Consider the following 69,584-nt stretch of genomic DNA (forward strand, 5'->3'; position numbering starts at 1 on the left):
AGACTGGCCTGCCAGAAATGCCAAGGGCTGACGCTCCTGACGGCCGTCCTGAGCCGGCACTGAGGGAGCGGAGGGCCCCACCAGCTGCCTTGACCTTGGGTGGGAAGCTGCTGGGGACGTGAGACATCAGAATGGGTTGATGCTCTCCCTGCTTCCCTGTGGCTGGCAGACACCTCCCGACCCAGGTGAGTCCTGATCTGTGGCTGATTGCCAATGTCCCTGGCATAGACACTTCCATCATCGCTGATTTCAAGCTACCAACAGGAGGTCATCAAACATGGAGCTGGGAAGGGATGAGCACACCTGCTCCGGCAAGCCAGTTCTAGCTGAGCACAGGCACCTGCGGAGCATCACGGACATCAGCGGTTCTCAAGGTGGGGTCCCCGGACCAGCTTCATCAGCACCACCTGAGGCCTGCTTAGAAATGCAGATTCCTGGGCCCCCTGCAGACCCACTGGATCAGAAATGCTTGGGGTGGGCCCTGCCATCTGCATTTTAACACACCCTCCGGGTGGTTCTAAGCGTGCCCATGTATCAGAACTGTTGATGAAAGCCAGCGTCTGGTACTGTGTGTTTTAATACATTTCAATAATTACACGGCAGTTAACATAACATGTGTGCCCTAAAGTCACTGCGCAAACTGCCAGTCTCGTATCTGTCACCTCTTGGGAAGACTACCCTAATCCCAGGAGACACTGGGAGCCATAGAAGCGAGGGGCAGCCCAAGACCACGCAGTCGTCCTCAGCAAAACCAGGCTCAGAGCCAGGCCCCCTCCCCACCGGCCGCTGTTCTCTGCCCAGGGGAGCGTCTCTCCAGGGATCACGTGGGTGAATCTGGTTTGGTGGGGCTTGTTGATTCTCCAAAGCCCCCTGGGTGAAGAGACCATGACTTCATGTGAGAAAGCACAGGTTTGGGGGTCAGACAGCTTTCAAGTGCCAGTCCTAACCTTTCTGGGGGCACGACCTCGGGCAGATGGGCTGGCCACTCCCAGCGTCCCGGTGGCCAGGCAGATGGGGACACCGGGGCCCACCTTGCACGTCCACAACAGGCCGTGCAACCACCTGGCACATGAAGGCAGAGAGGCCACAGAGTCATCCCAGCATCGAAAGCAGAAGCTCAGAAATGGAGGCCAGCAGTGTCTCAGAGGGGAGCCCGAGCACGTCATGACCAGAGCCTCCGACTTTAGCCTTTTTCTTTTTAACTGAAATCAAGTGCGAATCACGAATACTTAAATAGCAGTCTTCTCCTGTCCTGAAGATAGATTCCCAGGGGTTCCCAGAGGTTCCCATTTGGGGATGTGTGGGTGGGTGTCCCCACGTTGTGGGGTCCCCCCATTATCGCCAGGGGTCCCCACGAGGGAACACTGTTAGAAGCATCATCTGCCTCCCAACCTGGCGCCCTTGCCCTGCCGTCCCCAGCCTCAACCCTCAGGTTTCTTAAAGATTCTTTTACTTCATACAAATAACTAGTGAAGGCACCAGCATGGCCTTGGGAGAAATCTACATACCATGCATCTCAGTTTCCCCCAGTTTTCATGTCACGAAGTTAATCAACACTGGGTTTGAAAGCTTTCCCCGCTTCCTTCCCAGTCCTTGTCACAATGCCAATGTTTCAGGACAGTGACCAGTGACCCCCATTTACCAAGCTCCCAGCACAGCCCGGGTGCCCTCCTTGTGCTGGGAACAGAGAAGGGAAGGGTGCACGCAGAACCCCCACCTCAGAGCCGGCATGGGACAGAAGGTGGAGAGTGGGGAGACACAGGACAAAATCATCTCATCTGAGATGCTCCTGTGAAGGAAATAAGGTGACTGAGGGCACAGAGCCTCTGTCAACTCCAGAATTCCACTCCCCCAGAGATCCCCACCTCCTCTCCTCCTCTTTGATCCCTGGGATTTCGTTCCAGGACTATTTTTAAAGCCTACGTATCACACCACTTAGTGGGTGCCCCATAAATCGCTTGGTGTTTCTCCTACAGTGGGCCGTCGGTTTCCAATTTTTCAGCATTATAAGTAATGGAGACAGACATGTTTAAAGGAATGTTATACGAGGCCAGCCCATGTTCATGTAGTGCTTAGCAGGCCAGAGGGTCTTTGCAAGTATTAATTAATTTAATCCCAACACCCCTCAAGCTGGGAGTGCTCTTGTTAGCTCCACTTACACATGGGGAAACTGAGGCACAGAAGGGTGGAGCAGCCTGCCTGGGTCACAGAGTGGTGAGTGGCGGAGTCACGATGTAAACTCTCCCTGAGAGGGGAGGGAGGAGCTGGAGTGGCTCACCTTTGCTCTGCTCTCGGGACCCCCTGTCTCCCCCAGGCTGGGTGCACTGGGTTGGGAGCCCTGGGGGAGTGCCTGGAAGGCATTGCCCACAGGGCAGCTGGGGAACTGGTGTGCCCCGTGTCTCATCAGCACAGATCCCGGGACAGCCTATTTGCAGGAGGATTTGGCAGGCCCTCCCCATTGCAAAGCGGGGTGCCCTCCTTTGCCCCCACTGCCAGTTACCTGTCCTCAGGAAAGACTGCACAGTTGCCCAAGGGGTATATACAAGGGTGCGCCCCACCGCATTGTTTGTAACAGTAAGGAACTGGAGACACCCTAAACACTCCTCAGCAAGCAAGCAGTTAAATCCATTCATGCTGCGGGATAGGTTGTCTAAACAAGAATGCTCTGTCTACATCGGCATTCCGCAGTCTCAGCACTGGTGACATGTGGGCTGGCCATTCTTTGTGGCGAGTCTGCCCTGTGCCCTGTGGAGGTTTGACAGCAATCCTGGCTTCCACTCTCTAGATGCCACTAGCATCCCCCACCCTTGCCAGTCAAGATAACCAACAAGGACTACAGACACTGCCAAACGCCTCCTGGGCGGCAAATGGCCTGCGACTGAGACTCACTGCTCCCTTGGTAGTGACGTGCAGGCAAAGAGCACCCAAACGGACCAAGGAGTGAAAAAGTCATATAACAGCACGCATTTTTAAAAACAACCCTGAGCTATGTATCTATACCTACATGGTTACGGACAGATAATCTACATGCAGCGACAGATCGAGTAGATAGATGCAGATAGAGACACAGACACATATATAGATTCATTCACTCCACAAGGTTTTTTGTGTACCTACTTCATGCCTGGAACTGTTCTTGGTGCCAGGGGAACAGCAGTGAACAAAATGGAGTCCCTGCTTGTCTAGACAGGAAAGGCAGGCCCAGAGCCCAGGGAAGGACACGGGCAGCTGTGTTAGCACAGGGTTGAGGGCAGGCCTCTCTGATCAGGGGCTTTTGAGCCAACAGATGGGTTCCAATTCCAGCTCCACCACTTCCATGCATTGTGATCTTCAGCAAGGAGCTTCACCTCTCTGAGCCTCAGCTTCCTCATCTGCCAAATGGTTTAACAATATCACATCCCTCATAGATGAGAATGATGTATGCTTGTCACATAGTAGGCCCTCAACTAAGACCGTCGCCCCTCAGCATGGGAGGGGTTCTTGCTCGCCTCCCCAATACCACATGGCCAGTTTCCCATCTTGGCACAAAGCCCTTGTTTAGGTTGCCGGCTCCCCTGAGGCCCGGGGCTAATGCTTTCCCACGTGTAGATGAAACCCGAGATCCTAAAATAATATGACTACAGACCTTGGGGCCTAATGGCTATTGTCAAGTAGAGCCTTTTAGAAACCCTGCCAACAGGAGCCAGCCTTCCAGGCCCCTGAGGGCTTGTTAGGGAGGATTCCACCCCCACCCCCCAACAGCCAAGCAGGCCCAGGGAGGGCCGCCTGCACCCGCTGTGCTCGCTCTCCCTGGCAGCTGGCATGCGCCCAGCCTGCTCCCAGAGGCTGGGGTCTCCTCTCCCTCTTTCTCTCAGCCCAGAATAGCCCAGCTGTCCCAGCAGGGGAGGTCACCTCCTGCCCCCAGCATCTGCTCAGGGCTCTCCTCAGTCCCCTGCAACAGCGCCCACCTGGGGCATCGCCATGGGGGGGCTTCGAGGTACTCCAGGAAGTGACACACACAGACTTGCTTTACCTCGGATGCTATGGAAACAGCCCACCACACAGGCAGCTGAAGAGAATGTTCCAGAATCTTTAAAGGGCCTGGCAAGAGCATCAGTCTGGGGCTTTTCTAGCCTCCAGCAACCTGGGACCTGCTGTCCCCAGGCTTCTTGTTCTTTTGGCAAAGGAATCAGTCCATGGGGCAAATGGCGCCCTGCTCCCCACTGCCTCCACTTCTCCACGTGGCCCAGGACAGCCAGGCTGTGCTTTCCCAATGATTTGCCAAGCCCTTTTATAGAAACACCCAAATTTGGGGCTTCTTTTGAAATCAGGAGATCTGGGAACACCCAACACCAGAGTGGAGGGAGAGCTGCCGTCGTAAGCAGAGCACACCCTCTCCCCATGCCACAGGCCTCCCCACTCCATATTGTCTCCTTGACACTCATCTTCCTTCCCTGCCCCCTGCCCAGAGAGGCCTCTCGGAGGCCAGCCCCATGGGGGAGGTCGGGGGCAGGACAAGATGCGGGGAGCTTTCCCAGTCAGAATCAACAGGCCTTGGAACAAGGAAGGGCAGGAAGCCATGCTGAGGTCTCCAGCCAGAGAAGCTGGGTCGGTGATGAGATGGGGCTGATGGAGATGGGGAGGCAGGGAGGAACAGGAGGGGCAGGCGTGTGGCCATTGGTTTATTGGGCCCCTGGCACGAGTCTGAGCTCAAGGAGGAGAGAGCTGTGCGTCCTTCCAGTCCTCATGCATTATCCCGACCTCAAGGCGGTCTGAAATAAATTCCCCTATTTGCATATGTGATTGGCAAAGAGGTTGACAATAAGAGACAGAGAGCAGAGTAATGGCTGCCAGGAGCTGGGATGCTGGGGTGGGGATAGGGGGAGACCATTTGGTGGGTAAGACCTTTTAGGGTGATGGAAAGTTCTGGAAATAGCGGGGATGGTTGCACGATGTTGTGAATGTGCGAACACCACTGAATTCTCCACTTAAAAATGGTTAAAATGGTAGATTTTCTGTTATGTGTATTTCACCACAATATAAAAGGGGACGGATAATATCCACGTTGGTGAGGACACGGGGAAAGGGTGGCAGGCACGTCACACAGGGCTCGGGAGGGCAGTCTGGTGTCTCATGCTGGCTTTTAAATGGTTCATCACCTGTGCAAAGAGGTTCAGGACAGAGATGTCAATTAAAAACAAGCAAAAGCTGCAAACAACTTTAACGCCACATTCATTTTCCATTGTTGTTAACACATCACCAACTTGGCATCTTAAAATTAAAAAGCCCCCGCCCGGTTGATTTCACAGGTGTACAGGTCCGAAGTCCTGGCACAGCACGGCTGGGTTCTCAGCTCAGGGTATCAAGGCCAAAAAGATGTCACACCTGAAGCTCCTGGTCCTTTTCTCAGCTCACTGGGTTTGGGGACAGAATTCACTTTCTTGCAGCTGAATAACTTGTGTCCCTGTTTTCTTGCAGAACGTCAGCCAGGAGGTACTGGCTGCTCCAGGGGGCCTCTCAGGCCCTCTCCACATGCTTCCCAGCCCAGCAATGGGCGAGCTCCCTCACGTCAGTCCCCATCACAGTTTGGATCTCCCCCCAGGGAGAAACTGTCCCTTTTAAGGGCTTGCCTGGTTAGGCCAGGCCACTGGGATAATCCCCCTTTCTTAAAACCAACAGGGCCTATGACACACCCCAGTCCCAGGAGTGACAGATACCCTGTCGTCTTTGCAGGTTCCTCCCACACTCAGGGGTCATCATGGCATGTTACCTGCCACAGTGCCCATCAACAGGGCACTCGTTCAGTGAACTATGATGCCTCCCTGATCTCGGAAGCCAAAGGGAATTAAATAAAATGAGATATATCCATATGGACTGATGGGGGACATTTTCCCTGATGCACTGTTAATTGAAAATAGTACATTGTGCAACTGTACAGATGTATATTATATATATATATACATGTAACTTCACATATATGTACAATTTCACTTATACATAATTTGATTTTATTGAAAAAATATATCCATGCATATCTGTATGTGTGTGTGTGCTTGTAGGCCTACATGGAAAAGTCTGGAAGAATACAGTTGATCAAGGTATCCACTATTTATAGTTTGGTCTGAATTCTTCCAGACTTTAATATACTTCTGAATTATCAGAATTAGTGACATTGACTATATCTATTACATCTGTAGTTAAAAAGGATTAAAACAATAATGCGAAGAACCTGATGAGGTAGTCACTAGTTGTAATCACTACCTTTTTTAAAGCACATAAAAGAAAGCTGATCTTCCCCCATGGGCCTTTTGTTGTAAGGGCACAGAGTAATTCTCAAGACAGACTCATTATTTTTAGCTTTGAAATATTCCTTAATGACTCTCAAACTTATTCATTGCAAAGTGAGACATCCCAGAAACTCGAGTGTAGTAAGAACCAGCAGCCGTAACCCCAGTACATTGTTCCCAAGGACGGGACCCAAATGCCTCCGGGCAGGCAGGCCACAGTCTGAAGTGGGTTGTCTACACTGGAAGCAAGCAGCAGCCCCTGAGATCTGAGTCAGGCTGAGAGTCAGGACCCAGCTGGTGATGGGAGGGCAGGGCAGGCACCAGCACCAGGCAGCCAGCAAGGATGAGGACCTGAGGAAGTGGCATGTGTCAGGCTCAGTGCAGAAAGTAGAAACAATTTTAAGTATTTGCAACAGAGAGCAATTTAATACAAGGTATTAGGTTCTTACAAAACCAATGGCTGGAGGAGCTGCCGCAGGCTCTGAACTCCCAGATGCCACTGAGCTGACCCACCCGGGGAGCAGCCACCATCAGGAGGACTGAACATCAGAAAGCTACCAGGGGACTGCTGAGCCCCAGAGCTGCAGCCCAGGGGTGAGAGCCCCCACGGCCCTGCACCTGCCTCCAGACCCCCACAGAACTGGAGACTGGACACCAGCATCCCGACAACCTTGCCTGCCCAGAGAAAACAGGCTGCAGAGAGCGGGTTCCATCTCCTTCCTGCCTTCCATATCTTACATGAACCCATCTGATTGGCACAAGCAAATTCACACCCAGAACCCTAGTGCCCAAGAGACTTTGGGGAATTCGTTTTTAATTGTTAAAGGATTTAGAATGAACGCTGGGTACCATGGGTCATTATGCAGTAGAGAGACCACACCACACGAAGTCAGGGACCCAGATGGGGCTCGGAGACAGGGTGGAGTCTAGCTCCAAGGCTCACAGTCCCCCCAGCGAGGACAGTGTTGGCGTGGGCCCCTGGCTAGGTTTTTTGGGTGACCCCAGGGGTCCTTAAACATAGTAATGGTAGCTTTTTTTTTAGATAATTATTTTTTATTGAAGGGTAGTTGACGCACAGTATTACATTACATTAGTTTCAAGTGTACAACATAGTGATAAAACATTTATATACATAACTCTAGGTTCCAGCTATCACCCTACCAAGCTGTTACAATATCTTGACTATATTCCTTATGCTATAGATTACCTCCCGGTCACTTATTATTTTACCATTGGAAGTCTGTCCTTTTTTTTTTTTTTTTTTTTTTTTTTTTTGTGAGGGCATCTCTCATATTTATTGATCAAATGGTTGTTAACGACAATAAAATTCTGTATAGGGGAGTCAATGCTCAATGCACAATCATTAATCCACCCCAAGCCTAATTTTCATCAGTCTCCAATCTTCTGAGGCATAACAAACAAGTTCTTACATGGAGAACAAATTCTTACATAGTGAATAAGTTACATGGTGAACAGTACAAGGGCAGTCATCACAGAAACTTTCGGTTTTGCTCATGCATTATGAACTATAAACAGTTCAAATATGAATACTCATTTGGTTTTTATACTTGATTTATATGTGGATACCACATTTCTCTCTTTATTATTTTTAATAAAATGCTGAAGTGGTAGGTAGATACAAGATAAAGGTAGAAAACATAGTTTAGTGTTGTAAGAGAGCAAATGTAGATGATCGGGTGTGTGCCTGTAGACTATGTGTTAATCCAAGCTAGACAAGGGCAATAAAACATCCACGTATGCAGAAGATTTCTCTCAGAATGGGGGGGGTGAGGTTCTAAGCCTCACCTCTGTTGATCCCCAATTTCTCACCTGATGGCCCCCCTGCGACTGTGCCTGTCTTAGGTTGTTCCTCCCTTGAGGAATCTTACCCGTCTCTGGCTAACCAGTCATCTTCCGGGGCCATACAGGGAAATGTAAAGTTGGTAAGTGAGAGAGAAGCCTTATTGTTTGAAATGGTTAGCTTTTTACTTCTTTGCATATTTATGCCCTGTGGCTTCTATGCCCAGCATTTGTCTTGAGGTATCTTTACCACTTGGAAGAATTATGATACTCGGTAAATTTGATATGAGGCACGAATTCTATTTAAGGGTTGTAATTAGGAAGGAAGAAGAAAAGCTATAGAAGTAGCAGGCGGAAGAAAACAAGGGAAGATTGATTATTTCTTTGACATATCTTCTTGTAGAGTAACTTCAGCATGTATAGGTTTTAAGCTACTACTTAAATTGCTCACACACATTAACATAATAGGAGTATAGTTACATAACCAAAGCATATCTGTAATTACCAGCCATCTCCAGTGAAACCAAGAAAACCAGTTAGGCACCTTAGGCATTTGTGAAAACTTATCTATGATATGGTGGATATTGTCCAACTGAACTTGAACAGTCTGAGAGAAATCAGACAAATTAAAACAACCCATTCCTGGGGAATGTTCACATCCCTTATGTTCTTTTAACAGTAAATAGTCTGTAGTTGTAAGATTTTGGAGCGCTACAATTTGCACTTCTCCTAATTCTTTGTTGAGTTCCAACAGTATAGTTCCAGTCAAATTTGTTGTTTTACTGTATGCACAGGCCAGCTTAGATATCTCCTTCTTCATTCCCACGGCAAGTCCAGGAGCTGGTGGGATGAGTGCATCTACAGCTGTAGCAGTGCGTGGATCCTTGTTGGGGTTTTTTGATGATCATCTTCTGGCATGAGTCTTCCAGACAGTGCTGATGTTGGAAGTTCTCTTTCATATCGTATCTTAGTTCATTTTCGGGGTAGCCCAATTAGGCTTTGATCCTCTGTATAAATGCAAACAGACCCTTTGCCTACACTTTTATAAGCCCTTTATACCCTTGTGTAGAACTCATTGGAGGTTACCACACAGGAACTGCCTTTTTCTGTTGTTGTTGTTTTGTTTTGTTTTGTTTTTGGTATCACTAATCTACACTTACATGATGAATATTATGTTTACTAGGCTCTCCCCTATACCAGGTCTCCCCTATAAACCCCTTTACAGTCACTGTCCATCAGCATAGCAAAATGTTGTAGAATCACTACTTGCCTTCTCTGTGTTGTACAGCCCTCCCCTTTCTCCCACCCCCCCATGCATGCTAATCTTAATACCCCCCCCCACTTCTCCCCCCCTTATCCCTCCCTACCCACCCATCCTCCCCAGTCCCTTTCCCTTTGGTACCTGTTAGTCCATTCTTGAGTTCTGTGATTCTGCTGCTGTTTTGTTCCTTCAGTTTTTCCTTTGTTCTTATATTCCACAGATAAGTGAAATCATTTGGTATTTCTCTTTCTCCGCTTGGCTTGTTTCACTGAGCATAATACCCTCCAGCTCCATCCATGTTGCTGCAAATGGTAGGATTTGCCCTTTTCTTATGGCTGAGTAGTATTCCATTGTGTATATGTACCACATCTTCTTTATCCATTCATCTATAGATGGACATTTAGGTTGCTTCCAATTCTTGGCTATTGTAAATAGTGCTGCGATAAACATAGGGGTGCACTGATCTTTCTCATACTTGATTGCTGCGTTCTTAGGGTAAATTCCTAGGAGTGCAATTCCTGGGTCAAATGGTAGGTCTGTTTGGAGCATTTTGATGTACCTCCATAGTGCTTTCCACAATGGTTGAACTAACTTACATTCCTACCAGCAGTGTAGGAGGGTTCCCCTTTCTCCACAGCCTCACCAACATTTGTTGTTGTTTGTCTTCTGGATGGCAGCCATCCTTACTGGTGTGAGATGATACCTCACTGTAGTTTTAATTTGCATTTCTCTGATAATTAGTGATGTGGAGCATCTTTTCATGTGTCTGTTGGCCATCTGTATTTCTTTTTTGGAAAACTGTTCAGTTCCTCTGCCCATTTTTTAATTGGGTTATTTGTTTTTTGTTTGTTGAGGCATGTGAGCTCTTTATATATTCTGGACATCAAGCCTTTATCGGATGTGTCATTTTCAAATATATTCTCCCATACTGTAGGGATCCTTCTTGTTCTATTGATGGTGTCTTTTGCTGTACAGAAGCTTTTCAGCTTAATATAGTCCCACTTACTCATTTTTGCTGTTGTTTTCCTTGCCCGGGGAGATATGTTCAAGAAGAGGTCACTCATGTTTATGTCTAAGAGGTTTTTGCCTATGTTTTCTTCCAAGAGTTTAATGGTTTCATGACTTACATTCAGGTCTTTGATCCATTTGGAGTTTACTTTTGTATATGGGGTTAGACAGTGGTCCAGTTTCATTCTCCTACATGTAGCTGTCCAGTTTTGCCAGCACCATCTGTTGAAGAGACTGTCATTTCACCATTGTATGTCCATGGCTCCTTTATCAAATATTAATTGACCATATATGTCTGGGTTAATGTCTGGATTCTCTAGTCTGTTCCATTGGTCTGTGGCTCTGCTCTTGTGCCAGTACCAAATTGTCTTGATTACTATGGCTTTATAGTAGAGCTTGAAGTTGGGGAGTGAGATCCCCCCTACTTTATTCTTCTTTCTCAGGATTGCTTTGGCTATTTGGGGTCTTTGGTGTTTCCATATGAATTTTAGAACTATTTGTTCCAGTTCATTGAAGAATGTTGCTGGTAGTTTCATAGGGATTGCATCAAATCTGTATATTGCTTTGGGCAGGATGGCCATTTTGACGATATTAATTCTTCCTAGCCACGAGCATGGGATGCGTTTCCATCTGTTAGTGTCCCCTTTAATTTCTCTTAAGAGTGACTTGTCGTTTTCAGAGTATAAGTCTTTCACTTCTTTGGTTAGGTTTATTCCTAGGTATTTTATTTTTTTTGATGCAATTGTGAATGGAGTTGTTTTCCTGATTTCTCTTTCTGTTGGTTCATTGTTGGTATATAGGAAAGCCACAGATTTCTGTGTGTTGATTTTGTATCCTGCAACTTTGCTGTATTCCGATATCAGTTCTAGTAGTTCTGGGGTGGAGTCTTTAGGGTTTTTTATGTACAGTATCATGTCATCCGCAAATAGTGCCAGTTTAACTTCTTCTTTACCAATCTGGATTCCTTGTATTTCTTTATTTTGTCTGATTGCCGTGGCTAGGACCTCCAGTACTATGTTAAATAACAGTGGGGAGAGTGGGCATCCCTGTCTAGTTCCCGAACTCAGCGGAAATGCTTTCAGCTTCTCGCTGTTCAATATAATGTTGGCTGTGGGTTTATCATAGATGGCCTTTATTATGTTGAGGTACTTGCCCTCTATTCCCATTTTGCTGAGAGTTTTTATCATGAATGGATGTTGAACTTTGTCAAATGCTTTTTCAGCGTCTATGGAGATGATCATGTGGTTTTTGTCTTTCTTTTTGTTGATGTGGTGGATGATGTTGATGGACTTTCGAATGTTGTACCATCCTTGCATCCCTGGAATGAATCCCACTTGGTCATGGTGTATGATCCTTTTGATGTATTTTTGAATTCGGTTTGCTAATATTTTGTTGAGTATTTTTGCATCTACGTTCATCAGGAATATTGGTCTGTACTTTTCTTTTTTGGCGGGGTCTTTGCCTGGTTTTGGTATTAGGGTGATGTTAGCTTCATAGAATGAGTTTGGGAGTATCTCCTCCTCCTCTATTTTTTTGCAAACTTTAAGGAGAATGGGTATTATGTCTTCCCTGTATGTCTGATAAAATTCCGAGGTAAATCCATCTGGCCCAGGGGTTTTGTTCTTTGGTAGTTTTTTTATTACCACTTCAATTTCGTTGCTGGTAATTGGTCTGTTTAGATTTTCTGTTTCTTTCTGGGTCAGTCTTGGAAGGTTGTATTTTTCTAGGAAGTTGTCCATTTCTCCTAGGTTTCCCAGCTTGTTAGCATATAGGTTTTCATAGTATTCTCTAATAATTCTTTGTATTTCTGTGGGGTCCGTCGTGATTTTTCCTTTCTCGTTTCTGATACTGTTGATTTGTGTTGACTCTCTTTTCTTCTTAATAAGTCTGGCTAGAGGCTTATCTATTTTGTTTATTTTCTCGAAGAATCAGCTCTTGGTTTCATTGATTTTTGCTATTGTTTTATTCTTCTAGTAATGGTAGCTTTAACCTCAGTGTGGCTGCACAAATTAACTCCTGCTAAGCTCACAGTGATTATTGTTGGTTGTCAAAATGTTGATGGCGTTCTGTATTACGTTGCTGCCGTTATCAGCCAAGCGCTGTACCACTGACAGCTTCATGCAGTACCAAATACCGGATATTTTGCAGCACCTTTATAGGATGGGCCCAGCTGTTGTTGCTGTTAAAAAGGTGACAAAACTGAGGCTCAGAGAGGTTTTGCAGCTTACCCAAGGTCACACAGCAAGTCACTGTCAGAGCCAGGATTAGAACCCATTTACTGAACTGTATGACATATACTTAATAATATGACATCGACTACCATATTCATTTCTTATTTTCTTTTTAAACAAGAAAACAAATCTGTGCTTCCTAAATACAGTTTGCTTGGCAGACAGCTGCTCCAAAATATGGAATGCATGGGCGGGGTGGGGGGGTAAATAATAAAAGGAATCCTCGGGGGGTGGGGGGCAGAGAGCAGATGCTACAGTGCTAAATGGTCCCTGCACTCTCCCTTTCAGAGCTAACATTCTGTTCTAAAAGGAGGCCTGCTTATCCCTGTTTAACAGCAACTGTAACTATACCGTGGGGGAAGTGACTTCCCATGGGGTTGGGGAGCTGGGGGCTGGGGGCTGCTTCCTGGGATGCTGTGATCCTTCCTGAAGCAATCTACAACGTGGTCCCTGAGTTGCCATGGCAACCCCCATCTGTGCTGTTTAATTGGAATATAGGAAGCATCTTCTGTCTCCAAGCTATTGTGGCTTTATTGTGGCTTTGAGGAGTGATTCCTTCTTTTCTTCGGCAAATATTTAAGTGTCATCCAGGGATGGCACACTCAAGGGTTTATCAGAATCAGACTGTTAACATAAAGGAGTTCATGTAAAAGGACGGCAGAGTTGGGGTCTCTGGGGCCCTGGAGAGTACATACCCCACCCCCTATTCCTATGAGCAGCCATCTCAGTCCCAGCCCCTCCTTGCTCTGCAGGAATGTAATCCCAGTGTTCCTGGATCTTTGGATCTGTCAAGAAGAGAGCTGGGTTTTTATGTGAAATTTTTCCATTTATAAACATCTGCAACAAATTCGAAATTTAGGGCAAGGGTTCTGAGTACTGTTGTAAAGGTCGTGCACTGCACAAACTCTTGGGCCCTCAGTCTCCTATAAATTCAAGTGAACAGTGTCCCCTGCAGTTGTGCATTGACAAACTGTGCAGCTATATACATGCAGTCCAATCACGACAGGGTCCAAATCTCCCTGTAGGTTACCAGCTTGCCAGTTCCAACTCTAAATATCCAGCCTTAGGGATTTGGCTAAATCCATGATTGTGTAGCCATCCAGTATAAGCCACACAAGAAAAAGACTATCCTAGTATTCATTAATAGGAAAAAGTTTTCACCATCTATTGATAAGTGGAAAGAGAAGGTTACAAAAACATGAGCAGAGAATGATCTCAATTTCTTAAAATAAAAATGTATATATGCTATATTAAAAAATCTGGAAGGCTATACCCCCAAATGTGACAATAGCTACCTCTGGGAGGTCAAGTACCAGATCATTTTTTTAATCTTTACCTCTGTTTTCTAAATATTTTGATCATGACAAGTATTACATATAAGATGAAAAAATGTGGTTCATATAGAATATTCTTCTAAAATGGAATCAAAAAACATTTTTTTAAGAAAAAGGTGGAGAGTAAGGCTGTGGTAAAAAAAACAGCAGTTCATGCATGAGCATTGTCCGAGGGCGCATGTATGTGAATGCAGACCTCAGGCCCACCCCAGCGTTCACAGCAGGCCAGCCACAGGGCTCGTAGAGTTCGCCTCTCACGAAGTTCGCAGGTGAGGCTCCTGCAGTCCCGGGACCATACAGTCCGCACCACTGGGGAAGCATCGTAAGACTCCACCCTCTGAAAGACCTTCTCATTAGAATCTCTAAGAATCACTGAGCAAATCTGCTAAGTATTCAGCTTCTCAGAAGATCCCCAAAGACGGTGGTTCACTGGGTCTGGGATGGGGCCTGGGAACCTGCATTTTGGCAGATAAGCCAGGTGGTTTTGCTGTGGGATCTGGGAACACCTTTTGAGAAGCAGGGCCCATCTTTGTGGTGCAAGCCCGTGTAGGTGGCCTCCATGCATTAAGTGAACGGAGTGTTAATGGGCTCCTAGTAGTCCAGGCACTGCTGGAGGGGCAGGAGGGGCCCGTAGGATGGAAGGCACACCTCTGCCCTCCAGGGGTAACATGCAGAGTCGAGCCAGAAGCCACAGGCACTCCTTCTGAGGAGGCTGACCGGATGGGGGCCAGCACACAGGAGACGGGGGCCTGGGCAGCGTCTGTGCTCCGGGTCTTGAGGGGGGCAGCCTGGAGTGGGGGCGCTGGGAGACATCCTTCCCCTTGGTCTTCAGGCCATGGGTTTAGGTCTCAACCACCAGCCCCGTGTCAGCGGGTGTTTGACTCTTCAGCTCAAACCTCCTGCGCTGGAGCAGCAAGGGGTCTGTCTGTCTGTTCTCTGGGAGCTCCCTGAGGGCTTACCACTTCTTCCCTAGCAACCCCGACCCGCCATCCCTTCTGCTTCAAAGTCACCTGTTCCAGGTGACCAGCTGGACATGCCTCCTGCCTTGGCTGAGCTCACCATGTGAATTTTATTGTCTGTCAATTTTTAAAAGATTTCTAACCTACTGTATTCCAAACAGACAGGAAAATAGAGAACATAATCTAACAAAGTCCCACCTGCCTGTTACACAGACGCTTGTGCTTGATCGTGTATATGTCCTTCTGCTATTGTAAAGACAACCACAGCTGGAGCCCCCCTCCCCCAGCTCTACCTCCCTCCATCCCTACCTTGGGGGGTTCACCGTTCATTCTCCTGGCATTTGCTGCACTTTTCCTCATGTGCTTATGCTCACAATCATGGCCACATTATTTTATTTGAAAATTCAGCTCTGGTGTAACCTTTCCACACCCTTATCATTTTGCAAGGTGCCTTTTCCACCCACCTTTAAGCCTTGTGATTTATCGGAAGAATCAAGTTTGTCCTGCTATGCACGCCATCCCTGGCTTTGCTCACCCTCGGCAAGGTCATCAGCCAGGGGCACTGCCAGGATGAGCCGAGAACCAGGCATGGGTGCCTGCTCTAGTTCTCGGGGATTTGCCAGAGCACCCAAGGCAGGCCTCTTTTCTCCCTTATCCTTGGCTGCAGGGCAGCTCCCCCAGACCAGGGAGGGAGGTGGGCTCCCCGCTCTGGTTCCGGGCATGGGCAGAAGGCATAGGGACCAGCAAGCCTCTACAGGCTGGACCCTCTCCCAGCCCCAGACACGCTGGAATGGCTCTTGGCCTCCGGGCACCACCTGCCCTTCCTGCCCCGCCCACAGGGAGCTAAGGTCCCACCCAGCCCCGCCCGGGAACGCTCCAAGCTTTCCGGCAGCCCCCCAGTGGTATCTTAAGACTCCTCTAGAGACAACAAATAGGGAGGAGCAGCCCAGGCCACCTTCAAGCCCCTGGAGGCAGAAGAGCAGGGCAGGCTCACCAGAAAGGGACCTACCCTCCAGGCCCACACTGGGGGCAGAGCCAGCTCCCAGGTGGAGGAGGCCTCTCTGCCTAGCTCAGCACGGAACAGGTCTGAGCCAGTCTGAGCAGGTCTGCCTTCCAGATGTGGCTTGGAGAGCAGGGCAGGGCCCCACGCCCTCCATGAAGCCCCTCTCACTGTTTACTGAGCACCTCCAACAGGTGAGGCTGGGGACCCCCACCCTGCCCTGCAGTGACTCAGCATTAGTGGGGGAGAAAGGCAGGTCTCCCAGGGCTTCTGTAAAAAATGACCACAAAGTGGGGGCTTTAAAACAACAGAAATGTGTTTCTCGCAGGTCTGGAGGCCAGAAGTCTGATATCCAGGTGCCCGCAGGCCCACATGCCTGCATACGCTGGAGGCTCTGGGCAGGCCTTCCTGCCTCTTCCGGCTTCCATGGCTCCAGGGGTCCTGGCCTTGTGGCCACCTCCCTCCCCTGTCCTCACCAAGCCTCCTCTCCAGGGGCCCCGTCCCAGTCCCCCTCTGCTCTCTCTCATGAAGGGCCCACCATGGGGCTCGGCACCACCCTAAGTCCAGGACGAGCCCATCTTGACATCCTTAACATAATCACATCTACAAAGACCCCATCTCCAAATACAGTCACATGTACAGGTTCCAAGGCATGAATCATCTTTTGGGGATCACCATTCAGCCCACTACACAGGGTGTGGGGGACCTTCTATAAGAAGCGGGTCAGAGCAGACCAGTCTCTCGAGGGGGAAAGTGGAGCCTTCAGGAAAGTACAGGAAGGACGCCCAGGTCAGGGCTCCAAGGAGGGAAGGGGACGGAGGCCCAGCCGGAGACCCAGTGTGTCCCCTGACGCCCAGTGGGAGGCTTGAATTCAATCGCAGGGCAGGGACATGATGCTGGGATGGAATGTAACAAAGGGCTGGTTTGGAACTGCAGTTTGGGGAGCGAAAGTTTATGATAAACTTTTCCAATGGGTAAGAAAAGGTGTGAAGTTAAAGCGTAATGTTGAAAAGAAGCTGTAAAAATGTTGTTCTCTTAGCTCTATGACTTAAGAATCTACATTCAAACAAAAATGGAGTCTTGCAGGCCCCCAGACTGGCAGGCCCCTCGGCTGGGAGGACGCAAGAGCTAAAAGCAATGGCTGATGGTCAAGCTCACACACGCCGGCGAGGCTGGCCCAGGTCGTGAGAGCGGGTGGGCACAGAGTCTCTGACTGTGGCGTCCTGCAGCCCAGGTACCTTCCGTTTTGCCTCAAACTTTGTCCCCCATGGCTGGAACCGCCCCCTTGGTTAGGACCCGTATCCACTCACAAGGAGTGGGGAGGTGGGCCTCTCTCACCCCCACACAGCTGTTCCCTGCTCCAGAACGTTCTCGGGGGATGCCTGAGGCTCCGGACGCTGCCCAGTCTTGTCTCTTGACTTCGCGACCGTATCCCAGGCATTCCTGTGGAATGTGCCAATGTACCTGCTCTTTGGCCAGATTTGTGAGTGTTTTTCTGCCAAATTCCTCTTTCTCTAGAGTGAGGCTTCTAAGGCTGTGACTCAACACATTCTGACCAGGACGGTGAGATCAGAGCTCAGGCAGTTGCCCCCATGGGTGACACTTCTGGGTCTGAGCTTGAGGGTAGTCCCACATGTCCAAAACCCCTCTGATAGAACACTGAGTGGGGCCCCCGAGACGCCTTCAGTTCCCCTTGCTCTTGTCTTGAGCCAGAGGAAAGTGGCTGTCACGGGACCGCGGCCATGGTAGGGCTGGCTGTCCGGCCTTTACCCCTCTTTCTTTGGATGGAAGCCCAACTGCTGGAATTCCTACTTCACCCTGTCTACAGCCTGGAAGGACCACCTGTCCCAGCTACCAGGCAGCTGGGGACGCAGGTGGGATAACTGGTCATTTTCTATCGGGCAGAGTGTCAGAACTCACTCTTTCATTCACTCATTCCTGTGGGCTTATTCATTCATTCCTATGGCAGACCGCAGAGCATGGGCTAATGAGAAGATGCGTGGGACTGCCTGGGTTCAAAGCCTGGCTCAGCCACTTGCTGGGTCGCATGGTAGACCATAGTTCTGTTCACAAATATTTGGTGGTATATCCCCACCCCACTGAGTTGGCCTGGCCCTATGGCTCTCCTAGGCTACTCCTCAGGGAGGTAAAGATCCTATCTGGGGCCACACAATCTCTACGTGGCAGAGCTGGGATATGAACCCTTGCACCTCACCCTGCACTGGCTCCTAGGGCCAGACCCTCTCCCCATCAGGGTCTGAGAGATGCTCTCAAGCCCTATCCAGGTGTCAACCCAGAGCTATAGTGGTGGGCCCACAAGCAGTAGGCCAATAGCAGGGTAAAAGAATCTAGACGCTCCATTACTGCTGTGGTGTTTGGCCCCTTGCCAAGTCCGCGACCGGGGAAGGGTGCTCGCCTGACCTTGCTGGAACCCTGATCTCGGACTTGCAACGTCCAAGAGTGTGAGAAATAAACTTCTACTCCTTGCAAGCCATCCAGTTCATGGCATTTTGTGTCAGCAGCCTGACCAACTGAGATAAGTAAGCACTGTTGTCATGGCCCCGGTTTACAGAAGAGGAAACTGAGGCTCTAACTGTGCAGTAACTGGCCCAGACCATCTTTGGCACCTCGAACGTGCCTCACCCTTAGCACAGATGTGCTCCTGCCTTTGGTGAGTCACCAAAAAGGTGTCTGCCATTTGCTGGGTCTCGTTTTTACATCCCTTATGGGGCTAAGAAATGGGGAACAGGAAGCAGCAGGGAGACTATCTTGATACCCATCAGGGGTGGGGACAGCAGGAGCCTCCCCACAAGGGGAGTTCTTGAGAGTGGATGCCCATCAGGAGGGCTGGGCAACGTTGTGAAACAGAAGCTCCCCCAGGGATCCATCAGCCAGGAACAGCAGCCTTCCGGGCGGGCACAGAAATACCCACTGCAATTATTGGCTTGTTTTACTGTAGATCTGCCCCCCACTCCCACCCCGTGCAAGCCCCCTGGGCAGGAGGGCACCCAGGCCTAGCACAGTGCCTCAAGGGCACACATGTCTCAGCACTCCTCCCACTGAGAGGTGGGGTCAGTGTCCCCTCCCCTTGAATTTGGAGGCTCATGACCACTTCCCCCATGAGCGGGCAGGGGAGATGCAGTGGGAATGCTGCCGAGTGACTTCTGAGCTTGGTCAGCAAAGGCCGTGCAGCCTCCCCAGCCCTGTGCGGCACAGGCCACATTGGGTGGTCCGATCCTCAGCCCAGCTGGGCTGCCAGACGGCCACCAGCGTCAGCTGCCCACCACGCACGAGTTGGCTTGGACGTCCAGGCCCCGGGGACCTGACTACAACCAGAAGAGAGCCCCTGCTAGGGAGAAGTGCCCAGCGGAGCCCTTCCTGAATTCCTGCCCCACACGGTCAAGGGCAAAATAAAACGGTCGCTGTTTCACAGCACTCGGTGTTTCACTGCGTCAGCAAGTGAAGTGGTCCAGAGCTTGTCTAAGCCGGGAGACTGGAGCGCCCCGAGCTCCGTCCCCAAGCCCTGAGGGGGGCCAGGCTGGGAGGCCCAGGCGTCCGGCAGGGAGAGCAGAAGCGGAGGCAGCTCCAGGTGGCAGCAGCCGACACCCACTGGCTGCCAGCCACAGGGGCTGAAGACCCAGCGAAGGCCTCCCTCTGCCCTCGGGTCCTCGCGAGCCCAGCACACACCTTCTGAAATCCCAGCAAAGGCCTGAGCTGCGGCTGTCCTTCAAAACCAAGCTCCCGGACCCACAAACCCAGCTCCACCCTCTTTGTTCCTCCCCTCGGCAAGCATCCCCAGGGCCCCTGGTCCCCCCACGAGCTTTGCCTGCTCCACTCCTCCTGCCTTCAGCTCCAGGTGTCACCTCCTCAGAGAATCCCTCCTTGGATGCCTCTGTGATTTTTCCTCACGGACCTGGCTTTGCTCCTGGAGGGGGCTTATCCTCACCTTAACTGTCCCAAGTTCTCTGACCAGAGTTAAAAGCCTGTAGGCTGCAAAGCCAGCGGCCTGGTTTGGCTGCCTGTGTTCTGAGTATAGGAGAAAACTGGGGCAGGCTGGGCTAAGAGACCTAGTAGCCGGCAAGCGGTAATGAGAGCTGAGCCCCAACCGATGCCCTCGCTGCCCCTCAGGCCTCCCCACCTACTGCAGTCGGTAATACTGTTGCTGACTTTGCAGATGAGGATGCTGAGGTCCAGAGAGGCTACCGAACTTGCCTGAAGTCACACAGCTATGAGCAGAGGAGCAGATATGAGAACCCGGTCCTGGCAGGGGTCGGTGCTGAGCCATCATGGGGCCACAGGACCGTGGCCTTGTCCACGCCTGGCAGGATTCCTTCTGGCTCTGATTTTGGTCTGTCCTCTCCCTGTACCCTCCCCACCCCACACTTAGCTCCTCTGTGTGAACCTTCTCCAGCCTGGTTCTGAGTCCTCACCAGGTCTGCTGTGCTGGGAGTCCAGTTTTTAAGCTCTAGGCCAACCTCAGAAAGAAAGTAGCCCAGCTGCAGGTGCGCCTTCTCTCGGCTTTTCCTTTAAAGACAAGAGTGGAGGGTCCTGGCCACTCTAAAACATCCCACTCCCACTGTCACGTCCCTCTCTCAAGTCCTGGGCCTGCCCGGCACCCTCATGAGCACCAGGGGTGTGGGGAGACCAGGGATCAAATCCTGGCTCTGACACTTCCTAGCTGGGTGGCCTCAGGGGAATCACTTAGTGTCTCTGAGCCTCTGCTTCGACAAAATGGAGATGCAAACAGCACCTATTTCTTATGGTTGGTGTTAAAAATTAAACAAGGTACCACATAATATTGGGCCTAGCCCTGAGCAGCTCCGTAAATATTGATTAAATCTGAATATGGCAATCGCCTTTGTTTTTACAGTAAAGCAAGAAGCTTTAAGGCAAATGAGACAAACTTGTTTTCTGAAAAACAAAAACCATTTATTTCTGTAAACTGTTGAGTGCAGAGGTCCCTCACAACCCAGAACAGCACAGATGTCCTCCCCCAGATGAAATGGGCAAGAATAAAGAGAAGAATATAAATGTGCTCATGAAGAACCAAGCCTATCTCATCTTTCTTTGAAAAAAAAAATCCTTTTGAATGTGTGGTACAGACCTAAGATGAAAAGCAGACTTTCTGGTCCGTGAAGGGGACTCCGCTCCACGGCAGCCAAGGCGGCAGAGCCGAGGGCCTGGGCTGTCCCTGCTGTCAGCAGAGGGCCCCCCCAGGGGCAGGGCTCGGTGGGGGGGCCCAGCTCTGCTGGAATCCCCGCTCCACACCGAGCCTCTCTCCCCGGCGCCCGTGTGGCTCTGGGAGCCCCTGAAGTTACCCTGCAAGACTCTTCCCGGTCAGCCTGGCCTCACACTCTCGCCCCAACTCCATGTCATGAGATTTCTCCCCAAAGGGTGGGAACCGGCCATCTCAGACTGCAAGGCAAAGCTACTGCCAGGCATCTTTTAAGGCAAATTTTCTCCCTTCATCCAGTCTGAGTCAGGCCTAAACTCCACTGAGCACCGTCTCTGTTGGACATGCAGCGTCGGCAGCTCTGGATGGGCGGGTGAGGGGTCTGTGGGGGGTCTGGGCCTGAGGGCAGCTGTGAGCACTTGTGGGGCTCCCCGGTGGCGGCCTGGCCCCTGAGCAATAGGAGGTCATGGTGGATGGGGCCAGGCAGCTGCGCCCCGGTAAGAGGAGTGCCAGGAACAGGCATCACCGCATGAGGCACCTCAGATCTGAAGATGTGCATGACCTCGGCATCAAAATGATTTTTCTTCAGAACAAGAAAGAGGGAGGAAAAGGAAAAAGAAGACAGAAGGAGATGCTCCATGAGCTCTGCAAGGTGGGGCCTAGCGGGGCGAAGGGGAAGCGGGGCGGGGTGGGCTGCACTCGGGGTGGCGGGCGTCGCCTCTCGTCGCGGGTCCTCTCCCTGGCCGGCTGGAGGGCTGGAGGCTGAGGCCGCGGGCACCGCCCCCAGGGAGCCGGCAGGTGACTCTGGAAAGGGGCAGGGGAGGGCGGTGCTACTCGGCCTGAGCATCGTAATCGGCTCCCCCAGCCTTCTTAAGCTCCCTCTTGATGAAATCCTCCTCCAGCTCCTTCCGATCACTGATCACAAACTCTTTAGCAAAATTCTGCAAAAACAAAATAAAACACAGAGCTCCTGTTAAGAAGGGACAGGATCTAACGGTTGCTCAGACAACATGCCGTGAAATCTTGGCACCTAAAATCCTAAGAAGTGATCCAAATGAAAATGTGGTGGCAGAGAGGTTTAGCAGGAAAAGCCAGGACTCACAGCCCAGAGATCAGAAAATGGGAAAGTTCAGATCCTGGGTAGTCCCAAGGCCATGGAGATAGGCCAACTTCAGATCTGGGTTGAAGTCCAGGATCTGTCATTTCCTGACTGTGTAACGATGGGCAAAAAATCCTTCAATGCTCAGGGCCTGGGCGTCCTCCTCTGTGAAAACCATCCTGTCAGGAGCGTGACCGGGAGGGTGGAGCAGGCAGGCGGGCGTGCTGGCAAATGTTTAACACCAGGCCCTCCAAGAAAACGAAAGAGAAAACAGGAAGAAGCCCTGATTTGTAGCTGTTGCCCATTTCTGTGGCTTAAATATCCCCACAATGTTTGATTTCAAGCCACCAAGATGATGTCCGTGTGCATGGAGGTGGGAAGAGATGCATGACTGCCCCTCACAAGCTGGGACGAGCCAGCTTCAGGCACCCCTGGTCGTAATGCTGCAGGACTTGTAGCCTCAGGTCTGAGTGTTCAGCCCGGGCACCAGGTGCACACATGTACGGGCTCTGCAACCACAATTCATTTACTTGAGGGCAGGGCGTCTGTTTGCATTTATTCAGTAGACACTATGCCATGGGATGGGGCTAAAGCAATGAGCTAAACAGTTACAGTCACTGTCCCCTTTAGGGTGCACAGGTTTCAACCATAAAACCCCACAGGCGTGCCACACAGGGTGCTCACTAAATGCGTGTGGCATGAATGAGTAAAGCAGGTGATCCGGCTTATCAGGTAACTCCAAGCCATGAAGAATCAATAGTTATTTTAATAGGTGGTTCATATGACTTCAATAAACAAGGAAAATTTCAGGATGGCGACAAATAAAAATACAGAGAAATTTACCAAAATACAAATAACAAGACTGAAGATCAGAAAATCATTTACATTAAAAAAAAAAGTCCACAATCGCCACCATTTGTTAAGCACTTATTTGTACCAGACACTGCCCCACATTGGCAGACTTAATTCTTAAACCCCTTTAATATGACCCAGCAATCCCAGAGATCTAATCAAGAGAAATGAAAGCATATGTTCCTATAAATACTTGTACACAGATGTTCACAGTGGCATTATTCATAATAGCAAAATGGTAAAAACAATGCAAATGCCCACCAAGAGATGAATGGACAAATGATGTGGTATGTCCATACAATGGAATACTATTCAGCCATGAAAAGGAACGTGCTACAACATGAATCTCAAAATCTTTATGCTGAGTAAAAGAAGGCAGACATGAAAAAACCACATATTGTATGATTCCATCAACATGAAATGTCCAGAAAAGGAAAATCTGTAGAGACAGAGAACAGACGAGTGGTTTCCAGAGGTTGGGGGAAGGGGAGTGGGAGGGTGACTGTTGATGGATCTGTGGTTCTTTTGGGGTGATAGGAATGTTCTGGAACTAGATAGAGGTGGTGGTTGCCCAACAGTGTGAATGTCCTAAAAGCTACTGCATTATATATTTTTAAATGGTTAATTTTATGTTACATGAATTTCACCTCAATTTTTAAAAAACAATACCAGAAAAAAAAAAACCTCATTTCCAAGAATGACTAAACCAGGAGAACACTCAAGGTCAAGTTTTACAGTATAAAGACAAACTGTTTGCCATGTGGTGCCACTAGGAATGCTACCAGGGAATGGGGAGGTTAATATTTATCAGGCAACTAATATACGCCAGGCACAGCCTCACACATTTTCTCACTTAATCCTCCCTCGATATATGAGCTCCTTTTTTTTTTTTTTTTTTTTAAGATAAGACCTATGGGTTGGGCTTGGAGAGATTGTGTAATTAGCCCAGAATGACTAAACATCCTTTGACGCTTCCTGTTCCCATTCCTCCATACTGTGCTGCTAAGTGTCTGTTCTGTCATCTGGACAATGACTGAACATTTGGATGTATGAGCCAAAAAGGAGAACCAAGAATTAACAAGTTTCTCAATCTGAGCCCCAGGGGCACAGGGGAGGGTGGAGGGCAGACCCAGGAGGAGGAAGTTGACAGCTCAAGATGCCTATGGAAGGAAGTTCAAAGCTCCTGTGCTTCATCACAGCTATATAAGGCAATCTAAAGAAATGAGAACACTCGTGTTTGTGCGTTAGCCATTAGGAGATTTAGATTAAGAAAAAGTTTGATAAGGTCTAAGAAATGTGCAGTGAAACTGTACATGAAGCTGAGCACAGTTCAACGTAAAACCACACATACATGGGAAGTGTAATTATAGCCAAAATAAGGAGCAAGCCAGGGTAGCAGAACCTAGTAAAAACATAGCAATAAATGTAAATGAACAAAATCTCCTTTAAAAAAAAAAGCTATGTCTGAAACTACCAAAAAAGCAACCCTAAACCCTATGCTACATGCCAGAGACATGATTAAAAAACTAAAAGGTTAGCCAAAAAATGTTTCTGTCAAACAAAGGATATAGGAAAGCAACCTTACGCACCCTCAGTGGCCCCCAGGGGCAGGCAGGAGGTAGGGGGCCGCGAGGCAGCTCTGGGAGGCCTTACAGGTCTCCCCAACACAGGATGCTGGGGCACCCTCAGGCTTCAAAGGTGAGCTGACGCTCCCCCTCAGGGTGTCACCCTACAAAAGTCCCCAGAAAGCCTGACTGAGTCAACCTAAAACCCAACCCACACTTCCCCACCCCCATTCCTTCCAGCAGCCCTCCCAGAGTGGGCTTTTGACTTGGCAAGGGACACGCGGGCATGGGAAAGTGGGCTTCATCATGTGTTTTCAAAAAGAGGCAGGAAAAGCAAAACCAGCGCCACGGGCAGCCAGACCCCGGCCGGGAGCAACGCCCCAGCCCAGAAGGAGCTGCCGGGACTTGTCCCAGGCTAAAAGCCTCAAGAACAGGCCTATATGAAAAACACAGCCTCCTCTCCGCCTTCCCCACACCTCCACGCTCTCAGCCACCCTCCCCAGCACCCTCCACGCTGCCAAACATCTACTGGCGCAGAGGCAGGAGACACTGCAGGCTGCAGGAGTCCAGAGGCAAGTCCTTACCAGGATGGGGACTTTCAGGGCACAGAGCAATGCCAACATATATGGAATTTTTTATTTTCTAGTACCCACATTGAAAAAAAATAAAAAATAAATTAAAAAAAAGAGAACTAGGTGACATTAATTTTAATAGTATTTTATCTAATTCTATATATCCAAAATATTGCCATTTTACTATGCAGTCAACATACAAAGTCACATTTTCAATGAGGCAAACCTCAAGTGGTCAGCAGCCACCTGTGAACGGTGAGAGTGCAGGACTAGACAGAACAAGAGAGCATCTCAAAGGACAACGGGCCCAGTCAAGGAGAACCGTTAATCACAAAACATTTAAGCGGATCTGAGAGGAGAGGCGGAGCCTTTCGGGGCCTGGAAACATTCCATGTTTTCAACCGGGAGGTGGCTAATGGGTGTGTACAAAAATTCAAAATTTTAAACTAAAAAATTTTTCAACCTGTATACCTAAGATCTGTATGTTTTCCTCTGTGTAATTTATACCCTGTTTAACAAAAGAAGGGGGGATGGAAATGGACCTAAAGTAAAGGGACTTCGAGACCCTGACATCCACCATAGAGAAGCAGCAAGAGGTCCAGAGAGCATGAACAATCCATGCCAGGGACCCTGGGGGCAGGTCCGAGCCTTGGTCTGTCCTGTCCCCTGTCCTCCACATCCTGCCTCTCTGAGTTACTCCAGACTGTCCATCCCTCCTGTGCCAGCATCCACCACACCTCAAGGGTGCCGAAGCCACATGTCAAAGACTTCAAAGCAAAAGGTGCCAGTCTGGGCGCCCTATCACCTGTAGTTCTAGAAAGATCTTTGTCAGGTCTAGGAATGCACTGCCCCTGGCTGAGAGCTTCCAGAAACAGTTTCACCCTTTTCTCCCATGGCAGGACTTTTCTAAGGAAAAAGCCCCATGCAGCTAAATCTGACTCCAAGATTGTGTGGCAACACTCTACAGCCAAGGTCAAGCCATGTCTGTCCCTGTGACCTTTCTCAAGTGCTTCAAAGATGTAAGACAGACATCATTCTGCTGCTGAGAAAGGCAATTCTAGAGAAGGGCTGGACATAATCAAGCATCTATTTTCAAGGCTGGTTTAAAAGGTGTATAAACATTTTCCTATCCTTGGTTTTAAGTCGTCTCATTTTTAAATAGCTCCCAACTGCCTGAATTTAAGCCCCAGCTTCAGTCCTAAAGCCTAAAGCATGCTGAGAGTGGGTTTAGACCCAATACAAACAGGGTCCGTTGTCCATATGCTTCTCCAGCAGCCTGACCCTCCCCAGGCCCCTACCCACCCTGAGCCTCAGTCTCCTCATCTGCAAATGGGGACACTAACAGGATCTACGACCCAGAGCCATCGTGAGGATCTGATGAGTGTGCAAAGGGCTTGGACACTCTGTGAGGGTGCCTGGCCCAGGGTAAGTGCTTGAGAATTAGTTAATATTTAAAGTGATCCTGTGTTCACCTTTGGTCTCAAGATTGTCAGGGGAGTCTGAGATGTAAAGAAATGTTCTTGAACACTCAGAGTGAAAGCTTAAGAAGTCACTGGTTCCCCTTCCCTCACCCACACTGATTTCTCCACCCCCACCATTTGTGCTTTTATGAAGGGAAGTCCAGGGAATTCCTCAGGATCATCAAAGCAGTGACACTGGCAGAAAGACGATGGCAAATCAGCTACGCAGGCTTAGCCATGAGAGGACAGCAAAGAAGCCCGTCAGAGGGAAGTGTCAGGTCTTCCACCACACTGGGACTATGGGCCAGAGAGGAGAGGTGACCTTCATTGTATCCAAAGACATAAGAGTTCATGCAATTTGTTCTTCCCATAAACACATGCTTATTGAATACCAATTGTATGCCAAACACTCTCCTAGGCACCTGGGAAGTAAAAATTCTGGTACTAGGGTACCTCTCTGAGCATCTGAGAGCAAAAAAGAGAGCTCTAAAACACTTTGAAGGAAGTGGTCAATGGCTCTGGGCCCTGGTTTCTATCTCTGGGCAAGAACAGGGCTAGACAACAGGTTCTCTTGGCCCTTTTCCGAATTTGCACCTAAGCCTCCAGAGCATGTGGGACAAAGATCTACCTGGACACCAGAATCTGAAGGGCAATAGAGAAAACTGGCAGGGAAAAGTCAACCTTGGGGTTGGAGCACAGCTTTCAGAAGGAAGGCTGTGTGCTGGCTTCAGGCCCATCTCAAACCCTTGCAGAAAAGTGCAGGGGACAGACTCTCTCCTCCCACATGCTTGAGATGAGGCAGGGGGTGGACCAGACACATGCTGGCCACAATAGTGTATTTTTCCCCCAAGTGAGCAAAAATTAATTATGAACCAAAGACCTTGCTGTGCTTCATGAAAGCAGTCGGTCCCCAAAAGCCTGCATCTTGCTAGGAGAAAGTGCCCCCTCTGAGAACGTGACCAGATGAAAATGCACAGCATCAAACCTGCTGGGCATTCAGCTGCCAGCCCCTCCTGGGCCCCCTACACTTCCCTCCTACAACTAAGTATTCTGAAGAGCTGTAAAGAACAAGGTTTTCAAAATCCTTCCAGCAGGTGTAATTTACTCAAAAAGAACAGGTTCTTACAATTGGCATGAGTCTTCATTGAGAAGGTAAAAAACAAACAGATCAAAGTGTCTGGCCTAGTGTTTGACAGATCCAGGAACAGAGCCACCGCATCGCCATCACAGCTCAGGAATGACACGACCCTACTTCACTAGGGCAAGAATAGAGGACAACAGAGTGGCATTCGGTCACATTTCAGGTGGGCACATGGTAGTCAGCCAACACAGATGGTTGGCAGGAAGGCACGCCATCCAAAAGCACGCTGCGGGTCGGTCTGGGCCAAAACGAAAGAGGGGTAGTTGTCCACATGCCTCAAATCCTGACCCCTGTGGGCTACCCACCCTGTTAGCAATTGGATGAGTGCCTGGAAGGTGACCCCTGCATTCCTGCCCACGGACAGTCACGAAGCCCTGACACCACTTTGCCTGATTCCTGACTACAGCTGCCTCCAGATCGGGGTCAAGAACGTCGGAAACAGACTCCATGCTCTCCTTCCACATCCAGGGCAGACATCACAAATCAGTCCTGGCAATGTCCCACCGAGTCCAGACCTCATAACCCTTCTTGACCCAGAGCTCCAAATAGTCCTTGCTACGGATCAACTGACAAGCAAGATCAAATCCAAGCTCAGGACTCCAGTTTCTGCCTGGGCAAAATTATGCCTGGCACTTCTGGTTCCTCAGCGGCACCCACTTTTGGGAAATTTTCCCAAATAAATAAGTCAACAAACTTTTTTTTAAATTACAACATATATACTTACAGATGCTCATTTTCAGTAAATACCAGACTATTTTCACATTTCAACAGAAGTTGAATGAGTAAGTAAACAGCTGAACACTTCATGTACATCAGGCACTTACTATACAGTATCTTATGTAATTTTTACAATTCCGTGAGTTAGAGATTATCATCCCAAATTTTCAGAGAAGGAAACTGAAGCTCGAGGAAATGAAGTAGTCGGCAAAAGGTCACACACACAATGAGTGGCGGGCTCAGGCCTAAAACCCACCCATAAGCCACACCGAGGCCTTCACCAGGAGGGCACTCACACCCATGTGCACACGGACTGCACTCACTGGACAGAAGAGCATTCAGCCATGAAGAGGATGGAAACTGAAAACACGTTTATGAAGCGTTCAGTGAACGTTCTCTATGATTAATCATGTTCGTAAAACATGTACCAGGTGGCCAGGCCCCACAGGAATTAGCAGAAATCAGAAATTGCTGAGTGAGGCGCAGGATTCTGACTGATCATTATCTACTTCCGTAATGTTGCCTGAGCCACTTCTAGAAACCGCACCCTGGGACAAGCCACCATGCGGCAGAAAACAGAGAGACCCTGCAGCTTGTTCCAGAAGGGAGCTCCCAAAAGGCAGAGCACCCAGGCACAAACAATGGCAGGAGAAGGACAAAAGTAGGAGGGGGGACATGGAAGGGCAGAGAGGGCACAGATGTGCAGAGGGCAGGCAGCTGCAGCTGAAGCAACGAGGACACTGCCATCTGGTGCCATCTGACACTGCCACCCGCCCGAGGACCCTCACATGCCTGTGGCATGGGAACTGTACCCAGCGGACAGCTTAGGAACCTCTGCATGGAGTGTCAGGCTGCCAGGCAGGTTCCATGCCACGCCGGCTGGCCGAGGGCTGGGCCCCATGTGGGGTTTAGCAAGGAGAACCCAGGCACACCCTCTGCTTGGGAACGTGGCTTCCATTTACATGCCAGATGTGGAGAGTGGGGTGTCTTCCTCTTTTTCCTAAGAGCTCCAACCTCGCGGAAGCAGGGGCACAGAGCTGGCTGCAGGGCTCCCCACCGCCCTCCCTGCCATTCAGGCAGTCTCCAATCCCCACCTTCTGCCTCAACATTCACCTTGGCTTAAGGACTCGTCCCCCCATGCCTCAGTTTCCTGTGTATGCTGGGTGCAGTAACCACACCCTGACTCATGATGTGTAAGCCTGGCCCCCCCATCCATGGTCCTGGCGCCACCACCCTCAGGCTGCTTGGGACGGCTCACACTCAGGTTGTGTTTCAACTAGATGGCAAGCAGCAGAAAGCCCCCTTGCCTGAGCCCAGGCCTGGGTGAGATGCATCAGCACCAAAAGGCCCTTTCTGGTCTGAGAATAAGTCTTTCCATGAACCATGAGCTTGAAGAAACATAAACACTCGCCAAAAAAATAAACAGTTGAAGCCCTTTGGAGAGCAATGAAGCATCTGTGGTTGGTCCCCAGAGCACCAGGCAGCAGCGCAGTAAATCTCATTACACGGAGGTGGGTGGGTTCTCCCTGCGGACCCAGCCAGGTCTGATTTCTACTAAAACAAAAACAGAGCGTTTGGAAACTCCAATCAACCTCCAAATCCCTCCCTGAGGGTAACTGGCTTCCACAATTTAATTCAACCCAAGGAGCAGTTATTGAATATTTACTAGTTTCTGTCCTAGGACTACAGAAACAATAAGCCTCAGCACAGGACCCATATGAACAGATTCATTTCTTCAATTCTTAGCACCTGGTTTTGTACTCGTCCAGGCACAAGAATGCTACCTAATAACATAGGTCCCTGCTGTCGAGATCACTTTCTAGGATCATTTAATTATACTTTGTGGAATCTGGATCACAGTAGAGACACAGAAAAGGAGTCGTTAATTCTGATTAAGGAGAATGGGGTAAAGAAACAGGGTTTTAAAGGATGCATAGGAGTTGCAGTCACCAAAATAGAGAAACCCTTTTCACATCCTTTGCTTTCCTTTAATCCTTCCAACAGATCTATGAAAATTTATATTCTCTTTTTCTTAAGTGAGAACAGATTTGAGGGATAGTTACTTATCCAAGGTCCTAAAACAAAGAGGTGATAGATCTGAAATATCAACTTAGGTTTCACACCCCCCAAGCCCATGATCTTTTCCACTTGACACAGCAGTATTTTTTTTTTTGGTACTAAGCACTGAGCAAAGACACTCAATTTCCAGTTTAAACAAATGGGGTGGGGGTTCTCCATCAAGGAAGCTTGAGAACCAATAAGTTTAAAAATAAATGTAAAAGCATTTGTTTCCTGCAGAACCTCTCAGAGCCTTGACTGTGCCATGTGAGTCTACTAAAGGAGAGTTTCGGAAACACATGCGGCCTCAGAACATTGTTCTTGGTGCTGACGGGCCTTGGGAAACGTGTAACACGGTGAAGTGACTGAGCTGGGGCTCTGGGGTGACACGGGCAGGGCTCCAGGCAGCGCCCACTGCTGTGTCCAAGCGCTGGGACCTTGAGCAAATTACTCAATTTCCCCAGGCCCCAGCCTCCTCATCTATAAAAAGTGGATCATGACAGAACATCCTGTTGTGAAGAATAAATGAGTTTAATATGCACTAAGTCCTTGAAAGTGCCAGGCACATGGCAGGGGCACAGTGAAGCCAGTGCTATGAATATCATGCCCCCCTTGGCACACAAATGTGACACCTTCCTGGGGGAGTGGGAGGTGCATCTGGTTCCGGCCCTGGGGGGGGGGCGGGAGGAGGTCCAGACTTTTAGCCTACCCTGCTCCTAGGGTCTAGAAGCCATCAGAATGCACCCTGAGCTGAGGGGTCCCAGTGCCACTGAAATGCCTGCCCCCACTGCTCCTTGGAGAAAACACTCTCAGCTCTTCTCTTCCCAGGGCTGAGGGCTGAGATGTACCCTCTGGTTCCTTGGCTCTGTGAACATTCCTATGATGTTAGAAAATAAATAAAAGGATCACGTGAGTAAAGCCATTCTGCAAGGCAAGCACGGGACGCCACTGAATGAGTCTGCTCTGAATCAGGCGGCCTGGCCCGGCACAGGCAGGTCCCCAAGGGAGGTGTCTGCAATGTCCCTGTGATCCCGCGGAGGCGCCAGAACAATGGGGTGGCTGTTGTGTGCCCGGCACCAGCCAGGCACTGTGCAGCAGACGATGGCCGTGGTGAAGTGGCCGTGCCTGCTGCCCACTCCCTGGACTCATCCGGATGTCACTACTGCCCAGACCAACTCGCCCGCATCCCCTGTCTTATTTTGTCTTGTTTTTCCCCAGCCACAGACATGGCTCAGTTTCTCAGCCTGGCTCTGAATATGCAGTAAAGAGACCCACAATCGACTCCTGAGTTTTAATTCCCCTGGGCTCCAGCCCAGACCTGCTGCTTATTAGCCAGGGGTTTGGGGCAAGTCCTGGCACTGCTCTGGGCCTCAGTTTCCCCATACGCTGGTGTACCTGTGCTGCAGGCCCAGGTGAGGCATGAATTGTGTGAGGTCAGCACTGGCTGACTTCAGGCCAGGACCTTCTGTTTACTGATGGCTGCAACTCTGGTTCAAGCCACATGCAGGACAATCAGCCAATGTGGAGCAACAAGAAGATTCATGCCCCATGGCTCAACACGTGGGCCTCCCATCTCCTAGGAAGTAATGTATGCATCCCAGCGCTGTCTAAAAGGGAAAGCTGGGGAAAATAAGAGCCACCACTTCCAGGTCTTCCCAGACACCAGACACAGTTCTGGGCCCTTTCCCGAGATTTGCTCCTTGAATCCCGACAGCAACCCTAAAGGCAGAGACTACATTACCCCGTTTTGGCCCTTAGGGGACTGAGGCCCAGAGAGTTAAGCAAAGGGGCCAAGACCACACAGTAAGTGAGAGCTGAAATCAGAACCCACACCATCGGGCTCAAAAGGCCACACCCCACACCATGCACTACACTGTCTGACAAAGTAAAACAAGGCTCCTGCAGAGGAAAGATGCCATCATGAACAAAGTACTGCATATATTTAATGAAAAATTTTCAGAATATGTCAAAACAGAATATAAAAAACAAAATTTAAGTACCATTTTTAAAATTGAATTATTTCAGAATATGTCAAGCCAGAATACGACACTGCAAGCCAACTCATCCAACTCATTTAGATGGGGAAACTGAGGCCCAGGAAGGGAGACTGGCAGGCGGCATTAAGCCCACTGTCTCTACATCAATTTACATTCTCTGTGTTTCACACAAAGCAAAAGGATGTGGATATATTATCTTTATTAATAAACGCTTGGCTTTTACTGTAATGATCTTAAACTAAAAGTCAATCCACTTATTCTTCACCTAGAAATTGTAGCAAATGGTGGCTGGGGAAGTGATCCAGTCCGAGGACCTGGAATCCAGAAGGGCCCATCTGGAAGGTCCCTTGGAAAACATCTGTTCTGAATCTCCAGGAACAGAAGGGGAAACTGGCAGGGTGCCAGGATCAGCATGCTTTTAGTGACTGTCAAAAGACACCATTAACGCCAGCATAATCGACCCTTTGTGGCTTAAATGGCCACATTTGCAACTGTGGTACAAATGTGAGGTCTTGTAATAGCTTCAGATAATAAAACCTTTTAAATGCAGAGGTAGACAATGTAAAAGGAAATGATCAAAATAGTACGTTGCACCTGCAGTTCAAAAATGTCAGAATGGACATCACTGCTTTTTCATCCACCATCACCCTCTTCTTTTAACAACGGCAATCACGCCAGAGCTGCCAATCATGAAGCCCCGCCTCCCTGCCCCACAGGACGTGCCTCTGACTAAGCTGGGCCAATCACGGTTCTTTTAAGAGAATGATTGACACTAAGGGAGGAAGGTTGGCTCTTCCGTTGGAATCAAGACCCAGAAGAACCACCACAGCCTGGGCCGTTTCTCCTGCTGTCAGAGGCCTCTGAGGCCAAAACCAGAGAAAAGACAGATGAAAGAAAGTCAGTGCTTGAGCCCTGGATCCAGCCACACCTAAAGCCAGCCACCCTGCGGATCCCAGTTCAGAGAGCCAGGCAAGTCCGACTGCTTTGCTTCGGTATAGTTGTGCTTACAAATAAATGGATTATAGTCAGTACTTCCAACTGAAGGTTCCCAACAAAGATTCATATTTCCCCAAATCACCCTTGGTCACTGGCCCACGTGATCGACCTGGGACGAGTTCTAGACTTAAAAGGGGCTGTGCAGACTGCTGATGGGCACAGGGCTTCCTTTGGAGGTGGGGAAGTGCAGGACCTGGCCAACGGTGGTGGCTTCACAGCTCTGTGCGTGTGCTCATCGTCACTGCATTGTGCACTTGGAAACGGCTAAAACAGTTTTATGTTTTTGTATTTTGCCACACTTTTTTAAATGGAAAGAAAAAGGGAGGGAGCTCTGCAAGATTCAGAAGACTCTGTCCCCACCAGACACACCCTGGCAAACCCTGTTCCCCCCGTGGCCCCTCTTCTGGTGACCTCCAGGCTGGCCAGCGGAAGAAGGCTAAGTGTGGATGGTACGATGCAGCAGGAGACCTGTGGCCATGGAACATGCTTTCCTCTGCGTTTTTCATTCTGCTGCCATAAAGGAGACCCAGAAAGCTGGTTCACCTTTAAAATTCAAACTGGACTGGAGAAAAATGGCCAGTAGGGTGGTGCAGGTGATTTTCCAAAGCAAGGGTGACTGTCAGTACCAGAGTGCAGACAGCAGCAGTAACCAGTAATGCTGATGAGGATGTGAAATAAATGAGGCTTACTGAACATTTACTACGTCCCCAAAGGTAATCTTACAACTCATACCTTTTAAAAACAATCATCACGTGTTTTAACTCCGGAACCCTACCTCCTGAAAATGTATTCTGAAGAAATGATTCAGCAGGAGAGAGAAAGGAGCTGCGTGGATTAAATCTTGGTTGGAACATTATTTATAAAAATAAAAATTGGAAGCCACAGGCCAACGACAGGGGAACATTTAGTACAGTACAGTACACTTGTGAAATGGGACAGCCAGCCATCAGAAAAACGTTCACTGCAAAGGCTCTACCACCACATAATTTATGAAAATATGTTAAGTAAAAAGAAAGAAAGAAACGATCAGCCGGAGTGAGATTCACAGGCTGTGACTGCGGCAACGCTCAGAGGTGGGGACGCTCGCCCACAGAGCTGGTGAGAGGACAGGAAAACAGGCTGTGCTAATGGAATGATGGGAATTGTTTTCTCCCCTATTATGATTTTTTAAATAAAAGTTTCCTTGGGGGATAAGCTTAGATTCACAGAGAAGTTGCAAGCAACAGTTCCAAGAGTTCCCATACCCCCTGTACGCTGCTCTCGCGATTGTTAACATGTCACGTTCCTACGGAATGTGTCACAGCTCAGGAGCCAGCACTGCAGTATCACTAGTAACTGAACTCCAGACTGCATTCTGATTTCGTCAGTTTTCCTGTTCTGTCCCAGGGTCCAGTCCAGGCTACCATGTTGCATATGGCTTATTTGTGTATTTTGTGTTTTTGTGTTTTACAACTCAATGGCTTTTCTTACATTCACAGATATGTGCAACCATCACCACCATCAATTCTGGGGAATACTTTCATCACCTCAAAAAGAAACCCCCCACCCAGCAGCTACCACCTCCCCGATCACGGGTTCCGAGAAATCCTTCTGCAGAATGGAGAGCCTTGGGAAGCAGAGAATTCTCTCCGATGGCCCTCTGCCCCCGGTTATCTTCTAGAATTCAGACTTTTCTTTCCTCCATGCCCTAGCCCCAGATGAACCACCTTGGAAGTTTCCATGGTGTCCAGAATGGAAAAGCACTTGAAAATAGAGAGCTGTCCATGCAGAAAGGTTCAGGTGCTCAAAGTCAAAACCGTGGTACACTCCCCCCTGCCCTCTCTTCAGTCTAAGGAGCCCAGGGAATAAGTCACTCGTGGCCAGTGCCCAGCCCCCTCTCTTGGAGTGTGGGCCACTGTTGTCCTTCTGTGGCCACCAACATCATCATAAAGCCCCACTGGCCCTCATAATGTTGACACTGGTTTATTCAACGAGCATCGCTGAGCACCTACTGCATACCAGGCACTGTTCAGAGAGCACCCGCATGAATTCCCACCAGGTCCTCATGGCCACCAGCAGAAGCTGACCATGTTCATCCACGACCCAGCCCGGTAGGGGCCGCCGTTTGGTCATCCCTCAGCCCCCTTCTTCAGGAACCGCCTGCCGCACCCTCAAAGGTAGACTCCCAGCAGCCATGTCTCTGTTATGTTAGAGTCAAGATCACGAACACGGCTCCCTGCCTCCTAGCCTACACTGAAAACAGCTTTGGTGACATTTCACCGGTGGCTCTAGTGGTCCAGAGACGTGGCCTGGCTTGAAGTCCCAGCAAAGTCACAGGCCCAGGAGCCAAACCCAGCCCTCTCCACCCCTATTATGATGACATCCCGGACCCTAAAAGAACACGAGGCAAATCACCTGCACCACCTCCTTCACCAGCGTCTTGTCTGTGCCGGTTTTGGCCCGCTGCAGCCCGCTGATGTTCTCGCCGATCCACGTGATGAGGGCAAACTTGGACCTCTTGCTCATGGCGTCCCCGGTGGTGAAGCGCACGAAGGCAAACAACCGGACCTCATCTGCGGCCAAGAGCAAACAGAGGGCATGGTGCCCAGTTACAACACCCCAACGCCGTGTCCCTCAGGAGGCCCACGTTCCCTCACCTGATCCCAGCGGCACCCGGGTTGAGGCCCACTGCACGGATAGGAAGTGGACGCTCAGAAAATGGACAGGAGAGCCCAGACCTCTGGCTGTTCCGCCTGCAGACCCCCATCCCTCATACAGTACGGGCTCAAGTTCTGGATCCTACGTAGGGAAAATTTCATTGACTCCTCTTATCCCCAACCTTCGAGGCCCTGCTCGGAATGGAAGAGCCACACCACGGAGAGGTGGGAGCCCAGTTGGGAGAGGGCCGGGGAGGGACAGGAACACTGGGAAACGCGGCGTGGGACGCGGCGCTAGGCCAGCTGGGCATGTCTGCTTATGGCTAGACACGTAGGCCCATGAAGAGAATTCTGAAGCCCTTTCTACACCATTGGGTGTGTTCCGCTTGGTGTGTCCGATCTATTCGCTTTCATTAAAACGGCTCTGGCAGCTACTCTTTTCCACTGAACTCCTTCACATTTGCCTCGTCACCATACTTGGTTTGTTATGGTCACTTCAGAATCTCCTCCATGGTCCACCATGCCCCCTGTCCCCCCCCACCCCCGACTGCTACGTGTTACCAAACTATTGCGCGATATTCTTGAGTCTCCAAAGTGATGCGTGTGGGTGTGTGCGTCCCACTAGGTCTGACCGGGGCTTCTCTGCTTCGGCACTCCTGACGCTTGGGGCTGGGTCATTCTTTGTGGGGGCCATCCTGGCCTTTATACAGTGTTGAGCAGCAGCCCAGCCCCTGCCGACTAGATGCCAGTACCTCCCCCACCCCTGCTCCAGTTAAGACAACCAAAAATGCCTCCAGACACTGCACAAGGTTCCCAGGGGCCAGAACCGCCCAAGCTGGGAATGAATTTTGACACATAGCTTGTGCCGCATTTAATCAGGACCCCCTTTATGTTTTCCACCAAAACTCTGTTTTTTTGTTTTTTTTTTACTAATATAGAGATTTTATTTAAATTGTATTGAGTTTTTACAGCACATTGCATGTTTGTCACATAAAACTCTGTTTTTGTTGAGGAAACCACCTATCTTCACACAGCTTAATTCCTGAACAGTTCACACTTTAATTGCAATGACCCGTGGGCTCTCATTATGATCCCTACCTGCAGATGGCTGGCACACAGGGACGCTGCTGGCTGGGGGTAACTCATCCTGTACCAGCCACTCTGCTCAGCTCTGTGTTTTCAAGAGGCCTTAGGTGCTGGCTTTGGGATTTCTCCAGTGCCCGATGCCAGTGTGGAGCTGGACCCCCAAACATCCGTGTTATCTGGATCCCTGGGGATCCTGCTGAGATGCAGGCTCTGATTTAGCAAGGCTAGGAGGGCCCCCCGGGGCTGCACTTCTCACTAGTTCCCAGGCCTTGCTCACGCTCCTGGCCAAAAGACCGCATCTGAGAGCTTCTCATTTCTTTTTTTACATCAAGGTACCCCTTCCTCCTGGAGTTTTCCAGGTGCCTCGGTGCTCAACCCCACACAGCATACATAGGTTCACATGGAGACCCAAGGCCCTGAGGGCTCTGAGTGTAAGGGACACACAGTCTGGAGCTGACAGGGTTCACTGCCTGGTCAGTACCTCAAAGCCTGGGCACAACGTGGCCCACAGGCTAAGCTGTCCAATGGGGCATCAACCATCTGTCCCAGGGAGAAAGAAGCACAGCTCTCAGCAGGCCCCGGCCTCCGCAGTCCAGCCAGGTGGCTCCACACCATTCATTTCTTAAAGGACCATAATTACCACCCAAGCTGGACAGCCCCTTTCAGTCTGTAAGGCACGCTCACGTTTCACTGTCTAGTTTGGCCTTCATACGATGCTTGAGGTAGTTGATGGGGGAGGGAGGGGAGTGCCATCATCACCTTCATCAACATGCTATCGCCGAGTGACAGATGAGGCTCGGGGGCCCTGCACGAATGACAAGGCGAGGCCTGAAGCCACAGGCCTCGACAGGGGTGTGTGTCTGCCCAGCCCCATGCTTTGGGGCTCTGCCCCCACCCAGCGGTGGGACCTGACAGTGGGCTCGGTGGGGACAGAGAAGAGAGGGCAGTCTGGGAGACCACGCAGGCCACATCGTCAGGGCTGGCGGCCGTCTGTCTCTCCATGAGAACTGAGGAGGGAATCCGGGGACTCCCCTGTGGGGGCGACAGCCCCACCCCTTACTCCCCGTCGACTCTGACTTAATCCTCAAGCATCGAGCCTCAGTTGCCTCATCTGTAAAACAGGGTGACTCATTTTTCTCCTTCCCACTTTTCTTCTTTATTGAAATAAACGTCACATAACAGAAAATTCACCATTTTTAACCGTTTTAAAGCATATAGTTGGGTAGCATTTAGGGCATTCACAATGGTATCCAACCATCTGTGCTATCTAGTTCCAGGACAGCTTCATCCCCGCTAAGGACCTGTGCCCACTGCATCCCTCCCCACACCCTGCCCCCAGCCTGAGCCACCACCCGCCTGCCCCCCGTCTCTGGGTCGGCCTGCTCGGGGCGTCTCACGTGCGCGGAATCACACTCTCTGTGGCCTTCCGTGCCTGGCTGCTTTCACTCAGCATGTTTCCGAGGCTCGTCCACACTGTAGCATGATCAGTGCTGTGTTCCTTTTATGGCTGAGGGTCACCCCACTGTGGGGATGTGGCACAGTCTGTGCTCCCAGTCCTCTGCGGGTGGACATTCGGGATGCTTTATACCTCCGTCTTTACTCTGCCCCGGTGATCAAATGTGAATGCTATGAAACCCACCTGGCCCGCATGGTAGACCCTTCCCCCAGAAGCTGTGGCCACAGGGCAGAGCCGCCAGGTGGGTAGTGAGCTCCGGAAACGAGGCTGGCGGGTTGGGGAACTGAAATGTGCACAGCCGCGTGTGGCTGCACCCGCAGAGCGCAGGAGAGAATCCCCGCGCGTTTCCCAGAGTCAGGCTGGGTCAGGACGCCAGCGCATGTTCTGAGTAGTGTGCTGGGGAAAAGGGAGACGCAGCTGCCAAGAGTGTCATTCAACCGCCGCCTTGATCTTAGAGGGACGCGGAGCCCCACATGGATGCCTCCCGGCTCCTTAAGGCCAGAGCGACACTGAAAGCTCCGGCACCTGTTCCCTGGGGACCACCCTGCCTCCCGTCTCCACGTGGGTCGGCCTGGACGTCTGGGTCCTGTGACTGCATCCGGATCCCAACTGCCGCACTACTGGCCAAAGCCTCCATGTGGGAAAGTTGCGAACTGTGTCCCAGCACCGGTGGGCCCACGATAGACACACAATAAACTAATCCACCCCCACCCCCAAGGTCATGGGGAACCTGGCCTCGATGGACCCTCCAGAACTGCAGGCTGATAGCGTTTAAGTGATCAGAGCAGGAGGGACTGTTTTCCAGGGTGGCTGTTGGCACTTATCTGACAATGGTTTGGCCAACAGACGGCTGACGTTTTTAAAGATCCAAGAGTCACGTTATGCTTACAAATGTTTGCTGCTCAGGATTTGGCATGACACTGAGAAGTCGGCTGAGTCTGAGACGAAAGCCCCATTGGTCTGAGCAACGCTATTGGAGCCGTACACCCGGACCCGCAGCCCCTCCCCTGCCCGGCCTGAAGGAGGCCCTGAGCCCACGCTGACCTCATGGTCTGTGCGAGAGGAAGTTCTGACCCCGAGCCGAGGGCTGTGCGCCTCCCCTCTTCTGGACAAACTGGGTGCCCGGCACAGAAGTGGGAGCACCACCTCCCCTCGCTTACCCCTGCTAACATCACTCTCACACCCAGGAGAGCGTGCAGATGCTAACAGAGGGGGGCCTGAACCTCACCATAGATGTTTACAGTGTGTGTGTGTGTGTGTGTGTGTGTGTGTGTGTGTGTGCAGGTAGGTTTGCTTGTGCACCTGAGTGCTTATGTATGTGTGCATATACATGCATGTGCTGTATGTGTGTACAACTCACGTGTGCATGTCTATGTACACACTGAGATGGCAAAACTGGCAGGGAGAACATTGGTACTCGAGTTGCCATCCACCCTCATGGTGCCACTCTGTCCCCAATGGAGCCAGTGGCACATCTTTCAGACTGAGGTTCAGGAGTTGAGGGGCACCTCGGAATCAGTCCAGGGAGGGAAGCTGGGCCCAGGACTTCTCACAAACAGCAGGAGGGACCCTCCGAGCCCCCCCTGTGAGGACCTCGGCACGGCTGTCTGCCCCTGCTGTTCCCTTGGCAGCTCACCCTCAGCCTTCTGCTCACCAGCGTCCAGAGGAAAAGTCCCAGTTCTGAAATCCTTTAGAAAATCACCCCCGTTTCATACTAGCTATGCCACCTAGACCAGACTCCCAGGTGTCTTTAAGCCTCAGCTTCCTCATCTGCAGAGTGGGTCAAACAGCTGCCCCATGGGGTGTCATGAGGATTAAGTGCAGGGCTTGGCTGAGGGGCTGTTGCTCTTTTCTGCCCCCACCTCTCTGGAGAAGCTGCTCGCAAAGGGGCACCATGCCTCCTAACTGCCAAAGCCAGGGGACGGCCTCCTTGCCCTCTGCCTTCTTTGCTGGCTTTCTGGGCCCACCGAACCGAGGCTCACTCCTCTGGGTTTCAGAGCAGCGCGCTCCTAGACACACACACATTTAGTCACTCATCCCCCGAGTTAGAGGCTTTGCCGAGCACAGTGCTAAGCACTGGGGGGTACAGATAAAACAAACAAGCGGATCAACAGAGGTGAGGCTTAGAACCTCACCCCCCCGTTCTGAGAGAAATCTTCTGCATACGTGGATGTTTTATTGCCCTGGTCTAGCTTGGATTAACACACAGTCTACAGGCACACACGTGATCATCTACATTTGCTCTCTTACAACACTAAACTATGTTTTCTACCTTTATCTTGTATCTACCTACCACTTCAGCATTTTATTAAAAATAATAATAATAGAGAAATGTGGTATCCACATATAAATCAAGTATAAAAACCAAATGAGTATTCATATTTGAACTGACTGTTTATAGTTCATAATGCATGAGCAAAACCAAAAGTTTCTGTGATGACTGCCTTTGTACTGTTCACTATGTAACTTATTCACTATGTAAGAATTTGTTCTCCATGTAAGAACTTGTTTGTTATGCCTCAGAAGATTGGAGACTGACGAAAATTAGGCTTGGGGTGGATGAATGATTGTGCATTGAGCATTGACTCCCCTATACAGAATTTTATTGTTGTTAACAACCATTTGATCAATAAATATGAGAGATGCCCTCACAAAAAAAAAAAAAAAAGAAAAAGGACAGACTTCCAATGGTAAAATAAATAAGTGACCGGGAGGTAATCTATAGCATAAGGAATATAGTCAAGATATTGTAACAGCTTGGAGGGTGATAGCTGGAACCTAGAATTATGTATATAAATGTTTTATCACTGTGTTGTACACTTGAAACTAATGTAATGTAATACTGTGCGTCAACTACCCTTCAATAAAAAATAATTATCTAATAAAAAAAAAAAAAAACAAGCGTCCTGAAGATAATAGAGGCCAGCACTTACTAAGCCTTATGATGCACTAGAACTTACATGTATTTGCACATGTCTTCATCACCACCTCTCTGCAAGGTCAGCACTGCTCACAGTCCCATTTTACAGACAAAGAAACTGAGGCCCAGAGAGGTGAAGTGATAAGGGGCCAGATACCTCTCCCCCTGCTCGTTGGAGAACTGGTTAAGTCTAGAACAGCAGTTCTCAAAGTGTGGTCCTCGGACCAGTGAGTCAGCACCACCAGGAACTCATTAGAATGTGGATTCTCAGGGTCCACCCAAACCTATGGATTCAGAAACTCAGGGAACAGGGCTGGAAACGAGTTTGAATGAGCCCCCACAGGGCTTCTGTTGCCACTAAAGCTTCAGAATCCCTGACCTAGAAGAGGAGGTGAGGACGGGGACAGTGGGGCTTTCCATGTGGAGGATTTGCCCCACCTCGGCTGGGAAACGGGGCGAGACCAAAGGTCTCCTAGGCAGAAAAACCGGAGTGCCAAAGTTCAGCTCACCCCCTTCCTCCCACCTGCTCCCCCTTCAGTCTAAGGAAGTGATTGTGTAGAGGAGCTTCCTGTATGGCTCGGCTTCTCAACATCATAATTTACAGAATTAGAAGCAGCGACACGTGGTTCTTGAGGATATCACAGCCAATGACCACAGGGAATGTACCCCCCCAGGGACTCTCCCTCCATGCGATTCCATAGCCCAAGAAAGAGAAGAGCCATGTCTGGAAAAAGAGCTCCTGTGCCACGGACATGGGCACTGGGGAGTTCTTGCTAGTCCATCTGGATCACCTCTTTGACACAAGCCATTGCCGAACAAGGATCCACAAGAGCGTCATCCCAAAGACACAGCCCCATCTCAGGGGAGACATCAACCTATGACAAAGCCAGATCAGGAGCCCCGTCCTGGAGGACTGTCAACACTGTGATTGCTGTCTTCGGACCAGCGCTGTGAGCTCAAAGCCCCGGCTGACCACGTGTTAGTGTTGCCGATTCAGGACTGTGGACACCCTCCCCTTCCTACCCAGGGAGTCTTACTCATGAAAAGATGGTCTTCACATGGCATGAGTCAAACTCCACTGTCCAAAGAAACTGCCCCTTTGGGTGCTGTGTGAAGCCTCACAGCCTGAGACATCTCCAGCCAATCCCACCAGAACCTAGAAGCCCTGGGCAGGGCCTCCTTGGTTCTATACCCTCCTTGTCTCTTCCTCACCTTCATTTATTAAGCAAGCAAACATGCAGCCTAAAGCCTCCACCCATGAAGTTCTCAGGATGCCACCTGGCACAGAGGAAGTGCTCAGAAATGCTGACTCTCACCATTATGCACTCTGCCCTCTGCACTCCCTTCTGGACCCTGTGTTTCCTCCGTTCTCTCCTATCAGCTGCCTATCTCCCCCTCCCTGCCTCCCCACCTGTGTCTGTGCCTTTCCTCTCTTCCCTCCTGTCATGCTCTCTGTCTAGGCCTGGAACAGAGGGAGGGATTCAGGAAGAGAGGGAAGACAGGAGGACCGAGTTACGGCAAGGGAGGGCATGGAGGGTAATACGGAGTTAAAGTCATGGAGAAGATGGGAGGACAAAGATGGAGAGGTAACCATGAAAGGGCATGGGAACAAGGTAATGAACCAGGGTGGCCAGACGCCTCTGGGATCGCCAAGGCCACCAGGAGGGGACGCTCTAATTTCCCAAAAACCACGAAAGCCATATAATCCCCACGAAGCTCTCAAGGACTCCACCTGTCCTCCCTCAACGCTCCCAGCCAGGCCTGAACTCTCCACAGGCTCAGGTAACCCGCCAGGGGCAGATTCTGACCAGCCCTGCCCAGGGTTCTCCGCAGGGTGAGGCCGGCACGGACTCTACACTCACCACGGGCCCCCGCCTCCTCCCTCTCTGCTTCCTCTCTGCCTTTCCCCAGGCCAGCCCTGGCTGGAGGAAGGACACAGTCCCGAGGAGACTGGGCAGGATGCGACTTTCTCACACCTTCAAAGATGCTTTGCACACACCGGGTATAGACTAAATAATGAGAAGCACAAATGAGCAAAGGAAGAGTCTCACTACCTAGGGGCCCCTGTAAACATCTTGGTGCACATCCTTTTGACCTTTTCGGCTACTTGCACATCTGTCTGGTTCTTGCCATATCCCAGTGCCAGGCACGTCATGAGCACCCAAATAGCTACCTGCTGGCCCACAGGAAGAAGAGGGTGAGAGAGAGAGAACTGATCAGTTCAGAACCTCTACCCGACACTGAACTTCAGAACAGGATATAAGAAAGGGGGAAGGGAAAGCAGGGAGGAAATTGCCCCAGAGCACGACAGGATTGCAGCTTGCTCTAAAGCTGACCTTACCTTATATAGACTCCCTGAGAAGTTACGCAAACAAGGTTCAGAAAAGCAGAAAAAACCCACACCCCAAAAAGCTGAGCTGTCAGCTTCCATCAGCAAGCTGCCCGGAGTGGGTAGAAGGGAAATGGGAAAGAGTTCCAGCATCTACTGCCCCGGGCCAGGGAACAGCTGGACGGCAGCCACCACCGCGCTCACTTCCAGCGGGCTGCTAATGGGGGGCCCGGGCAGCGGCAGGACAAGAGCTTGGGAAGTGGAAAATGTCCTCTCAGACCCAGAGGGCGGAGGGAGAGCTGTTCCTACCGAACAGCCCAGTAGCACTCACCCTTCTCCCAAAATGCCTTGTATCATGTGCCCTGATTAGTAAAACAAACAACCCAAACACCCTCCTGCCACCCTCAAAAACAATTTAGAAAATATTTAAAGGTATAAAAAACACAGAAAATTCTCCCAGGAAAAGCCCCCTCTTCACATTCCCCACAGAGGATGAATGGAGATTTTTTTTTTTGAGGGCATCTCTCATATTTATTGATCATATGGTTGTTAACAACAATAAAATTCTGTATAGGGGACTCAATGCACGATCATTAATCAACCCCAAGCCTAATTCGAACGGAGATTTTCTTCATCTATGTGGTCTCTACCGCGGATGTGCTTCGTCCCCTGCCTTTGGGCTCACACTGCAAACGCAGTTTCCTGCTTTGTTCTACCGTCCCTCAAAGCAGCAGGCTTCGCAAATGATTCTTTCCTCAATGGATTTTCTTTAAATGCAGAATGACCCAGCTTTCCAAGTTCGACAGAGAACACAAGAAAATGGAGTAGAGGATAGCCGGAGGGAAGGAAAGACGATCACTTCAGTGGGGCCCTCAGAGAATGGGCTGATCCGGATACCCACATTATCGGGCTAGCGAAAGGTTTTCCCCATGACAAATCACCAGCACTCTTTTTTTTAATGATTACTTTTACTTCCTTAAATGGAAGGCAGTGTGTTATACCGGACTCCCCCTTCCAACTCAGAGAGCAGTGGCTGTAACCAGTCCTTGGAGGCTCTGAGCACCCGGTCACAACACCTACCAGGAGCCGCTCCAGGGACGCTGAAGGACTCTGAGTCCGGCGGCCTGGACCCTAAATGCCCCTGGTGTGCGCTGCTCCGTCTTCTTGTGTCGGCCTTTTGCTGCTGTTCCTTCCATGGCTGTTCGTTAGTCATCTGACAAACACTTAGCAACAATCTGTGATCCAGGGACTTTACTGAATAAAACACAATCCCACCCTCAATAAATACATGCAGGCTAGCCCGGCAGGCAAAACAAAGTGAACTCGGTGTAGTTAGGGCCATAGCAACAGGTTGTCACAGGGCAAATGGGAGCATCTAAGAAAGAAGGGAACTAACTGCCTGAGGGGTAGTAACCAGGGCAGGCTCCACAGAGGAGGCGATGGTTGATCTGGGTCTTGAAGGATGACTTAGAGTTCATCCAGCTAACAGGGTGAGGACAAAGGGGGCTCATGTTAGCAAGTTGAGGAACAGAGCCTGACAGAACACAAAGGCCACAGCTTTGGTCGGCAAGTTCAAAATGCCTTCCTCTACCAAGCCCTTCTCTCTATTTCTGATTGGCCACAGGCCAGAGGGGCACATAATCAGCTTATTATCACTGTGTTGTAAAATAAGAGTTCAAAGGCTCAGAGTGACTCCCTGGCATTCCTCCAGCCTGCTCATCCCTGCTCCAGGAGGCCGGGAATCTTGGTCCTTCTATAACTCACATGCCCCAAACGGCGAACTGTTCATGCTCACTAAATATTTCCTGAGTAAATGAGCAACATTTGGCCCATCATCTGCAGCCACTCATTTTATAATGGCAGCCACCATTTCATAAGAACAAAACCAACCCACTTCCCGGAGTTTAAAATGTGTGGCTGCCACCCCCAGAGAGCAGGAATGACTAGACAGGCAGAAATGATCAGATGTGGTCAGACACACAACCACTGACTGGTCTGAATGAATCTGCCCTTTTAAATAAAAGGGCACGGGAAGGGCAACCAGGAAAATGACGCTGCCAAAACGAGCAAGGCCTGCATAACGTGGGGGTCTTTGCACGCCCCCATCACCAAGCACGCACCGTCAGGGAGCACCCTGAGCCTTGGCAGCCTGAGGGAGCCCGAAGAGCCGGCTGTGCGGCCGCCTCCACGACTTCCCCATGTCACTGTGGCCCGGTGGCTCCCCACCTCCAACCCCCCCCCAGCCTGGATTCTCTGGACTGGGGCCTGGCTTCTCCATCTGGGAGCCCCTGCGTGGTGGGGAGGGACCTCACAAATGGTTTTCCTCCCCCCCCCGTTTGCCTTCCCAGGCCTCGAGCTCGTCCACACATTACAGCTGACTCATTTTACTCTTCTTCTCATCCCTCATTTATTAAACCACATGAGTGTCCAAGACAGAACCTCCACTTCTCTTTAAGGACTCATTTCTGATGTGAAGGCTTATGACAATGCTATAGCCTCGGCACCAGGTGCTGGACTGGGAAGGCCAAGTTTCAGCACTGCACCTCGGACGTCAGCCCTCATCAGAATTAGGTGCCGGCGTAAAGCCCTCAGGTCTGGGCTGGGCACATAGCAAGTGGTAAAAAACACCCTGCAGTGATGCTGACAGGACAGTGGCAACTCCTGTGGAGCACACGGAGGCAGCAGGGAGAAAGAGAAGCCACCGGTCAAGGCCGCAGAGGCACGCAGGGGCCACGCCTTACCTGGATGCCCACGTGTGCAGCTCCTCCTTCAGGCCCTGCCTTGGTATCACCTGCTCTCTCGGCCTCCCCCGACCACCCTGGGGGACAGTGGCCTCCCTGCAGTCCAACTCCAGCCCACTGCTTCATTTTCTTTTCTTTATGGTACTTCTTTCATTGTGAAATGACCTGATTGCCAGCCTGCCTATTATCCGTCCTTGCACTCCCAAAGAATGTCAGCTCTGTGACCTAGATCACTCGATTTCCCCAGTATTCAGAGTGCCTGGCACATAGTAGGCCCTCATTTGTTGGGTGAATTTGCCATTACAAACTGCCGAAGAACAGAGTAAGTTAGTTTCCCACAGTCAGACACATGGCAATAACTGCTGCCAGGTCAAGAACAGAGCGAGTGGCAACCAGTTCAGGGCTGCAGGCTCTCGGGGCAGCGAGCACAGGCCCTCCTGTCAGGCGGGGCGCTCACACAGCGGCAGCTCAGTCCGGGCCAGAAGCCCCAGTGTGACCCACAGGGCCTGAGGCAGCGGCTCCCTTTGTTTGCAGACCATGAACAATACACTCCATTCCACAGTCAGTGTAGAGTTACAGCCAAAAAAGGAAAGAAAAGCTACTTCCAGGTCAGATCAGATGACCCCCGGTGGACAGCCTTTCACACCAGAAGCGGAGTCAGGACTCTGCCCCGGGCCAGACGGAGACGCCCGAACTGTGGGGCCCAGCACAGGTTTTCCGCTTCAGTGAAGGCGGAGAAATGACCTCTCAGTCGCGTATTCCCACAAATGTGCCACCAGCTAGAGGCATGGGCACAGGGCTGTCCCCTGGCATTCAAAGGAAAATGCTCGTGAGAAGTTGTTAGGAGAGGAAATCCTAAGGGGGCTCCTCACGAGGAAAACTGAGGTCATGACCATAAGCTGTACAACTAAACAGCTGCAACGCGCGCTGACGACCTTACATGCAAAACACGGAGCCAGAGCCCTGCCTTCAGACACCCACCTCCGGGGACCTGCTCTGCAAGGCCACTGGGCTGAATCTGTAAAGCCAACACGTAGAACTAAGTGGGTGAGGAATGCAGCCATGCAGGGGCTCTGGGGCAGGAGGCCTGGGCCAGAGGCCAGCGGGCCTTCCAGAAGCAAGTTCAGCTCTGGAAAACCTCAGGGGACTGTCACCCATTCATCTACTCAACCAGTATCTGGGGAGCAGCCAGGTGCTGTTCCAGGTGCTGACCGCATAGCAGGGAAACAAACAGACCAGATTCCCCCCCAGGCAGCTCAGGTTCTCACAGAGTCAAAAGACAAGCAAGATACATGAACGCTCCTGTGTACGCAGCTTGGGGAACGGGTAAGTGCTGCAGCCCGAGACTCAGGCCCAGACAAGGGGTCAACAAAACGGCAATATGTTTTGCCAGATCAAGACCAGAGAAAGTAGTAACCCAGTTCAGGGCTGCAAGAGCTCAAGGGCGTGAGCACAGGCCCTCCTGTCAGGCAGGGGGCTCAGCAGGGGCAGTTCAGACTGGCTCTTTTCAGTCCTGGCCAGAAGTCCCAGAGGGACCCGGGGGCCTCTGGCCTGCCCGAGGCAGCGGCTTCCTTTATTACTAGGGAAGAGGAGATGGGACCAGCTAACAGGGAGGGGTGGGCGTTCTCCGTGGAAGACATCCCCACCAGAGAGACAAAGTTCCTCTTTTTAGGGCCTTGCTGTGAAGTTAAAGAAACAGACGTGCACATACCCATCGTATAATGCGGTGAGCAACACAAAGGCCAGGGGCGGAGGGGTCATTTACAGTGGGCCTTGATGGATATATAGAAGTCCTTCAGGAAAGCAAAACAGATGAGAACAGTGCAGGAAGAGGGAAGACTGCCCATAAGTCATAAGGAGGGGGGGCAGCACAGTGCAGGTAAAAAAACTGGGTGCCTCAGACACAGACAGGGGTTCAGAGCCCAGTTTTTCCACTTACTGTGTCATCTCAAGCAAGTGGCTTTTGACTCTTCAAGGAAAGTATCAGATTCCTTATCAGTAAAATGAGGATAATTCCTACTTGCTGGTATCACTGTACCCATTACATATATATCCCTCATGGATTAAGAAAAATTAGATGAGCTGATACATGCAAAGCACCCACACAGAGGTCGTTTGGGCATCCATGAGGTCAGAACTTATGTGCTGAGGATGTGCCATGGAGGGATCACCTGGTGAGCATTCTGTCTACAGGGCATTCCACGTCATCTCAAGCTTATCGGCATAAGCCACAAAAGGTTCTTGGGGGACAGGAGCTCATGCGGCTCTGGCCTGGACTACATGCTCCAGGGTCAGGAAAGGGCCCAACACAGCACTCAGCCAAACGCACTCCACAAACGTCCTAGAGATGGAAATGCCATGATCAAGGGTGGAGCCCTATATCCAAATACCCACACTTCTGGGGCAGGAAAAGGAGAGGAGAAGCAGCAGAGGAAGTGAGAACAAGAGATGGGAGATGTAAAGGCACAACCAAGTGAACTTCACAGGGCAGGGGCGGGGAGAAGGGAAACTTATTCTCAGTAATAGAAGATACTGACAAACACTGGAGGAAAAGCAGAATCAAGACACAGACACGGAACTGGCCACTAAATTTGGCAACCAGAGATTACTGAAGACCTGAGAGTGGGATTCCATGCTCTGGCTGTGGGAGGACACCAGAACATAGTAAGGTGAAGAAAGGATGAGAGAGGAGGAGGTGGATAGAACATCTCTACAATACCTAAGCAATACTTCCAGAAAGTTTGCATTAACTCCCAAGGATTTGCAAGGAGTAAAAATTCAATTCAATTCAATTCAACCAATTGAACACTTTTCCTGAACAAGGGACACCCTACTTACCAGGAAGATGGACACTTAGCAACCTTTCCCATGGGAGATGTGGCCACAAACTCAAAAGTAAGCACAAGTATCACAAGAGGAAATCCAAAAGCGCTGTCACAGAGCCCATGCATCTTGTGACACAAAGAAGCCATGCAATGTGACTCAAGACCTCCCAGCAACAAATGGCTGGGAAAAGAAGGCCATGGAAGAATGAATATTGCAGAAAACTACAAAGCTCAACAGCCCTTCAGGAGTTTTAAAAGTCATAATCCAACATTGTTTCTGGAACAAAGCAGGTACTCAATCAACATTTGTTAAATGCATGACTGATAGACTATTGACACATTACCACATCCAAAGCACTGTCACAGATTTAAAGCTTCCCTTTAACCCTATATCCCCTTAGACTCGCAAGACAGCTTCTCTCCTTCCCTTCTCACATGCAGCCAAGAAACAGCAGGATAAACAAATTGCCAGTTGTATGTGTGTCGTACCAAAGTGAACGACACTTGGCCATGGACAGCAAGTGCATCTGTCTCTTTTGCGTACGATCCCCCTTATTTTGGTAATGGCAAAGATTCTCTTCTTGACCAAAGTCTAATTGGGCCCTTCTGAGTTCTTTTTCTAGGTCTAAACTTTTAGGTATTTGTGTGCATCTCTGCATTATGTGGTTTTAGCAAGAATCCTGCCAAGTCAATTTAGCTAGAATCCCCCATACTCCCTATCTGATCAAGCTCAGTATCTAATTGGGTTCCTCATCTTCCACCATCCCCTGGGTCATGTCTGGCCACCTGGCCTGCCTGCCCCAAGAATCCTGTTAGGTCAGTTTAACCAGCATGCCCCTTACCCCTGAGGTTTCCTCTTGATAATGCTCCACCCACTGACTCCCACCTTGCTCCTTGACTATAAATCCCCACTTTCACTTGCTGTGTTCAGAGTTGATTCTGCTCTCTGCCCTAGTCCAAACCCCCGTTGCAGTGAGCCCTGCCCCTCTCGAGACAGGCCCCTAAATAAAGTCTTCCTTACCATTCCTTAACAAGTGCTAGAAGGAATCATGTGTGCACAGCCCCTTAGCCTGTTCTCCTTAGGAGCCATCCCCCTGCCAGCCCCTGCCAGGGCTGACCCCATCCCGGACAAGCACTGCCCAGGCCTACGCTTATGTGTCGCTCTTCCTTGGAGTAGAACAGACCAGAGAAGGAGTCTGTGAGAGAGGAGAGAGCGTGGTCACGGACGGCCTCCTCTCAGTCACGCGGTTGCCTCTCCTTACATACCTCCCATTATGGGGTCTCACTACCTCCAGTAACAGCCCATTCTACCCCTGAAATTTCTGCTCTTTGCTCTTTCTCTACTATATAGGGTTGGGTGGGGTGGGAGGTGGGTAGGACCACTGAAGAAGTCTACACCTTCCACGTGACAGCCCCTCAAACTAAAGACAACACTCAAGTCCCCCTGAGATGTCTCTGCGAGTTAAATATGCCCGATTTCTTCAGTCCATTTTCCAGTGAGACGTTTTTAATTCCTTGCCCAAGCTAGGTTCGCCTCTCCTAGCCTGTCACAGCTGTCTACCCTGGAGGCTCTGGCCAGGACTTTTTTAGATGGAAATCATAAAGAACACACTCAAACTGGCTCAAGAAAAAAAAAATTTTAATTGGCTTATGAAGCAAACAGCCTAAGGAGAGGGCTTCAGGCATGGCTGGACCCAAGAGTTTAAGCCCTGTCATCTGACCTGACTCTGTTCTGAGTTCTCACACAAGGTTCTCTCTCCAAACGGTAGATGCATCCTGCAAGCTCTAAGCCTTCATTACGCTTACAGGTCTTAATCCCAGAGAAAGAGAAAAGGACTCTTTCCCAAGAATTCTGTCCGAAGTCTCAGGGATGACGCTGAGCAGAAGCACACTGGCTCAGCAGGATTATTATGAAATGAGAAGGAGAAGCTCCCGCAGAGGATGGGATGCCGGACAGACACAAACAGACAGAACCCCACTTCTCCGCATGACTCCAGGCTCACCAGAGCTTCATCTGGCTCTCAAACCATTATCTGGCCAACATCACAAGGCGTCTCCCCCAAATCAGGCTTCATGCTGACAGTGCCTTCCATAAATGAACCTTTTCTGGTTACCATCCCACACCTCACATTTATTTCAACCTATCCACTGATGTGCGACACCTTCCAAGAAGGAGCTACATTAACAATAGCCACAGTTATTCAGCACTCACTCTATACCAGACATTGCCCCACAAGCTTTATACACATCATGTCACCTTATCCTCACAAACCCTGTGCATTACACGCAATCATTATCCCCATGCTTCAGACCAGGGAACAGAACCTAGGGGACCTGCCCAAGGTCACACTGTGCAGCAAGGCTACCAGTCAGGGCAAGACACTCTGGCTCCACATGATGCTCATAACTAATCAATTGGGTCTAAAATCTGCACCAACAGAAAACTGGATCCACTCCCAGATGCCTGGATTCTTTCTAAAACAACACTGCTTGCAACAGAGTACTTTGGGGTCCATCAAAAAACGATTGGTTAAACAATGGTACATTTCTATGAGAGAACATTGTGTAGCCATTTAAAGGCTGGGTGATGACAATAAAACATAGGCTGCATTAGAAAGGAACATTCTCTGCTTCTGTGTCTATCCTCAGGGCCTAGGCTCATACACATCAGAAGAAGGAAGGAAGAAAAGAAAATAAGAGCATGAACAAACTGCTGCGTGATAAAACTGCACCTGAACTAGATCTGGCTTTTATTCTTTTTGCTTGGTCTTGTTTTCTAAATATTCTACAGGGAACACACACTGCTTTTAAGGTAAAAAACAAACTACGACCTCATAGACAGCCTGAGCCATGCCTGGGTACGTACGCGATCTGTAAGCCCTTTCTGCTGCCATCAGAGACATTGCGTGTCCAGTTGGCCTGGTGAAGTGGCTCCTCTCCTGTGGCTCTGCAAGCTGAGCCCTGGCTCTCCATCTCCCTGTGGCGCTGTCAGGGGATCCAGCGACCCTCCAGTACAACTCGAAGGTGGTCCCTCCTGATCATCTCTTTGCCCTCCAGCCTTCTGGTGCTCTCAGACCACTGACTCGGCTTCTGTAGCAATTAAAGTCCACCAGTGAAGTGCCAATCACAATAATCAACATTCACGGAGCACTTACTATGTCCTTGGCACACAGACTTGCTTTTCCTTAATCCCAATGACCACATTACCATAGAGGATGGGCAGGGAACCTCTCCTGCTCCAGGTCACATAACTGGCAAGTATCTGAACCCAGGCCACGTGATGCAGCCCAAACCTTGACCCACTGTGCTAACCACCTCATACCGTATACTGAGCACTTACTGCATGCAGGCCCAGACCAAAGATCTAAGCATACCCACAAGGGGCCGAATGCCTACTGTGTGCCAGCCTGGGGTCTACTGCCAACTGTGGGCTCATCTAGAGTCATGCGCCTACTGTGTGCTGAGCTGGGGCACACACTGAAAGCTTCAAGGTGGAAAGCACAATGTCACCATAGTACAAAAAGAATAAAAATATTGATTTAAAAAGAAATAGCCACAGCCAATGTGCATCAGGGGCCTATACTCTCATTTGCCATGTATGATTTCAGTCAACCCTCCCCACCAGCAGCAGAGGTAGGTTCTGTCAGGGTCCCCATTTTACAGACTAGAAAACTGACGCACAGAAGAAGGGATGTCTCTGCCCAAGGCCACACACCAAGCAAGAAGCAGAACTGGAAAGTGAATCTAGAACTTTCCTGACTTCGGGCTGTCGCAGTAAGGAAGGGACTGCACTGGGCTGGTTGGGCGGCTGAATCCTAGATGGGCTAGGGCGAGGAAGAATTCCACCTGGAGGGACCCTCCCAAATCAAAGACCTGAAGGCTGGGAGTTACAGTGTCAGGCTGCAGGTGCAGGGAGGGTGTGGGAAGATACTGGGCAGGAGATGTGGGTGGCGACAAACTGATGGAACACCAATCAGACAGCCCGTGCTTAATGCGATGGGCAGAGGGGAGGCATGGAAGGTTAATGAGCAGAGCAGATGTGCTTTAGGAAGAGTTACTCCAGCAACAGGCGGGTAGGATGGACGTAAGCCAAGAAGGGGCAAGGGCTGAGAGACTTGCAATAAAGGGGTAGAGGATGGGGGGCAACGGACATGGTTTTGGTTTGCCCCTCTTCTGGAGGTAGCAGGCCCCCCTTCCCAGCTCTGTCTCCCGATGTGGGTGGGGCTGACGGCAGGCCTAGCCAGCCAGAGACCCAGTGATTGGAGGGTCTGCCAGTCTGGTGACTTCTACTGAAAGCACTGGCACGGGGCCCCTCTGTCTCTATCGGGACGGCTCTGCCCGTGGCCTGGGAGCCAGGGTGGTTAGTGGCCATCTTTATCACCACTCAGGGAGAGCCTGCCCGCCTGTCCCCAAGAAGGGTAATAGGGGAAGAGGGCAGAGCGAGGCGACGGAGGGACAGATTTGGACTTCGGGCAGCCTCACCTGCAGCTGGTGCTTCCCTGGAGCCCTCCAACCACTGAAGCGACAGACTTTTTAAAAAATATTTTTTGTTTAAGCTAATCTGCACTGGGCTTCCTCACTGCACCAGAAAGTTCTGTGCATCTCACCCAGCCTGACACATACACGAGAAGCAAGGGCAGAGGCGGTGACAGATGGTTAGCACAAAAGTGAGGGGCCAGGTGAGCCTGGCGCTACCAGAGCCAGTGCAGGGACACAGGGGGCTCCAAACGCTGCCAGAGACAGAAACGGGCCGAGGAGGGCCCAGTGGCTCTCCAGAGCAGTGACCTTCCAGAAAGCAGCTGCGGTGGGCAAGGAGGGGCCAGGCCTGGGGGCTCGGGAGATGAGAAGCTGGAAGGACAGATTCCACTCTGGGAAATTCTGGAGCAAGGACAGGAGAAGGAAGCCAATGGGCAGAAGGGAGAGGAAGGAGGGGGTTTCAGAGGCAGAGCCCCCGAGGAAGGGCTATCAGGGAGGAAAGCAAGCCCAGGAGGAAGCCCCAGTCCCCCGTGCCCAGAGCCAGTGGAAGAACAGACTGAGCACTGGTTCCAGGTCCTCTGCACACCTTGTGGGATGTTTGGAGACAGTAAGTCTGTGCCAGAGTAGGTGCCTGTCTTCATAGCTCGGGACCCTTGGACCTATCAGGACACCTGGCTGGGAATCTGGGCCACCAAGAGCCCTCCCTACATCACACAAGTGGGCAAACATGTCTTTTATAAACTGCAAACAATCCCATAAGCCCCAACCAGGACCTACTGTGTCACTGAAGACACCTCATGGCTTGGAAATGAGAATCTAAACCATTTCCTTAGAGAGAAAAGGCCAAAAACATGGGCCTTGGAGCCAGCATGTCGGGTTCAAATCCCAGCTCTGCCACATCCTGGCTGTGGGATCTTGGCAAAGTCACTTAACCTTGGCTTACTCATCTGCAGAAGGGGACCAATCTCAGTAATGGAGACAAGGCATGTCGAGTGCAGTGACTTGCACATAGAAAATCACTAGCTGGTGTTCCCATCCCTCTGTCACTGGGTTATGAGGACACATGGTGGGAAGAAACAAGCTTTTCCAAGAAGAACAACAGCAGTCACAGCAACCGTAACTCCTATACGCTTGTCCAACAGATGGCTGGGGCAGAAGGCAGACTTCCAGCCAGAGCAGACGGAGCCTTCAGATCCCACGGCCCATTCACAACATCAGCAAGCAGCAAGGAGAGTGTTTTTAGTTCCCCTGCCAGGCACTCCCCACACCCATCCCTGCTGTCAGGGGGAAGGGTCAGAGTAGAAAACCCAAAGCCCATGGGAGGAAGGAAGTATTCTCTGCCTGCACACCAAGCCCCTCCACCGTCGCCCAGTGGCCAGGAGCATCTGTTTGGAAGCTATTGACAGGTTGCTCTTTCTTCCTCGGGTCACCTTCTCCTATTTGGTGGAGAGAACAATAGCTTCAGAAGCAGAGCTCAGTCTGATGTGGGTGAGGTGATGGATGGCCAGCCGGAGAAAAGCAACTGCTAGTTTACTGTCTCCGAGTTCAGGGAGGGGGGCAGCTGGCCTGAGACAAAGCCAGCAAGGAAAAAAAAAAAAAAAAAATTCTGCTGAATCTCATAAATGTGCACAAGTCCAGGGAAAGTCTAGAGTCTGTACTTACTCCATGGTGGTGGAAGGATGGAGGTCACTAAGAGACAAGATTCCTGAACCAGGGGAACTGGGTCCAAATCCTGGCCCCACCAGCTCTCACTGGGTGCTTTTTTGAATGGGAGACATTAAAGTACTTTACTCCTCTGACATTTTAAACCAATTCTTTACCAAAGCAATGAGTGAGTGTCTAGAGGCAACTCTCAGGGAGACATTTCAAATGGGAGAACATTTAAAAAAAAAAAAACCTTAATACTACCCAGCCCATAGCAGCCACTTTATCAGTATTCTCTGAATTAGACTAAATGCAAAAGATCATTTGTTTAAAGAAGTAGTTAAGGAAGGGAGCAGTCACATAATCCTTGGCACAACTTTGTACTTTTCATTCATTTCACAAATGACCATGTGGTTTGTACAGGCACCGTCCTGAACATTTTACTCACATTGAGACTGAGCCTCACAACAGTCCTCCAAAACTGCAGGTGAGGAAACCAGGGTGGGGAGACGTTTAGCAACATGCCCCAAACCTCCCAGCTAGGAAGTGGCCACTAGCAGAGTCAAACCCACCTTGCTGGCTCAGAGTCCCCACACTGTGCTGTTTTTATCCGAATACATCTGCTTCCAAGCTAGAGATCAGAGACTGGAGAGAGCCTATTCTCCCATCTCACCCTTAAAGGATCCTGTTACCAATGGTACTGAGTCTTGTGCCTCTATTAAGGGGTTTGTGGTAATACACACCATGTGTTCTTTCCTTTTAATGGCTCAACACACCCCAAAGAAGTGCACAAAGTTTACGAATCTTAAGCCTTTTGCTTAATGATTTCTTACATATGCCTACGCCTGTGTGCCCACCTCCCAGATGGAAATATGGAACACTTCCAGTGCCCCCCTTCCCAGGTTTCTGTGTGCCCTTCCCTGTCAGTGGCTATCTGCCCCAAAATGTGGCCACTAGTCTGACTTTTCACACCACAAATTAGTTTTGCCTTTCCTACACTTTCATATAAATGGAATCACATGGTGTGTACTCTTTCCTATCTGGCTATTTACAAACAAAACATATATAACCGGCAGGCAGACAACGGCTGTGGGAGAAAGGAGGATGCAGTGGACAGTTCCTTTCCCCCGCAGGAAGCTCCGGGATTGTTTTTATTTTGGCTCACTGACCATCAAAAGAGAAAGGCGGAAAGGACTGAATACTGCGGTTGGGAACCACATGAACTGACCCTGGAAAACTAGGAACCTGCAGGGGGCAAAGCAGCTGCCCGGCCTGGAGAGGGCACTGGGGGCGCAAGGGAGCCAGGTGGTCACCTCTGGCCGCTCCGGATGTCGGCAGGGGAGAAGGCGTTGTGAGGCGGCTCCTCCCTCAGCCGCTGACAATTTCCCAAAAGATCAGGAACTCCCCAGAAGGCGCGTCTCCCTTACCTGTGCACTCTTGGATGAAGTCCTGATAGTCCGCGCCCTGCTCGCCGGGGACGATGGTGGAGCCGTCATACTTAAAAGTCACCCTTTGGATTGGAAAAAACACACACACACACATCAGCGTTGGGAGCTGCAGGGCGCCGAGCTTGCAGCAGGACGGTCTGAACGATGCTCCGGCTAGGGACAGCCGGCGCCCGCTTCCCACGCTGGCCTGGGCTAGGCTGCGGGAGGCCGCGCGGGACGACCCCCGGTCCGTCCCGGCTGGAAGACGGCCTGGAGCCCCGGGCCCACGGAGCCCGGGGAGGGGGCTTGGAGGGCAATGGAGAGCTCCTCACCAGATGACTGCCGAGCCGTCGTCGCGCACCAGGTTGTACGCCGCCCGGCAAGCCTCTTTGTCGATCTTGGTGGCCATGGCCACGGGCCGCAGCGGGAACTCTGCCCGGAGCGACGGAGCGTGCCCCGGGCGGGCGAAGGGGTCGGAGCGGCGGGGACGCGCCGAGGGCGGTGACAGCCACAGAGACGCAGAGCTGCGGACAACGAGCTACGAGCGCGGCTGCCCGGGGAGCGCCGGGACCCGGCCGCGCAGCTCCGCCCACCCCGCCCGACCATTGGCGGCCTGAGCCGCAGCCCGCCCCGCCCACCCTCGCCATTGGCCTCCGGGCCTAAGGGGCGGGACGTCCTTGTGAGCAGGGGCCCAATCCCAGCCCGAGAGGGTTGCGCAACTCCGCGGAGGGGGCTGGAGAACGGGCTTTTCTCCGCCCTCCACTTCCCCTCCCGCTCCCCCTAGCTTCTCAGAGCTACTGCGTCGCCTCTCCCTCCCCTATCCCGTTTCTCCCTTCCTTCCCCTCCTTGCTCCTCCCACTTCCTCCCCCCTCCTCTCTCTTCAGCCCTTCCTCTCCCGGTAACACCTCCGACAGCCGCCTCTGGCTCCTCCCTGCCCGCACCGTCCCCTGCCCTCTTCCTCCCTTCCCTTCTTCCCTCCTCCTCCCTCATCCCCCCCCAACCACCACCACCTTGGCTGCAGGGCTGCACAGCTCCACGGGGGACCAACGAGTAGGTGACCTAATGCATCAAACCCGAAGAGACTGCCCCCACCGCAGGATCTGGCTCCCTGGTTTCTAGGTGGGCAGGAATTGGAAAGAATTAGGCATTTCAAATAGGAGGGGACAGAAAGTGGATTGCTTCCAAAACACTGGTGGGATCACTGTTTACTTTGTATTCTGGTTATTTGCATTCACATCTTATCTCCCACTCTGGGTGCCTCTGAATGTGAGAGCTGACTCACTCTGCCTTCCTCATTTCCTCACTGCCTCGCTCATTCATCCAGTCCTTCCACAAAGGCCAGTCACAGTGTCAAGGCCCACTTTCTAACTGTGGGCCCTTGGGCAAGGCTCAGAAGCGCTCTGAGATTACTTTCCTGGAATGGAATAATACTTCTACTGACATCATGCCTTTGCTTTATGGTTCAACAGAAATGATACATATAAACTAATATATTAGACGTTCAATAAAAGGTCATTGTTATTGGTTATTAACTAACTCAAATAAATCCTAAGTAGAAACCCAAAGGTCAGGGACGATGTCCAGTTAGTAATAAAATTCTCGGTGGCAAACAAACCAAAAAAAAAAAAAAAAGTCAACTAATCAACCAGTGGATGGGTAAATAGGTGGGTGGATGGGACCACATTTTCAAGAAAATAAGAGCAGAGGTTGCTATAAATAATAAGACAAAAACAAAGAAATTCTGGCCTGATGAAGCCCATAGCAGTTCCTCCCTTACTCCTTGATAAAGGTAATGGTACAATTGGAAAGAAACCAACTGTAACTCCGGTGATAAGTTCCCAGCCCTGGGCAAATTACCTTTGAAGCCAAAATCAGTCAAAAAGAGAAATAAAGTGGGAGAAACACAATTATTGCTTACAAACAGTCGTCCACATCTGCTGGCCCATGTCTCTCACAAACCAGCTGTAAAAAGGGGCCCCACCAAACCTCTCAGGTCCAGATACACCTCGCTCCCCCCACCCTTGTAATCACCTATCAGTGTGGAGATAGACTATTGCAATCTTACCCACACCAACACAGCTGGATCCTACCTCACACCACACTGATGAGGGTAAATTCCAAAAGCATCAAAGATTTGAATGTAAATAAAGGAAGCCACAAAAGTTTAAGAAAACATGGGAAGCTTCCTTTATATGTCTGGAATGGGAAAGGTCTCTTACACATGACCCAAAATCCAGAAACCATAACAAAAGATGGATCCATTCAAATATATAAAAACTCTCCATGGGAAAAAAAAAAAAAGATACTGCCTCATGCAAAGTATAAAAGCAAAAAACAAAGCAGCAGTGAAGAGTGTTTGCCACTCAGCCCACAGAGAATTCCTCTTGGTGATACAGAGAAAGGCCAACCTACAAGACAGAAAAGAAAAATGGGCACAGGATATGACTAGAGAGATCAAATGGCTTTTTTTTTTTTTTTAGATAATTATTTTTTATTGAAAGGTAGTTGACGCACAGTATTACATTACATTAGTTTCAAGTGTACAACACAGTGATAAAACATTTATATACATAATTCTAGGTTCCAGCTATCACCCTACCAAGCTGTTACAATATCTTGACTATATCCCTTATGCTATACATTACATCCCGGTTACTTATTTATTTTACCATTGGAAGTCTGTACTTTTTTTTTCCTTTTTTTTTTTGTGAGGGCATCTCTCATATTTATTGATCAAATGGTTGTTAACGACAATAAAATTCTGTATAGGGGAGTCAATGCTCAATGCACAATCTATAATCCACCCCAAGCCTAATTTTCATCAGTCTCCAATCATCTGAGGCATAACAAACAAGTTCTTACATGGGGAACAAATTCTTACATAATGAATAACTTACACAGTGAACAGTACAAGGGCAGTCATCACAGAAACTTTTAGTTTTGCTCATGCATTATGAACTATAAACAGTTCAAATATGAATACTCATTTGGTTTTTATACTTGATTTATATGTGGATACCACATTTCTCTCTTTATTATTATTATTTTTAATAAAATGCTGGAGTGGTAGGTAGATACAAGATAAAGGTAGAAAACATAGTTTAATGTTGTAAGAGAGCAAATGTAGATGATCAGGTGTGTGCCTGTAGACTATGTGTTAATCCAAGCTAGACAAGGGCAATAAAACATCCACGTATGCAGAAGATTTCTCTCAGAACGGGGGGGTGAGGTTCTAAGCCTCACCTCTGTTGATCCACAATTTCTCACCTAATGACCCCCCTGCGACTGTGCCTGTCTTAGGTTGTTCCTCCCTTGAGGAATCTTACCCGTCCCTGGCTAACCAGTCATCTTCCGGGGCCATACAGGGAAATGTAAAGTTGGTAAGTGAGAGAGAAGCCTTATTGTTTGAAATGGTTAGCTTTTTATTTCTTTGCATATTTATGCCCTGTAGCTTCTATGCCCAGCATTTGTCTTGAGGTATCTTTACCACTTGGAAGAATTATGATACTCGGTAAATTTGATATGAGGCACGAATTCTATTTAAGGGTTGTAATTAGGAAGAAAGAAGAAAAGCTATAGAAGTAGCAGGCGGAAGAAAACATGGGAAGATTGATTATTTCTTTGACATATCTTCTTGTAGAGTAACTTCAGCATGTATAGGTTTTAAGCTACTACTTAAATTGCGCACACACATTAACATAATAGGAGTATAGTTACATAACCAAAGCAGACCTGCAATTACCAGCCATCTCCAGTGAAACCAAGAGAACCACTTAGGCACCTTAGGCATTTGTGAAAACTTATCTATGATATGGTGGATATTGTCCAACTGAACTTGAACAGTCTGAGAGAAATCAGACAAATTCAAATGGCTTTTAAATGTACGAAAAGATGCTCAAATCTCAACTTCTAATAAGAGAAATGCAAATTAAAGCCGGACTGAGAGACCTTAAAAATTTTTAGCAGGTTAGCACAACCCCCTGTGCAATACCTGGCACATTTACAAATCTGTGTGACCCGTCAGTCTCCCCCAGAGGTCACTGGAGCCCAATGCTGACTGGACCCAGTTACCGTGGTCCCACACTCAAGAGGTTTGGATACAATTGATCCAAGGTGTGGCCTGAGTGTTAGGATTTTTAAAGGGCCCCTGGTGATTCTCATGTGCAGGTGGGACTGACAGTCACAGGTAGAGATACATTCACATGTGTGGAAAATATATTCAAGATTACTCATTGAGCTTTATTTCTAATAGCAGAAGATTAGGGATAACCTGAATGCCATCAATAGATAATATAGGTATGCCATGGAGAAGTAGGCAACTGTGAAAGAAAGACCAAGAGAGGACCTTCTCTCTAGACACTGATATGGAATGTTCTAGAAGATGCATCACGAAAAAGCAAAGCAAGGTACAGAACAGTATGCTCACACCTTTGGTGTTGCTGTGTTTTGGGTAAAGTGTGGGGGCGTGTAAACAGACATTTGTATTTGTTTATATGTGCACAAAAATCTTTGGAAGAGCGCACAATAGAAACCTACAGTCATGCCTGTGGTGGAGGTGAGATAGGAAGTCAGGTGCAAGGGGAAGCGGGTGGGAGCGAGATTTCACCAGACGCCATTCTATTCTAGTCTACCTTTGAACCACGTGAGCGCGTAATATATTCAGAATACTAAGTAACAACAACCAAGAGGTTTCCATCCTGACTTTGACTCCAAGGTTCAGCATCCCTGGAAAGATACCTTGTATGTGTTTGACCTGACGTTTTCTCCTTCTATTCGTTGTTGTGTCGCCCTCTACTGGACTGAAAATGTTAAGGGTTGGTTTTTAAAGAGAACCCTGATTTTGAGCACCCTGAGGTCAACTTGCTCAGCTGTGGCTGAAAAATAAACCACTCGCCAGAAATGAATACTGTGTGTAAACACTGGCTGAAATTGAAATCCACACAATATAAAAAGCTATCTAATTCATGTTTCTTTAGAAGAGAAAGCAAATCAAAATATTTGACACTTACTATATGCTATGTAGTGTGTCAAGAATTGGGGTAGTTCAAATAAAACCTTTAAAAAAAAAAGAATTGGAGTGGTATAGATTCATCATTCATAGCTGGCAACAGGCCTCCTATATGTTCAAGGGCGATCACAAACTCACTGACCTGTAGGGGGCAGACCTGTGATGTAAATGAGGCAAGCATGCAGCCTATGAGAACATTTTTTCTGGAGAATTTATAAAACAGTTTCATCTTCAGGCAAATTCTGCCCTCTGCCTGCACACACTACCCCAAATTCTGCATGGCTGACTGCTCATTCAGACCTCAAATGTGACCCCCGAGAGAGGCCTTCCCCAGCAGCCCTCTATAAAGCAGCCCCTCGTGCAGGTCATCCTCTGTCACAGAACCTTGGGCTTCCATGGCATGAATCGCTATCTGGAATCACCTTTTCCACTTACCTCCTTACTCATTTATTGTCCATGCACTCCCAGAGGAACGTCAGCTCCCTCCCGTCAACAGTGCCCATCTTGCCCACCATTGTATGCCCATCTCCAAGCACAGCACCAGTCCCAGACAGACACACAATCCATTGTCATTGGATGGGTGGGGGCAGCATGAGGGAGAGTCAAGGAGGGGGATACTGGCATGAGGGTAGACGTACAGATTAATGGAATACAACTGAGAGTCCAGAAGTAAACTCATATTTATAGTCAATGAATTTTTGGCAACAGTACCAAGGTATTTTTTGACAAGAAAATTCCATGGGGAAAGGATAGTCCTTTTAACAAGTGGTGCTGGAGTGATTGAATAGCGCATGCAATAGAATGAAGTCGGACCCCTACCTCACACCGTACACAAAACTTAACTCAAAATGGATCATAGCCATAAATGTAGGAGGTACTTTTAGAAGAAAACATAGACATAAATCTTCATGACCTTGGATTAAGCAATTATTTCTTACCTATGACATGAAAAGCAGATGCAACAGAACAAAAACAGATAAATTGGATATAACAAAATTTAAAAAATTTTGTTATTCAAAGAGCAACATCAAAAAGGTAAAAAGACAGCACAGAGAATGGGAGAAAATATGTGCAAATCATATACCTGGTAAGGATCTGATATCCAGAATATATGAAGAACTGTTATGACTCAGAAAGAAAAAGACAAATAACCCAATTAAAAATAGGCAAAGGATTTGAATAGACATTTGTCCAAAGATGATACACAAATGGCCAATAAGTACGTCAAAAAAGGCTCAACTAGATTAGTCATTAGGGAAATGCAAATCAAAACCACAACGAGATACCACTTCACACACACTAACACAGCTAAAATTAAAAAGACAGACAATAGCAAGTGTTGGTGAGAATATGGAGAAATCGAAACTTCACAGCTTGCCAGGGGGAATGTAAAATACTGAATCTGCTTTAGAAAACAGTTTGGCAGTGCCTCAAAATGGCCTGGAAATTTCATTCCTAGGAATATGCTCAAGAAAAAATGAAAACATACGTTACATAAAAACTTGTACGTGAATGTTCATAGAGTATAATCTGCCATCCTCAAAAAATGAAAACCTAAATGTCCACCCACTGATGAGTGGATAAACAACATATGGTCCAGCCTTATGATAGAATATTATTCAGCCATAGAAAGGAACAAGGTACAAATTTGCTCTACAACATAGATGAACCTTGAAAACCTTAAGCTAGATGAAAAGAAGCCAGTCACAAAAGACCACAGAGTATAGGATTCCACTTATATGAACTGTCCAGAATAGGCAAATCCATAGAGACAGAAAATAGATTTATGACTGTCAGGAGCTGGCGAGGGAGGGGGATAACGGGTGACTGCTAATGGGCACAGGGTTTCCTGTGAGGGGTGATGGAAATGTTCTGGAATTAGATAGTGATGATGGGTGCACAATTTGTGAATATACAAAAAAAATCACTGGATTGTACACTTAAAAAATGTGAAAAAAAAATCACTGGATTGTACACTTCAAAAAATGTTCAATGACATTTTTAATAAGAATGAAGCAAAACTCCTAGCTTTGAAGCCTGAGCATCTGGGCAGGTGGCGGAGAATGAGTCATTTGGGGCAGGTGGTGTTTGAGCTGCTCATGATTCATCAGAGTGGAGGCCTCGGGCAGAGCTGCAGATCTGAGACTCAGGACAGAGCCTGGGACAGAGATGCAGATCTGGAAGCCATGGGTCTGTGGGCAGCGATTAGGCCAGGGGTGTTTGAGGTGGCCCAGGGAGGATGCTCAGGTAGAAGGAGAAGGTCCACAGTGGAGCACCTAGGACCACCAACACTGAGGGGGAAAGGGACCAGAGAAGTTGGCTGAGAAGGCCTTTCCAGAGAGGGAGTAAGAAGCCCAGGAGAAGCAGTATTCCAGGAGAGGGGAAGGGGCCAAGCTGGGACCCACCCCTATAATACAGAGCAGGGGAGAAGAAGGAGGGCCAGCACATGGGGAGGGGGCATAAGACGGGGCACAGATACATTTTTAAATGTTGTTGACCCAGGAAATGCACAATGGACAGAGACTAGGACACGGGGCTCCTCAGCAGCCTCACAGCACTGCCTCTTCTGATCCCTGCTGCCAGGCCAGCTGGGTGACTTGTATAATACACATAGATGTACAATCATATTATCTAATATTTGTAATAGTAGTTACATATCATATATGTCATATAGTAACTATATGTATTAAGAATGGTAATGTCTTCTATGGGTTACGTGCCAGGCACTATGCTAAATGCTTTACAACTATTTTCTCACTTAATTCTCACATCAACCCAAGGAGATGCTGTCACTTACTCTCCGAATAAATGAGGGAACTGACGCACAGAGAGGTGAAGCCATCTCCCAAAGCTGCACAGTTAGAACATTGCAGAGTTGTTATCGGAACCCAGGCAGTCTGAGCACAGGGGCATGAGCCCCCCCCATCAAGGAGCAGAGTTTGGAGACTTCGACATTGACCCAGGGTAGCTCAGCTACACGTGCTCTGAGACAACTAGAAAAATCTGTGCTGGTTTCTGAAGACCATCATCTTTGTATGGGTTTTATTTCTCTCATGGCAAAAACCTTGTAGACTTTGTAAATTCAGTGGCCTGGTTCCCGCATTTTCCTTGGGGCTACAAATCTAAAAGAAAAAAAGAAAGAAATCCCACATCAGCTGTAATTAGAGATGGGAATAAAATATAACCCTGAAACTTGCTGTTCTCAGCAAGGAGGCTGCCATTCTAAAGCAGGTGCCTTACACAGAATGGATATTTATAGAAAATGACAGCACTGAGCTCACTGATGGTCAAATCTCTGAAAAGAGTTTCCCTGGAAAAATGAAGATGCTGAGCCACACAAATTAACAGTCTTTCTCAGGAACTGTGTGTGAGTTGTTCAGAAAGCGCATTGTGAGCTGGGGTTTGAGCCGCCAGAGAGTTAAGTGCAGTGTGGGTCCAGGACAGTGCGGTTTAGTGGTTAAGGGTTTAGGCAGCCACTCACCCAAAATCTGGCTCTGCCACACCCTTCCTGAGCCTCGGTTTCCTCTTCCATGAAGTGGGTTGCATCTAAAGGATATAACAGCACCTGGTATTTTAAGTGTCAGCCCCCAAATCTCTATGCAGTCTTAAAGTGCATTACTAGAAATAGCATGTTGAGCTAGAATCCACTGGCAAACAGAAAAAGTAGAGAGAGACAGACAACCAGACAAGTATATAAGCAGGAAGAATTGATGGCAGGGTATTTTTTGCACCAGGCAGGGAAAGCTGGGAAGCCAAGGGGGTGGTGAAGCACCCCTGAGATTTCCCACAGCACCAGGGATGGCAACCAGCCCTTGGCTGGAAGGGCAGAGGGAGAAGGAGGGGACACTAGAGTCCTGGGGCTGGGGTCACCGAGGGGGGAGCAGGAGCCCAGAGGAGGTGTGGCTGTCGGAGATTTGCTCCAGAGAAGGGTAGAAATACCGCAGCCTTTTCTTCCCTCCCACCCTCCAGGGTCTCACCAGTGTCTCCTGTGGCCAGCCTAGAGGGAAGCCCCGAGCAGCAGGCCTGGGAAATGCAGCCCCCAGAGGGAGGCCCTCGCCCACCTCACCTGCCTGCCCCAGGGAGTCAGAGCAGAGCGGACAAGGGGAAGGAGCGGCACTAATGCCCAGGAGAAGGGAGAGGGCGCGCTCTGCTGCGAGCTGGTCAGACCACGCTGTGAGATGGTAGCTACCGCAAGGAGGACCAGCTGCCACAGGCAGTGCTCAGGACTGGGAGCCGATGGGAGGACATGAGAACTGCCTCTCCGTTTGGGAGAGGACAAGCTTCTTGCATGAACCTCCCGAGAGCACATTAAAATCAGCCACAGGAACACAATCCTGGAGTCAATATAAAATTCTTTCTGGTGGAAATGGAAAGGGCTTCTCTGTGAGGTAATGAGCTCCCCATCACAGCCAAAGAATTAAGAGAGTTCATTCTGAATCTAGTGACTGTTGTTATTCTGAACTATTTCCTACTTCTGGTATGCCAGAGGAGTTTCAGGACTACAGAGGAGCTTGTATCATCAGTTATAAACTTGCTTGGTAAAGACCCTTTATCTGTCTTATTTCCTTGGGCTGTAAATTTCTCCCAGACAGGAATTTATTTGTAGATCTGTCTGACTCAAAGCAAACAATATATTAAAATCTCAGTTCTTGTTTTTAGAAAAAAAAAGCTACCACAGAAGTCCTTCAAACAAGAATTTTTTCTAGACCATTTAAAATGAACTTTCAGGTTCATACAAGATCTTTTCCAGAAACATTTATTTCGTGCTGGATATGTTTCACAATTGATGTGGACAATGTTTAAATAAAAGCCACAATTTCTGAAGTATTTGGAGAATCCCTTGGCTTTAAGCATCCCATAATAGAAGCATGCAGTAGGTAAAGAAATATTGTCTACATTCATTAACAAAGAATATTCCATTTAATTCAACAAATATAATAAATTAAATATTAAATAAAATTTAAAACATTTTTGGACACTTAATAGAGAAAAGGAAGGAAAAATAGCAGAGAAAAGAGAAATCGGAAGAGTCAGGGAAAAAAAGAGACAGAGAAAAGAACTTCAGAAAGACAAGGAAGGCTTCTTATCTTACAAAACCCCGACTTTGGCCAATCGGCTCACGGTGCATCTGAGAAGCCAGGTACCACAGGGAGTCAGCTTCAGCTCACCCACACCACGTGCATTTTACCTGACCTAATATTTATGTGTGTTCTTTCTTTGAACATGAACTGGCTGAAACAGGCCTGTGCCTTTCTCTCACGTAGACCACGTCTATAACCCTTCTGCTGCATTTCCATTTCTGCTCTTTCTGGCGACCAAAGCGCCAGAGATGCTTTCTGAGCAATCTATGTGCAGGCTCATCCCCCTCCACTGGTTAGAGGGCTGACAATTCTCTTCCTCCTAGTATTGCCCAGTTTCCACAGCTAATTCAGTATCCGTTTCTTTATCCACTCCAAATCTTCCCAAGTTTTCTGGAGACAATATTCCTTCTTTTTGCTGTCATGTGCCCACAATTTATGTAACACTTAATTAGATCAGCTAATGACGACACAGACACAAATACCATAACAAGTTTGGAGCAAACGCACCTGACTGTAGGTAAGCCTGGAGACCTGCTGGCAAGGTGAGAAGTACACGGGCAGAGGGCTCAGCACGCTGCGTGTTTCACAGGTGACATGGGACAAGCCTGTTGATCCAGAGACTCAATTTAAGTGAAAGTTGGTTAAGTGAACATCTTAAAAAATAAGTGTTTAAAAATGAAAATTTGACAAGGGGGAAAAAGGGGCATTATGATTAGCAGACATAATGTAAGGGGGCACGGGGAGGGCTGTACCACACAGAGAAGACAAGTAGTGATTCTGTAGCATCTTACTACACTGATGGACAGTGACCGTAATGGGGTATGTGGGGGGGACTTGGTGATGGGGGGAGTCTAGTAACCATAATGTTGCTCATGTAATTGTAGGTTAATGATACCAAAATAAAAAAGTAAATAAAAAATAAAAAAGAAGACAGCATAAAAAAAAATTAAAATTTAAAATTTGATCAGGCGTCAGAAGTTAAAGGTGACTTACACACTCACTCAGTGTGTTTCGTCATCTGCTCATTCTTTCGTGCGGTAACCCCTCCTTCCATGGGCCTCACAGTGCCAGACTGAGCACTTGCTGCAGGCGGACTGGCAGGGGCAGTATTATTGCGCCCACCTTCAGGATGGAGAGACTGAGGGTCAGCCTTTGTCCACTGTCACACACATGGCAAGTAAAAAGTGCCCGGCCTCAAACCCAGGTCTCCTGAAGGTAGAGCCTCATGTGCTTCCTACGATAATGCCGTGGGTTCAGGCTTATCTTCCCCTTAGACCAGAAGCTCAGGTTCTCCATGTCAATGGCATGAGGTAGAAAGTCGACACCATTTTGGAAAATGACAGATAAATGGACTGATGGGCCAATTTTCCCAGAGCAGGGAGCCGGAGGACTGACAACAAACAGAAGGCACATCAGATGGGATTCCAGAGAGAATTTTAATCAAGGACTATTTAGAGAACCAAGTTAGAAGAACCAACCAGGGCTATTGGGGTGCCCAGAACTGGCACGAACAGAGCTGCCACCAGCCTGGGCCTGAAGACACAGAGGCAGGAGGGCATTACTGGAGCCCAGGGGCTGGAGCTAGGCAGGAGGGATTGCAGAGACTCCAGGACTAAACCTGGGTCAGGATCCTCTGAGCCCTCTTTCCCGCAGGCTTCAACCTGGCCCCCAGCCTGTCTTTGGCCTGCAGAGCCCAGTTTCAGCAAAGAATTCTGCTAAGCCAATTCAGGGAGAATCTCCCACCCTCGATATCAGATCAAAGTCCTCACGCCCCACCCTTGGTACTATGGTCCTTGGCCTGTCTTTAGCAAGAATCCTATTGACAGTTCAGCAAGAATCTCCCTGCCCTTGATATCTCCTCTTCAGTTTTCCACGCACAGACTCCCTGATCCTGCTTTAAATCCCCAGCGGCATCTGCTGTATTAGGAGGTGACCTCAGATTCGCTCCTGTATTGCAATAGTCTTGCATAAAGTCTACCTTGCATCTTTAACAAGTGTCAGAACAATTTCCCTTTAACAGGATCACCCCGCAGGAGCTGTTACCATGAAAGGAAGAAGCCACTGACAGAAGCCCAGCCTGTAGCAGGGAGCATGCAGGGGAAGAAACGCCCCAGTCTTTCTCCTCCTGCCCTCCAGTCTCCTGCTGGCGCCTCCCATTGGCTGAACCCAACGGGAAGTCAGGGGAGGGAGACCAGGTGATGCCATCAGGGTCAGACCTTGGGGACACAGAGAAGGTAGAGAGTGGGTCTGGGGAGCAAACAAACAGACAGCAACCTGCCCACACTCCTTGCCAATGTTGGTGTAATTGATAGGGTCAGAATTCTTTCTTCCTTTATAATGTGGAGAATCCCAAACCTGACCCAAGAGAAAGTGGCAGGGGCAGACGGAAGACATACCAGAGGGCAGTACTGGTGCCAGCCCACCAGGGGCGTCAGAGGGAGTGGGCAGGGGCAGCGAACTGATATG

The 69,584-nt window shown here is 49.4% G+C and overlaps 1 protein-coding gene across 1 annotated transcript; it reads right to left on the reverse strand.

The window, feature by feature from the left end:
- Positions 1-20,763: 20,763 nt before the first annotated feature.
- COTL1 (coactosin like F-actin binding protein 1) lies at positions 20,764-57,602 on the reverse strand. Its single transcript, XM_036924142.2, has 4 exons — positions 57,362-57,602; positions 57,030-57,112; positions 35,884-36,041; positions 20,764-21,973 (listed from the first exon to the last, which is right to left on the reverse strand). Exons 1-4 carry the CDS (start codon positions 57,436-57,438, stop codon positions 21,863-21,865), a joined length of 429 nt encoding a protein of 142 aa, XP_036780037.2. The 5' UTR covers positions 57,439-57,602; the 3' UTR covers positions 20,764-21,862.
- Positions 57,603-69,584: the final 11,982 nt, after the last annotated feature.

Source organism: Manis pentadactyla, chromosome 15, assembly GCF_030020395.1.
Source record: "Manis pentadactyla isolate mManPen7 chromosome 15, mManPen7.hap1, whole genome shotgun sequence".
NCBI lineage: Eukaryota > Metazoa > Chordata > Mammalia > Pholidota > Manidae > Manis > Manis pentadactyla.

What these genes read in the sequence shown, in the direction of transcription:
- COTL1 (XM_036924142.2), bottom strand. Translation starts at nt 57,438, where the DNA reads ATGGCCACCAAGATCGACAAAGAGGCTTGCCGGGCGGCGTACAACCTG. An exon ending in GACGGCTCGGCAGTCATCTG is followed by an intron (nt 57,113 to 57,361) that starts GTGAGGAGCTCT and finishes TCCAATCCAAAG; the next exon opens with GGTGACTTTTAAGTATGACG. An exon ending in CTTCATCCAAGAGTGCACAG is followed by an intron (nt 36,042 to 57,029) that starts GTAAGGGAGACG and finishes TCTTGGCCGCAG; the next exon opens with ATGAGGTCCGGTTGTTTGCC.